The 57,628-nt window shown below is 43.5% G+C and overlaps 1 protein-coding gene and 1 non-coding gene across 2 annotated transcripts; one reads left to right on the forward strand and one right to left on the reverse strand.

The window, feature by feature from the left end:
- Window positions 1-34,428: 34,428 nt before the first annotated feature.
- LOC133780882 (small nucleolar RNA R71) lies at window positions 34,429-34,535 on the reverse strand. Its single transcript, XR_009869690.1, has one exon. It is a non-coding gene; the product is annotated as a small nucleolar RNA R71 (small nucleolar RNA).
- A 171-nt stretch (window positions 34,536-34,706) lies between these two features.
- LOC133779856 (uncharacterized) lies at window positions 34,707-36,371 on the forward strand. Its single transcript, XM_062219757.1, has one exon. It carries the CDS (start codon window positions 34,707-34,709, stop codon window positions 36,369-36,371), a length of 1,665 nt encoding a protein of 554 aa, XP_062075741.1.
- The last annotated feature ends 21,257 nt before the right edge of the window (window positions 36,372-57,628 follow it).

Raw genomic sequence — 57,628 nt, forward strand, 5'->3', positions numbered from 1 at the left:
GGTGCTATGTGGTGCAGGTAAAGGAAAAGAAAAGCTCACCCAGCCTTGAGTGGAGAGCTTAGATGGTGATGTGTACATATGCGGTCGCTTGACCACCACGGCCAAGGAGTTCTCAGAGGAACTAGGGGGTTTACCCTATTTTTGCCGCTTAGGTCAGCGGGGTTTATAATTTTGGAACAGTAATGACCTTTTTGAGTTGTAAATAACTTGTAAATGTTCTTGTGGGCCCATGAACAGTTTTATGTATCAATAAAACATATCCTTTCCTTTTTACTGGTTTTCACCTTAACCTGTTAATAACACTTAGATCACGTTTTTAACCAAAGGACTCAGGCAATGAGTGAAATTTCCGGTTCACCGTAATTGTTCTGGGGTAACCAGGGCGTTACAGAGAGGAAAAAAGGAGGGACGAAATTCTTTTATAGAGAGAGCTCTCCATCTTCAATGGAGCCAAATAGATGAAAGCTAAATACAAATATAACCCATGGCTGACAAGATGAATAATAGTGACTAAGTGAAAGTAGGCCATCTTTTTGGGGCTGAACCACTATAAGATTATTACTCTATCCATTATTTCTAGGAACTAGAAGTATCCACTATGCTTTAATTAGTTGTCACAAATCTTCTCAATATGATTCTTTAGGTGTTAAATGAATTAACGAAGAAATGAGTCAACATTTTGGTGCTTTAGTTGATGGATGAGCTATGGAAAAAGACATTGGAGTCAACATTTTATTATTATACCTTTTTTTGGAGTGTCACTACCCATCGGCCCAGCTCATGCCTAAGGCCCAGTTACTTGTTACTTTGTCTAATTATTAGGCCAAGCCCAATAACTTAAGCCCACTCAAATGTAACTGTAACGCCCTACTACCTTAGAGTCGTTACTAAGTGAGTTTAAAAACGTGCAATCACTCGCTAATCGAGGCTTTTAATGAAAAAGTGTAATTAAATCATAAACAGAGTAGAAACTTAGAAATAACTCTATTTCATTGAAAACTATAAAAGTTTAACACATGGGATCCCAAAATACTGTTTAAAAATATTTACAACATATAAGTACAACCAAGTCGACTAAACGACAAAATCTAGGAGTTATTACAATCATCTCCCAAAATCCACTGGCTGTGGCAGCCAGGCAGGCCAAACATGTACACGTCACTTCATGCTTGCTATACTCATGGTTGGTTGGCTTTTTCCTTGCCTTACCTGCACCACAGAGCACCCGTCAGTCGAAGCCCAGCAAGAAAACCCATAAACAGATAACATATGCAAAACAAATGCATAGCATATAAACAGGCCATCAATAGGCTAAACACATACGACCAAGCCGTCCCAGGAGCTTTTCCAGGCCCTGGGTTTGCGGTCCACACTGTGAGGATATTCTAGGTATCCTTTAGGGTCTCGACGCTGCTCCTGGCCCCTTTCCGTACTCGGCCTTGCACTCAACATGCCCAACGTCGTTCCCAGCCCTTTGCCGTTCCTGGCCCCTGTCGACCTCTGCCTACGCTGTTCCCGGCCTTGCCGAACATTCACATAATCGTATTCATAGCATAATAAACATATACTGAACACTAGAAAATTCAATCAAAGGGCTACGCCCTGCAATTCAAACATATTGGGGCTTAGCCCTGCATACAAGCTCTATGGGAACAGGGGTTTTCTTACCTGCGTCCCGAACTCTCCGAGCACCGATATCCCAAGCACAGTCCTCTAACTTGAGCCTCGCCGAAACCCTAGTCACAACACATTAACAATATTCATCCATCAAGTTCTAATCCATTAAATAACTTTGAGCCATAACTCTAATCTCCAGAACCTTCAATTCTATCAATCCGGGTGATAAAATCCATCCTAAGCCTTAACCTTTGAGTTCCCAAGCCTAAACACACTTAAAAACACAAAATGGCACTAAGAGTCGCGACCCTATAAGACCATGCCGCGGCTAGCCTCAAAACAGAGGCTAACACCTCCCTGAAACACGCACGTGTCGCGACGCACTTGACTAAGTGCCACGGTGTGCCTCAAGCACCATGGCCTCCCAAGGTCGCGCGTGCACACAGGCTGCGACATGCCCCTCCTAAGGTCGTGACCCTCGCCTCCAAACCCAGAAATCTCCATCTTTTCCTACATTTTCTTCAAACCTTCTCATCCAAAATCAAACTAACAATTCCAGATAATCATCACAAAGGTTCTAGCCCAGTTTCAACATCAAAACCTATCAAAACCTGCTCCACAAACTCAGCTAAACACCCTAGAACAGATCAAATCCTACTCACATGCATTTCCTAAGAAAACAGTAAAAATCAACCATATTTCTCAAAGTTAAAGCTTACCCTGCTGAGTTATGATTCAGAGTTGATCCCCTAAGTTCCAACTTCAATTCCTCAAGCTCCAAGCCCTGGTTTTCTGGTTAGAGTCTCCCAAGCTCAGCTCCAATCCTTAGTTCTTGACTATTTTCTTCCCCTTGCTTGTTTCCTTGAATTGTCTTAGAGAGCAAAGATGAGAGGGAGAAAAACTATCTTTCAGCTGAGAAGGGAAGAATAAATGTCAGTTTCTAAGTCTCCAAAAGCTTCCTAGACTTTCTTTTATTTAACTTAAGCTTTAAGGTTACCTCAAGGCTCGGGGTACCAAAACATCCCCGAGGGCAAAATGGTAAATTTCCCCAATATTCCCTCCTAGACATTCTATCCTAAAATATATCTCCAAATATTTATTTCCATAACCCAATAACCCCATAATACATCTAATACCCAAAGTACCCCTCGACTCGCCCTGAGTCGGATTCTCAACCCCGTTGTGAATTTCCGGCTAACCGCTCTCCAGGACTGTCTCGGATCGTGCTACACAGAAATATATCTCATGCATATCATATTTATCACATTTACGCCCTCAACGGGCTAAAATCACAAACATACCCCTAATATCCAAACGGGGCCCACATGCACATTTAACTCAACTAAACATGCATCTTTATCACATACTCACATAAATTCACATATTAACATATTAAATCATTTATTTCCCTCCAGGCACGCTAATCAAGGCCCTAAGCCCTGTTAGCAAATTTGGGTCATTACAACTATCCCCTCCTTACAGAAATTTCATCCTCGAAATTACCTGAACAACTCGGGATACCGCTCCCTCATCTCTGACTCAAGTTCCCACGTCGCCTCCTCAACCTTGCTGTTCCTCCACAGCACCTTCACCAAGGCGATGGTCTTGCTCCGCAAGACTTTATCTTTCGGGTCAAGAACCTGAATCGGCTTCTCCTCATAGGAAAAATCCTGATCAAGCTCCATATTTCCATAACTAAGAACGTGCGTCGAATCTGACACATACTTCTGGAGCATGGATACATGGAAAACATCATGAACCCCTGATAAAGCTAGAGGCATCGCTAGTCTGTAAGCTACCTCTCCAACCCATTCCAGAATCTCGAAGGGGCCAATAAACCTAGGGCTCAGCTTTCCCTGAACACCAAACCGTTTCACTCCCCTCAAAGGTGAAACCCTAAGAAACACATGGTCGCCAACCTGAAATTCCACGCCCCTGCGTTCAGGTCTGAATAGCTCTTCTAACGACTCTGGGAGGCGAGCATTCACGCTCTAATCTTCTCAATCGCCTCATTGGTCCTCTGAACCATCTCTGGACCCAGATATCTCCTCTCACCTCTCTCATCCCAATGAATAGGTGATCTACACTTCCTTCCATATAGAATTTCATACGGAGCCACTCCGATGGTCGCTTGATAGCTGTTGTTGTACGAGAACTCGATCAAAGGAAGATATTTACTCCATGATCCCCCAAAATCTAGCACACAGGCTCGCAACATATCCTCCAATATCTAAATCGTCCTCTCAGACTGTCCATCTGTCTGACGATGATAAGCGATACTAAACCGTAACTGCGTGCCCATAGCCTTCTGCAGACTCTCCCAAAACTTGGAAGTGAAGGTGGGGTCTCTGTCGGATACTATCGACCTCGGAGCCCCATGAAGTCGAACAATCTCCTTCACATACAACTCAGCATACTGCTCCACAGTATAAGTTGTCTTAACAGGCAAAAAGTGGGCGGACTTGGTATACCTGTCCACAATCACCCACACCGAGTCATGCTGTCCCACGGTCCTTGGCAAACCAACTGCAAAGTCCATGGTGATATCTTCCCACTTCCATTCTGGGATCCCCAGAGGCTGTAGCAACCCTGCTGGCCTCTGATGCTCACCCTTAATCTGCTGACAAGTTAAGCATTTGGCCACATAATCCACCACATCCCTCTTCATGCTCGACCACCAATACAAAACTCTCAAATCTTGATACATCTTTGTTGTACTCAGGTGCAAAGAATAGGGAGTGGTATGCGATTCGTCTAAGATCTCTTGCCGGATGTCAGAATCCATCGGAACGCAGATCCAACCCTTGTACTTCAGTAACCCCATCTCTGAAGTAGAAAAGTCCTTAGTCCCTCCGACTAAGACATTCTCTCTGTGACCTCTCAACTGGATATCTTTCCCCTGCGCCTCCTTGATCATCTCAAGGAGTGTAGACTGAAGAGTGATGTTGGCCAACTGACCAACCACCAACTCTATACCTGCTCTGGTCATCTCCTCAGCTAGTTTATCAGATATCTGCCTCGAACTAAACAACTGTCCTGGGCCTTTCCGACTCAATGCATCAGCCACCACATTAGCCTTCCCAGGATGGTATAGGATATCACAATCATAATCCTTAACCAATTCCATCCACCGCCTCTGGCGCATATTCAGGTCCTTCTGAGTAAAGAAATACTTTAGGCTATTATGGTCGGTGTATATCTCGCACTTCTCACCATAAAGATAATGTCTCCAAATCTTAAGTGCAAACATCACCGTTGCCAACTCCAAATCATGCGTGGGATACCTCTGCTCATACTCCTTTAACTGTCTCGATGCATAGGCTATCACCTTACCAGCTTGCATCAACACGCACCCCAAACCCTGTCTGGATGCATCACAATAAACCAAAAACTTTTCATTATCTGTCGGCAAGCTTAACACTGGCGCGGTGATCAATCGTCGCTTCAACTCCTTGAAACTGTTCTCACATTTGTCCGTCCAAACATACCTTGTCTTCTTCTTTGTCAGTTCTATCAATGGCGTAGCTATTCTGGAGAACCCCTCAACGAACCGCCGATAGTACCCCGCTAAGCCCAAAAAGCTTCTCACTTCAGGAACATTGCTCGGTCTAGGCCAATCTTTGACCGCCTCAATCTTACTCGGGTCAACCAAAATCCCCTCCTTACTGACAATATGGCCCAGAAATGTAACTTGTGGTAACCAGAACTCACACTTACTAAACTTAGCATATAACTTATGCTCCCTCAACCTCTGTAGAACCAACCGCAGATGCTGCTCGTGCTCTGACTCCGACTGAGAATACACCAAGATGTCGTCGATGAACACAATCACAAACTTATCCAGATAATCCCTGAAATCCCTATTCATCATGTCCATAAAGACTGCTGGGGCATTGGTTAATCCAAAGGACATAACCAGGAATTCATAGTGTCCATACCTCGTTCGAAAAGTGGTATTTGGTATGTCCTCCTCTTTAATCCTTAACTAATGGTAACCTGATCGGAGGTCTATCTTGGAAAACACTGTTCTTCCCTGTAACTGATCAAATAAATCATCGATCATAGGCGGTGAATACTTATTCTTAATGGTGAACTTGTTTAGCTCCCTGTAATCAATACACATCCTAAGGGATCCATCCTTCTTCTTAACGAATAATACTGGAGCACCCCATGGCGAGAAACTCGGTCTGATGAACCCCAAATCAAGTAACTCCTACAACTGAATCTTCAACTTCTTCAACTCCGCTGGAGCCATTCTGTAAGGTGTCCTAGATACTAGCTCCGCTCCTGGTACCAACTCTATAACAAATTCAATCTCTCGTTGCGGCGGCAACCCTGGCAAATCTGCTGGAAACAAATCCGGAAACTCACACACCAATCTAGTCTCACCCGGTCCAACCGACACCACCCTAGAGGTATCCACAACACTCGCTAGGAATCCCATGCAACCTTCCTGCATCAGGTCTCTAGCCTTCAATGCTGAAATCATTGGTACTCGCGGTCCACTAACTGTCCCCACAAACACAAAGGGTACCTCCCCTTCCGGTTCAAAAGTCACCATTCTGTGCTTCCAGTCAATCGTTGCCCCATACTTCGATAACCAATCCATCCCTAGAATCATATCAAAGTCATCCATCTCTAACTCAATCAAATCAACAGACAGTTCCCTACCATCTACCTCTACTGGCAATGCTTTAATCCATTTCCTAGAGACTACCAGTTCTCCTGTTGGCAAAAAAGTCTGAAATCCCCTAGCATACACTCCACTAGGTCTACAAAGCTGATCTATCACTCTAGCAGATACAAATGAATGGGTAGCCCCTGAATCAAACAATGCAGTATACAGAGAACCAGCACTAGAGATCTGACCTATCACAACTGAGGGGCTAGCCTCCACCTCGATCTGAGTCAAAGTAAATACCCTGGCAAGAGCAAGACTGTCACTCTGCTTCTGCTCCTCCTTCCTAACTTGAGGGCAATCCCTCTTTAGATGACTGGCACTCCCACAAACAAAGCAGGCCCTGATCCTGCACTCACCCTGGTGTTGTCGCCTACATCGCGGACACACTGGAAAGCTCCTCCAGTTGTCACTTCCACCCTGACGGCCAGTAGAAGCACCCCGTGCCCTACTATCTGAACTGGGAGGAACAAAGGAATCTGGGGCCTTCCTCTTCTGCTCACTAGAACCACCACCCCGACTGGATCCAACAAAAGGAGGCACTATCCTCCTGGCATCACGCCTAACAGCGCTTTCTTTCCAGATCTGATCTTCGGCCCTCTCAGCTGTAAGGGCCTTGTCCACTACTTGGGCATAAGTAGTAGTCTCTGGATCCAAAGTAATATTCACATCGCGGGTGATCATAACGCTCAACCCCCGCACAAACCTATCCCTTCTTGCCGCATCAGTCGGCACTAAATCTAGTGCAAACTTCGCCAATCTGTCAAACTTCAAGGCATACTCTGTCACTGTCAATCGGTTCTGAGTCAGGTTGATGAACTCGTCAACCTTCGCAGCTCGATCTTCCACACTATAATACTTCTCATTAAATAAGTTTCTGAACTCTTCCCAAGTCATAACTGTTACATTCTTTCTCTGAGCCACCACGTCCCACCAGATGCGAGCATCCTCTCTAAACATGTAGCTAGCACAAGCTACCCTCTCATTTCCCTGAACCCTCATAAAATCCAGAATTGAGGAAATCATATTCATCCACTGCTCTGCCTGCAGTGGGTTTGGTCCACCCTTGAAGGTGGGAGGATTTTGTTTCCTGAACCTTTCATACAAAGGTTCCCACTTATGCTCCACAGCAGATTGAATCGGCACTGGCGCCGCAACTTGCTGAGCTGGCAACCCAGTGACCTGAGGTGAGGCCTGCTGCCTCAACTGTCGAAGCTCTTCCTCAGTTTGCTGCAGCCTCGCTTCCATCTCGGCAAACATCTCTTGCGAATTCTGTGGGGCAGGTGGAGGGTCCTGACCTTGGTTGTCATCCTCGACCCTACTTCCACGGAGTCTAGATGATTGCCCAGGCATCTCAACAAATATGCCTGCAACCAACGACGCCGCTCATCAGGCATGATAACAACATCCAAAACCACCTCCCGAACACATCAACCATCCACAAATAGTAATTCACATAACATATAGATAACATATAGCACACAACGGGCCATGCCCTGGCATCATGCATATGTTAACTCATTCATCATACTCTATATGAAATAAGCAGGAAAACAGGGCATTCAAGCATATTAGTCAATCATACAAACTAACCTTGAGTCGAGCTTGTCACTGACAGAGAGCGTACATGTTCGGTCAATCTTCAGAACCATAAACCTGGCTCTGATACTAAGTTGTAACACCCTACTACCTTAGAGCCGTTACTAAGTGAGTTTAAAAATGTGCAATCACTTGCTAATCGAGGCTTTTAAAGCAAAAGTATAATTAAATCATAAACAGAGTATAAACTTAGAAATAACTCTATTTCATTGAAAACTATAAAAGTTTAACACATGGGATCCCAAAATACTGTTTAAAAATATTTACAACATATAAGTACAACCAAGTCGACTAAACGACAAAATCTAGGTTTTATTACAATCATCTCCCAAAATCCACTGGCCATGGCAGCCAGGCAGGCCAAACATGTACATGTTGCTTCATGCTTGCGATACTCATGGTTGGTTGGTTGGTTTTTTCCTTGCCCTTACCTGCACCACAGAGCACCCGTGAGCCGAAGCCCAGCAAGAAAACCCACAAACAGATAACATATGCAAAACAAATGCATAGCCTATAAACAGGCCATCAATAGGCTAAACACATACGACCAAGCCGTCCCAGGCACTTTACCAAGCCCTGGGTTTGCGGTCCACACCATGAGGATATCACAGGTATCCTTTAGGGTCTCGCCCTGGCAGCTCGCACTCCACGTGCTCGACGTTGCTCCCGGCCCCTTGCCGTACCCGGCCTTGCACTCAACGTGCGCAACGCCGTTCCCAGCCCTTTGTTGTTCCCGGCCCCTGCCCACCTCGGCCTGCGCCATTCCCGGCCTTGCCGAACATTCACATAATCGTATTCATAGCATAATAAACATATACTAAACACTAGAAAATTCAATCAAAGGGCTACGCCCTGCAATTCAAACATATTGGGGCTCAGCCCTGCATACAAGCTCTATGGGAACAGGGGTTTTCTTACCTGCGTCCCGAGCTCTCCGAGCACCGATATCCCAAGCACAGTCCTCTAACTTGAGCCTTGCCGAAACCCTAGTCACAACACATTAACAATATTCATCCATCAAGTTCTAATCCATTAAATAACTTTGAGCCATAACTCTAATCTCCAGAACCTTCAATTCTATCAATACGGGTGATAAAATCCATCCTGAGCCTTAACCTTTGAGTTCCCAAGCCTAAACACACTTAAAAACACAAAATGGCTCTAAGAGTCGCGACCCTATAAGACCATGCCGCGGCTAGCCTCGAAACAGAGGCTAACACCTCCCTGAAACACACACGGGCCGCGGCGCACTTGACTAAGCGCCACGGTGTGCCTCAAGCACCATGGCCTCCCAAGGTCGTGCGCGTACACTGGCTGCGACATGCCCCTCCTAGGGCCGCGACCCTCGCCTCCAAACCCAGAAATCTCCATCTTTTCCTACATTTTCTTCAAACCTTCTCATCCAAAATCAAACTAACAATTCCAGATAATCATCACAAAGGTTCTAGCCCAGTTTCAACATCAAAACCTATCAAAACCTGCTCCACAAACTCAGCTAAACACCCTAGAACAGATCAAATCCTACTCACATGCATTTCCTAAGAAAACAGTAGAAATCAACCATATTTCTCAAAGTTAAAGCTAACCCTTGCTGAGTTATGATTCAGAGTTGATCCCCTAAGTTCCAGCTTCAATTCCTCAAGCTCCAAGCCCTGGTTTTCTGGTTAGAGTCTCCCAAGCTCAGCTCCAATCCTTAGTTCTTGACTATTTTCTTCCCCTTGCTTGTTTCCTTGAATTGTCTTAGAGAGCAAAGATGAGAGGGAGAAAAACTATCTTTCAGCTGAGAAGGGAAGAATAAATGTCAGTTTCTAAGTCTCCAAAAGCTTCCTAGACTTTCTTTTATTTAACTTAAGCTTTAAGGTTACCTCAAGGCTCGGGGTACCAAAACATCCCCGAGGGCAAAATGGTAAATTTCCCCAATATTCCCTCCTAGACATTCTATCCTAAAATATATCTCCAAATATTTATTTCCATAACCCAATAACCCCATAATACATCTAATACCCAAAGTACCCCTCGACTCGCCCTGAGTCGGATTCTCAACCCCGTTGTGAATTTCCGGCTAACCGCTCTCCAGGACTGTCTCGGATCGTGCTACACAGAAATATATCTCATGCATATCATATTTATCACATTTACGCCCTCAACGGGCTAAAATCACAAACATACCCCTAATATCCAAACGGGGCCCACATGCACATTTAACTCAACTAAACATGCATCTTTATCACATACTCACATAAATTCACATATTAACATATTAAATCATTTATTTCCCTCCAGGCACGCTAATCAAGGCCCTAAGCCCTGTTAGCAAATTTGGGTCGTTACAATAATCCTAACTCCTCAATATAAATAAGAGGAGTAGGGACCAAACAGGGAGAAAGGAAAAAAGGAGGGGCGTCAACTTTTTACAGAGAGAGCTCTCCATCTTCAATGGAGTCAAATAGCTAAAAGCTAAATAGAAATGTAACCCATGGCTGACAAGATGAATAATAGTGACTAAGAGGATGTAACGCCCCACGTCACTGTGGCTGCTTCCTGGAATGACGACTGACCTTGCAAACCAACACGAGTCTTTCCAACATTCTTTGTCCTCACTCGCACGCTTCCTGGGAAAAATTACCGAGAGGTCACCCATCATGAGACTACTCCAGGTCAAGCACGATTAACTTTGGAGTTCCCAAGTGATGGGCTACCGAAAATAAGATGCATCTTGTTGGCATAGGTAGTTCCATCAATCCATTTAAGCCCTCTATAATTGTGTAGTCTCATACCTACACAATCTTAGAATCATCACACTTGACCTTCCCTAGATGTTGTGAGATTGCACAGCTATACCCGGTCTTTCCCCCTACGAATAAAAGGATACTGACTGTCACAATCACCCCCCTTAGGGGTCCGACGTCCTCGTCAGCCACACTTCCGGCTGGGTCAAGGCTCTAATACCATTTGTAACACCCCACGTCACTATGGATGCTTCTAGGAATGACGATTGGCCCTGCAAACCAACACGAGTCTTTCAAACATGCTTTGTCCTCACTCGCACGCTTCTTGGGAAAACTTCCCAGGAGGTCACCCATCATGAGACTACTCCAGGTCAAGCATACTTAACTTTGGAGTTCCCAAGTGATGGGCTACCGAAAAGAAGACGCATCTTGTTGGCATAGGTAGTACCCATCAATCCATTTAAGCCCTCTTCAATTGTGTAGTCCCATACCTACACAGTTTTAGAATCATCACACTTGACCTTCCCCAGGCGATATGGGATTGCACAACTTTATCCAGTCTTTCCCCCTACGGATCACGGGATACTGACTGTCACAATGGATGTAGGCCATCTTTTTGGGGATGAACCACTATAAGTTTCTCTTTCTATCCATTATTTCTTGGCAATAGAAGCATCCCATATGCTTTATTTAGCTCTAAAAAATCTTCTTAATATGATTCTTTGGGTGTTAGACGAGTTAACGAAAAAAAATGAGTCAACATTTTGATGCTATCGTTGAGAGCTAAACTCAAGGAAAAAGACATTGGAGTCAACATTTTGGTGCTTTCATTGAGATCTGAACACAAGGAAAGAGACATTGGAGTCACTAAAATTTCCCCCATCGACTAGCTTTCCTAAGCCATCTTTGTTGGGTGATATCTCAGACATATCGCTACAGTAGCTAGCAGATCGGCTCATTATGTAACGCCTTGGTTACCCTAAGATCGTTACTGTGAACTTTGAACCGTGCTTAACTCGCTAATTGAGTTCTTTGGTTATAAATGTGCATCTAGGTGTTATTAATAGGCTAAGGTGAAAACCAATCAAAAGGAAAGGGTATATTTTATTTAAAACATAAAACTATTCATGGGCCCATAAAAGCATTTACAAGTTATTTACAATACAAAATGGTCATTAGAGTGTAAAATTTACAACCCGCTGGCCTAAGCAGCAAAAATTGGGTTAACCCCCTAGTTCCTCCGAGAACTCCTTGGCCGTGGTGGTCAAGTGGCCGCATATGTACACATCGCCACCTAAGCTCTCCACTCAAGGCTGGGTGAGATTTTCTTTCCCTTTACCTGCACCACATAGCACCCATGAGCCAAAGCCTAGCAAGAAAACTCATTACTGCATGTATATAATATCAAATGATGATCATGATAATCATCCAGGACTTATGGCCCTAAATAGATGAGTGATAGTTGTACAAGTCACTAATGTGGGTTCCGCACCCTTTACAAACGAGTGATTGAGTCACTAGCTTAAACCAGGTGAGTGACTGATGAGCAAGTCACTAATGTAAACATCATGAGTGATCATGGAATCACTAGCGTGGGTTCCGTACCCTTAGCCATGTGACAATGGAGTCATCTGGGCCTTCTGGCCCTGGCTCTGAGTGACTAGTCATGGAACTAGACAAGCGCTTTTAGTTTTCATCGAACTTAGGGTCGATCCGGCATTAATACTCACGATGAGTCATTCAATGATGATGTCAATTAGATCTAATCTTTTCGGCTTTGCGTTCATGACGCTTATGTCGTTCCTGACTCATAGCTCAATAACATACGACCAGTGCTCAGTACTACTATAGAACTTGACTAGTAAGTCACAGCTTCACAGTCAAATCTGACACCATTGCCGATTCTGACTAATAAGTCAATGTCATTCATAAGTAAGCAAGATTTACTAAGCATTTGATATGCAATCAATGTCCACATTTAAACACTCAACATGCCACATTAATAACCATGCATGTCACATATGGGGTGGAGTTTTCTTACCTCTGGTTTGAGCGAGAAATAGTAAAAGAATGACCCTTGAGAACGATCAACCTTTTAGTTCCTTGACGGTCACCTAGTCATAACCAATTATGGGATTCCATCAATAAAATGAATCACAAAATGTTCCCAGACCAAAACCTAGCCTCCGGGACATCGAATCCTACTAAACTGGGTAGTAGGAACGATCCCGAGGCCTAAGGTTTGATTCCCCAAGCCAAAATCTCAATTTTGGCCAAAATGCCACTAAGGGTCGCGACCCTAAACCACCATGCCGTGACCCACCTCCTCAAACAGAAGCGACCACCCTTCAATCCCCAACACGGGCCGCGACCCTCCTTCACCACGCTGCGGCCCAACGACCCTTCAGCTCCACCCTTCCTCTTCAATGAGCTTGGGTTGCGGCCCCACCAGAAACTCAGCCAAAAACCCCTGTTTTTCCCCTTCGAACTCATTTCAAAACATTATTAAAACACTCCCAATATCACAAAGCAAAGCCACCAACTATTACCATAACTTACCTACCATATAACCATCAAAACCTAAGCCTTAAACCAATCAAAACTTCATCAAATTCTTATTTCAATGATCAAAACTCCAATCACAAAACTAACATAAAAACAGAGCAAGGAACCATAAACTTGAACTAAAACCTTACCATAAACTTGAATTGAACCCTCTTCAATTGTTGAACACTAGCCTAAGACCTCAAGCTTCAATCTCCAAGTTTGAATCCCCAAACTTGCTTCAAGATTCAAAGGAAAAGAAAAGGGAAAATGGTGATCGTGAGGGAGGAGAGACAAGGCTCTGTTTTTGGCTAACTTTCCACAACCTTCAAGTTATATAAAGCCTAGGTCAAATGACCAAATTACCCCCATGCTTAATTCATCTCTTAACAACCCCCAAGGGCAAAACCGTCCTTTCCCACTTATCTCGTTAATCATAATTAACGCCCTCCAATTCCCGTTACTTTCAAATACTAATAAAATCATATCCCATTACCCTTTAATTCCCGGTAATGCTCTAATCATCAAATCACCCCGAGACTCACCCCGAGCCCCGAATTCCACCCAGTTATGACTAAACCGATAACTTGTATTCAAATATCGTCTCATGTCGAATAGCTCGAACAAATCCACATTATAATGTGGCCTCAACAATAGTTCACCAACATGCATGAAAGTATACAAATATGCCCTCAACAGGCCAAATTACCAAAATTCCCCTATAATGAAATGTGGACCCACATGCATGCATTTATCATCATATAATAATATAATTCACATAAACATGCACATAATAGTTTAAAGACATAATAAATCAATTATGACCCTCCCGGCCTACTAATCCGACCATTAAACCTCATTAGGGATTTTGGGGCATTACACATTAGCTCGCTCGCAGTGGCAAATAACCTTAATTACGCACATCTGAGGCTAGTCGGATATGGGGACCATCTCCAAAGACGTGCTTAGATACTGGAACCTGCCAAATGCAAAAGATCACTCCCAGGAGCTACTGCATGTCTAAGATCGCTTGGGATTGTCTGAAGGGAGAAGTTGCCCTTCAACATTCCTTCTGCTTGGTTCCTCGAGGTCCTTTGAACCTTTGAGCATTCTTCTTACTTAGTTCCTAGAGGTTCTCGTAACCTTTGAGCATTCATATTGTTTGGTTCCTAAAGGTCCTTGGAACCTTGAGCATTCATCTTGCTTAGTTCCTAAAGGTCCTCGAAACCTGGAGCAATAGCCTTGCTTGGTTCTTGGGGAACCTCAAAACCTGGAGCATTCATTTTGCTCGATTCCTAGAGGTCCTTGAAACCTGGAGCAATAACCTTGCTTGGTTCCTGCAGAACCTCGTAACTAGGAGCATTCATCTTGCTCAATTCCTAGAGGTCCTCAGAACCTGGACCAATAGCCTTGCTTGGTTCCTGGAGAACCTCACAACCTGGAGCATTCATCTTGCTTGGTTCCTAGAGGTCCTCGAAACATGAAGCAATACCCTTGCTTTGTTTTTGGACAACTTTGGAACCACTCGGTTCCTAGAGGTGCTCGGAACCTACAGCAATAGTCTTGCTTGGTTCCCAGAGGTCCTCGGAACCTGGAGAAATCATCTTGCTCAGTTCCTAGAGGTCCTTGGAACTTGGAGCAATACTCTTGCTTGGTTCCTGGAGAACCTTGGAACTTGGAGCAATCATCTTGCTCTTTTCCTAGAGGTCCTCAGAACCTGGAGCAATAATCATGCTTGGTTCCTCGAGAACTTCAGAAGCTGGAGCAATCATCTTGCTCGGTTCTTAGAGTTCCTTGGAACCTGGAGAAATAGACTTGCTTGGTTCTTGAAGAACCTCGGAGCTTGGAGTGATCATCTTGCTCAGTTCCTAAAGGTCTTTAGAACCTGGAGATATAGACTTGCTTGGTTCCTGGAGATCCTCGATACCTAGAGCATTCATCTTGCTCAGTTCCTATAGGTCCTCAAAACCGAGAGCAATAGCCTTGTTTGGTTCCTAGAGAACCTCGAAACCTGGAGCATTCCTCTTTCTCGGTTGCTAAAGGTCCTCGAAACCTGGAGTATTCATTTTTCTTGGTTCCTAGAGTTCCTTGGAACCTTGGTGCATTCATCTTGCTTGGTTCCTAGTGGTCCTCAGAACCTTGAGCATTCCTTTTGCTTGGTTCTTTGAGGTCCTTGGAACCTTGAGCATTCATCTCGTCTATCTCTAATCTTGGAGTCACTTGCCTAGCTCGAGAGTGGAGCGTCTTGGACAAGCTCGCCTAATTATCCTATGAGCAGCTCAGATCCTTTGACATTATTAAAAGATCAGCAAAGTCAAGTAATGATACGTCCGAGGCCTAAAGATCTGGTCCTCGTGAAAGAGAGAGTTCACATGATAAGTCAGCCGTATGCAAACATGAAGACTGACTTGAGGGGTGATAGCTCTATATTTTAGAGTTATTAATTGAGCTTTTTGGACTTAAAAATCTTAGTGAAGTAGAGTGTTTGTGTTACTAATGCGTGGTTTTAGTAATTTTATCTTTTAATTTTGTTTGTGAATTTTTTTTAATCAATGATAAATCTTGTTGGAAAATAATTGGATTATGAACTAAAAAAATGTGAAATCTATTTTGAAGGCCAAAAAGAAAGGATGCTAGGAAAGCTTAGTGGAAATTATGCAAAGAAAGCATCTTGGAGCTGAAATCTTGATACTTTACTGTAGCATCACTTAAACTTTGCTGCAGCAAAGTGTACACAGTCAGCAACATAAGTCATTCATGCATACTTGGCAAGTCATTAAATGGGATGGAATGACATGATGAGAGGGATGATGAGGTGGAAAAAGAGCTGATATTTTTAGGGAAATCTGTTGTCCCCACGTGGAGAGAGAAGAAGGTTTATACCCATTTTGGAGCCCTAAAATGAATACCTATCTTCTTCAGTTGGCAGGAGTCGTCCAAGACCAGAGAAAAACCCATTTTCTGTAATTTTTTAAGCTGAAACACCAAGGAGAAGAGGAAGAACGTGGGAGAAGAGAAGAGAATCAAGAGAAGAGGAAGAAGAGAATCAAATTTCCACCATTCGGGGCTAGAATCGTGTTCTTTCTTTCTATTTAATTTTTGCATCCCTACTCTAAATCTTGAACTCATAGAGCAATGGTGTTTTCGATTTGTGGTTATTTTAGTATTTTGGTAATAAACTAACTCTTTTGAAGCTAGGGATAGTAATGAACCCTAATTTGTAGTGAACCCTCAGTGTGTTAATTTAAATTTATGCTATGTTGCTCTTGTTCAATTAAGCTATATTTATTGCTAATTCTTGCTTGAGATTGATCAACTTTAGTGAGATACAAGCTAATATTAATTCTAGAAGGGTTGAAATTAGTGGAAATGCTTAATTGATGTATGTTAATAACTATGTTGTTAATTAGTGAATATTATAGGAATATTGTATTCACCATGCAAAAATATAAGATTAATGCTTGAATTGTCCTTGAAATTGGATTAGCATAGGAATATGTGGATTTAATTGTGAGAACTTTAGCATGAGCTTTTGGAAAGATGGCATGTACAATTGTTATAGAATCTTAGTTACAAGAGTAACTTTGCTGTAACATTAGGGGTGAACTACAAATTAGGGGGAATTGATATTCCAGCTATTTCATCATTCACTTGACAAAGTGACTATTCATTTATTTAGTTTAATTGGCTCTTTTTTTTTTAAGAAGTTTACAAATTCTTAATTACTCACAGTAGTTAAAATTGTTTTCAACCCAAATTGTTAGAGTTGTTTTTTATAATTTTTAGCTTAAAGCAATCCTTGAGGAGACGAAAAAATTACTTACTACTTTATTACTTGTCAGAAGATTATGTACACTTGCATATCCTAAAAGAAAATAAAAATAGCAACAAGTTTTTGGCGACGTTGCCAATGATTGTTTAAAGTTATTGTGAAATTAATTATCTTGCAATTTGGTTTAATTTTATTTTGTGCTAACTTGGGTTATTCTCGTGTAAATTCAGGTTCACACGGTGTATGAACGAGAATCAAGGCCTTGAAATACTTCCCCTTGATCCAAAAATTGGAAGGTCTTGGAAAGTTACCAATAACTTGTGCCTGTTCCAAAGGTAAAATGTTCACATCTGTTGAGCAAATATCAGTGCTTGGGCACTGCTCATAAGAATGAGGACCCCCACAAATCTCACAACTAATAACACTCTGTACTTGCATTGCTTAGGCGGCGAGGTTTAAACCTAGAATTCACATCCAAGCAACCTACTCAATATAAACACCTCAAAATTATTCCATAAGCTCATCGAAAACCCCAAACCAATCTAGAGCTCAAACCTTATGCAAGTCTTTGGATCACAATAGAATTCAACAGAAAAAGATCAAATTAAAACCCTTACCTCACTAAGAATTCGACCTGAGCTAATCAAGCACCCCAAGCCTCCGGTTCTGCAATTCCTTAGCCAAACTTCTCAAATTCACTAAGGCTTCCAAGCTTAGAGAGGGAGAGAGAGTACTGAGAGAGAGAGAGTGATGAGCTTGGGAGGGTATTTTTTTCTTTTGATTTATGGTGGGTTCTAGTGTCTAAGCCCAAATTCATTTTTATCCACAACCTCCAAAATGTCTAAAATGCCCTTAAGTCTACACTTGGCCACTTAACGCCTCCGAGGGAAATCCTGTTATTTGCACCATTCTTGCTAATTCCTCGAGTATTCCTATAAATCCCCATCTAATCCCGACATACCCAAATAATCACTAAATCACTACCCGTTATCCGATAATCCCAAACACATACTATGTCCTCAAAATACCCCTAGGCTCACCCCAAGCTGGGTATTCGACCCCGTTGTGACTATTTTGCTACTCTGCTCCCTAGGATCGTCTCGAATCACACATCACAAATACATCACCACAATCTTGTGGTATAACGCACAACACGCATATAATTCACATTTATGCCCTCAACAGGCCAAAATTACAATTATGCCCCTATTAACAAGAATGGGCCCACATGCATATTTAATTCACCTAAACATGCATTTCTAATCACATAATCATTTAATCCACATAATAACATAATTAAATAATTTATTACCCTCCTGACACACTAATCAAGGCACTAAGCCTTATTAGCAAATTTGGGACGTTACAACTATCCCCTCCTTATAGAAATTTTGTCCTCAAAATTTACCTGAATAACTCAAGATATTAATCCCACATATCAGTCTTAAGCTCCCAAGTTGCCTCTTCCACTTTGTTGTTCCTCCACATGACTTTTACCAAGGCAATGGGGTTGTTCCGCAAGACTTTATCTTTTCCGTCTAAAATCTAAACTGGCTTCTCCTTGTAAGACAAATCTTGATCCAGATCCAGGTTTTCATAACTCAGTACATGCGTAAAATTTGATACATACTTCCAAAGCATGGATACATGAAATATGTTGTGAACCCCTGATAAGGCTGGAGGCATTTCCAATTTGTAAGCTACCTCCCCAACCCATTCTAGAATCTCATAGGGACCGACAAATCTAGGGCTTAACTTGCCTCTCAGTCCAAATTGCTTTACTCCTCTCAAAGGAGCAACTCTGAGGAACACATGATCATCGACCTGAAACTCTACATTCCTACATCTCAAGTCTGAGTAACTCTTCTATCGACTCTGGGAGGCGAGCATCCGAGCTCTAATCTTCTCAATCGCCCCATTGGTCCTCTGACAGCCTCAAGACCTAAATAATTTCTTTCACCCGTCTCACCCCAATGGTTGGGCGATCTGCACTTCCTCCCATATAACATTTCATATGGAGCCACTCTGATAGTTTCCTGATAGCTGTTATTATATGAAAACTCGATAAGAGGGAGATACTTACTCCAAGATCCCCCAAAATCAAGCACACAGGCAAGCAACATATCCTCCAGTATCTGAATCATCTTCTCAGATTGTCCATCCATCCAAGGATGATAGGTGGCACTAAACTGCAACTGCGTGCCCGTAGCCTTTTGCAGGCTCTCCCAAAACTTAAAGATGAAGGTGGGGTCCCTGTCGGATACTATCAACCTCAGAGCCTCATGAAGTCACACAATCTCCTTCTCATACAGCTCAGCATACTGCTCCACTGTATGAGTTGTTTTAACAAGAAAAAAGTGGGCTGATTTGGTGTACCTATCAACAATCACCCACACAGAGGCATGTTGTCCCACTGTCTTTGGTAATCCAACCACAAAGTCCACGGTGATATCCTCCCATTTCCACTCTGGAATCCCTAAAGACTGTAGCAACCCTGCTGGCCTTTGATGTTTATCCTTCACCTGCTGACAGGTTAAGCACTTGGCCACATAATCTACTACGTCCTTTTTCATCCCTGACCACCAATACAAAGTTCTCAAGTCTGGGTACATCTTTGTTGTACCTAGATGTAAAGAGAATGGAGTGGTATGAGACTCATCTAAAATCTCTCGCCTGATACTGGAATCCACCGGAATGCAAATCCGACCCTTGTACCTCAGTAGACCCATTTATGAAATAGAATAATCCTTAGCCACACCTGTCAAGACATCCTCCCTGTGTTTCCTCATCTGGGGATCCTCCCTCTGCACTTCCTTGATCCTCTCAAGGAGCGTAGACTGAAGAGTGACGTTGGCTAGCTGACCAACTACCAGTTCAATTCATGCTCTGGTCATCTCTTCAGCTAACCTCACTGATATCTGCCTTGAACTAAATAACTGTACTGGGCCCTTCCGACTTAATGCGTCGGCCACCACATTGGCTTTCCCTGGATGGTATAAAATGTCACAGTCATAATCTTTTACCAATTCTAGCCAACGCCTTTGGTGCATATTTAGATACTTCTGAGTAAAGAAATACTTTAAACTTTTATGGTCGGTGTATATTTCGCACTTCTCTCCATACAGATAATACCTACAAACCTTTAGTGAAAATACCACCACTGTCAGTTCTAGATCGTGAGTGGGATACCTATGCTCATATTCCTTCAACTATCTCGACGCGTAGGCCATTACTTTTTCGGCTTGCATCAATACTGTAACGTCCTAAAAATGATAATAGGGTTTAGTTCCTTGATTAGCGTGCTAGAAGGGCATAATTGGATATGTGTGTGATTAATTGATTAAATGCATAACTATGTGGCAAGCATGATTTATATGATAATATGAATATATTTAAATGCATGTTTATGAGAATTAAATATGCATGTGCTCCCGTTCTTGTTTTTAAGGGGCATATCTGTAATTTTGGCCCGTTGAGGGCATAGATGCGATTATGTGTTAAATGATTGAGACCATATTATTATGTGGATACATTTGAAGTATTCAGCTCAAGGCGATCCTAGTGAGTGAATTAGCGGAATAGTCACAGCTGGGGTATAATACCGGGCTCGGGGTGAGCTTAGAGGTATTTTGGGAACTTAGAGGATATTTGGGGATTTGACGAGTAACAGGTAAGTTCCAAAACTACTCAGCCAAATACCACCCTATTGAGCTAAATTCCTCAACAATTTAAAAGACTAAAGCGTACCTCAACAATGGGTGAATTCTCCAAAGTTCCACAGTTGAATTCTCTAGTTGACTAGCTTTAATTCCTCAAACCTCCCTTCAGGTTTGCCCAAGTCCTCCCCTTCAATTTTGCTTCCAAGAATCCCAGTTTAATGGCCAATTCACTGCCCTTTTTCCTTAACTTCAAGATACAAATGAGAGAGAGAGAGAGAGAGAAAGAAGAAATCATGAGAGAGAATGAGCAGAAGGTTCTACTTCTTTCTGTTTTGTTCCTAAGTAATTATGAGTATATCCCTTTTTATGAAAAGACTATTTTGCCCTCCCATATAATACTTAGTCCTTTAAGTATTCTAAGGGTAAAATAGACATATTGCTCCCAATTCCCGCTAACTTCTCGAGTGTTCCTAATATCTACCAATTAATCCCATCATCCAATTAATTACCAATTATTTATTCAACATCTAACGATTCCCAACATATTCTCTAAATTCCCAAAAATAACCCCAGGCTCAACCCAAGATGGGTATTAGTCCCCGCCGTGACTATTTTGCCAATCCACTCACTAGGACCGTCTCGAGCCATATATTGCAAACCTTCTCGAGCCATATATTGCAAATATATCCACATAATAATGTGGTCTCAAGAATTAATCACATTTATGCCCTCAATGGGCAAAAATTACAAATATGCCATTATAAGCAAAACAGGGCCCTCATGCATATTTAATACTCATAAACATGCATTTAATCATATCTGTATAATCATATAATCATGCATGCCACAAAATCATGCATTTAATAATTTAATCACTTATATATCAATTATGCCCTCCCGGCACGCTAATCAAGGCCCTTAAGCCTTATCAGCAATTTTGGGTCGTTACAATGTGTGTTAGACTTCGAGGGTTCTTGGAGTAAGTACCTCCAGTTGATTGAGTTTTCATACAACAACAGTTATCGATCAACGATTGGAGTGGCTCCATACGAGATGTTATATGGAAGGAAGTGTAGATCGCCAATTCATTGGGATGAGATGGGGGAGAGAAAGTATTTGGGACCGGAGATGGTCTGAACTCGAATGTTCACTTCGCAGAGTAGACAGAAAAGCTATGCTGATCCTAAGTGTAAGGGTGTGGAGTTCCAGGTGGGACCATGTGTTTTTGCTAGTTTCACCATTGCGAAGGGTGAGGAGATTTGGGAAAAAGGGCATGCTAAGCCCTAGATTCGTAGGACGTTTTGAGATCATAGAAAGGATCGAGCAGGTAGCCTATAGATTGGCTCTACCACCGTCATTATGAGGAGTTCACGATGTATTCTACATCTTAATGCTTTGAAAGTACGTCTTGGATACGACCCATGTATTGGGATATGAGGATCTGGAACTACAGACTGATTTATCGTATGAGGTGCTACCAGTTCATATCCTAGATAAGAAGGATAAGGTTCTGAGGAACAAGACAATTCCTTTAGTCAAAGTCTTATGGAAGAATTGTAAGGTCGAGGAAGTGACCTGGGAGCTAGAGTCGGCTACACGGGATTAGTATCCCAAGTTGTTCAGGTAAATTTCGTGGACAAAATTTTCAGTAGGAGGGGATAGTCGTAACGTCTGAAAAATGCTAATAGGGTTTAGTGCCTTGATTAGCGTGTCAGGAGGGCATAATTGGATATGTGCGTGATTAATTTATTAAATGTGTGACTATGTGGCATGCATGATTTATATGATAATATGAATATATTTATATGCATATTTATGAGAATTAAATATGCATGTGGGCCCGTTCTTGTTTTTAAAGGGCATATGTATAATTTTGGCCCGTTGAGGGCATAAATGCAATTATATGTGTTAAATGATTGAGACCACATTATTATGTGGACACATTTGAAGTATTCGGCTTGAGGCAATCCTAGTGAGTGGATTAGCGGAATAGTCACAGCGGGGGTTTAATACCCGGCTCGGGTTGAGCCTAGGGGTATTTTGGGAACTTAGAGGATATTTGGGGATTTGATGAGTAATGAGTAAGTATTTGGTAATTAGTGGGGTATGTTGGGATCAATTGGGAATTTTTAGGATGACTCAAGGAAGTAGCGGGAACTAAGGGTTAATGACCGTTTTACCCTTAAGGGCAATTAAGGGGCTGGGTTACCACTAGGGGTATTTTGGTCTTTTGTAGGGGATAGGCTTGAAAGACTATAGGGAGTGATCAGAACTTAGTAGAACTCCTCAAACACACACTCTCTCTCTCTCTCTCTTCCTCTTACACGTTCTCTCTCTCCCCCTTTCTTGTGCTTTGAAGCTGAAGGAATTTTGAAGGAAAAACCTGGGAATTGAGCTGGAAATCTGGGGGAAATTAAGCTAGGAACAACCAAGCAATTGCTGAGGATTAAAACTTCTAACTGAGGTAAGATTTCAGGTTCCAAGCTGTTGATTTTCTGGTTAGTTTCGATCATGTTAAGGGTTACTTGAGAGGGGTTCTGGATTTGGCATTTAAGGAGGATTAAACTAGTGGTATATGCTATATGTGTTGTTTTTGAAGTGATATTGGGAATTATGGACCTGGTTTAGGCTTGGGTTTTAATTTTGAGGTTGTAGTTGGGGGAAAAATGCTGAGAAACCCAGGGATTTCTGGGTTCATGGGGGCACGCTGCGACCCAGTTCATGGGCGTCGCGGCCCGCGTGCCTCAGAGGCCCTTGGGGGGGGGGGGGGGGGGGGCTTGCTGACTTATGGGTGCGTCGCAGCCCTAGAGGGCAAGTCACTACCTGCCTCCCCCCTGGATCAAGAGGCTGGCACCTCTAACTTGAGGCGTGTTGCGACCCTCAGGGCCGGGTCCCGGCCCACCTAGGAAGCCATAGCCAAGGTTTGTTTTTAGGTTCGGGGAGGCTCGAGGACTTAAACCTAAGCGCTCGAGATGAATTCTACTACCCGGTTTAGTAGAATTCGAGGTCCTGGAGGCTAGTATTTATTTCCAAAGCATTTAATTGGATTCAATTTTTTATAGTTATCCATTGTCGCTTGTGACTAGGGTTACCATTAAGGCTCAAGATTGAGGATCGTGCTCGGGACCGCTCTACAACCTTCGCTTGGGACTTGAGGTAAGAAAACTGCACCTAAGTTGTGAATGGGATTGAGATTCCCTGTAAATGAACATATGTGTTCTGTAACTTGTATATATATTATGCGTGATGTGAAAATACGACCTAAGGGAGCCGGGGCTGATGTTGAGCATACTAAACGCAGCTCGGCCTAAGTGAGCCAGGATTAGCTAAATAACCAAAGGGCTCGGCCTAAGGGCACTGAAACCTAAATATTTGTATTAAAGATTGAATTGTATGTTTAGAAGTATATGTTTACTATTGCCTAGTTTATTGCTTGTACTTTGTTGTTTGTTGAACTAGTTGATCTAAATTTTACTATGCACTTTCTATTGTTATCTATGCTTGTTGATTAAGATTTTCTTGCTAAGCCTTGGCTCATGGGTGCTACGTGGTGCAGGTAAAAGCAAGGGAAATTTGGACCAACCATGAGTTAGAGAGCTTTGGGGGCGTAGTGTACATCGACAGCTGCTTGACCGCCACGGCCGAGGGAATTACAGGGACTAGAGCTCAAATTTGTATTTTGCCATTTAGACTGGCTACTGTTGTATTAACTTTTGTGGGTTGTCTCCGCCATGTAAACCTTACTTTTGGGATCCCATGTATCCAACTCTTATTTTAATGAAAATCAACCATTTAACGATCAAAATCTTTTAACCTTAACATGTCACTTGACTTTAGGAACACATTTATGTTCAAATGACTTGATTAGCAAGTCTTGCACCATTCTAAACACACAGGGTAACGGTCTTGGTTATCCTGGGCGTTACAAATACACACCCCAAACCTTGCCTCAAGGCATTGCAGTAGACTACAAAATTCTCATTGTCTGATGGAAGACTCAACACCAGAGCGGTTATCAGTCGCCACTTCAACTCCTTGAAACTGTTTTCACATTTGTCTATACAAGCATACTTGGTCTTCTGACGCATCAGCTCAGTCAATGTTGTGGCTATTCTAGAGAATCCCTCAACATACCGCCGATAGTACCCTGCTAATCCCAAGAAACTCCTAACCTCTGGTACATTGCTCGGCCTGGGCCAATCTCTCACTACCTCAATCTTGCTTGGGTCCACCAGAATCCCCTCCTTACTCACAATGTGACCCAGAAATGTTGCTTGGGGTAACCAAAACTCACATTTACTAAACTTAGCATATAGCCTATGCTTTCTCAACCATTGTAGTACTAAACGAAGATGTTGCTCGTGCTCTGTCTCTGACTGAGAGTACACCAGTATATCATCAATGAATACGATCACAAACTTATCCAAATAATCCGTGAAGATCTTATTCATCAAGTCCATAAAGGTTGTTGGGGCATTGGTTAATCCAGAGGACATGACCAGGAATTCATAATGTCCATACCTCGTACGAAATGCCGTCTTTGGTATGTCTTCCTCTTTAATCCTAAACTGGTGGTAGCCGGACTGAAGGTCAATCTTGGAGAACACCGTCTTCCCCTGTAGCTGGTCAAACAATTCGTTGATCCTGGGCAGTGGATACTTATTCTTAATGGTCAACTTGTTCAGCTCTCTGTAGTCAATGCACATCCTTAAGGATCAATCCTTCTTCTTGACGAACAACACTGAAGCACCCCATGGCAAAAAACTAAATCTGATGAATCTTAAATCCAATAACTCCTGCAACTGAATCTTCAGTTCCTTCAACTCTGCTGGAGCAATTCTATAAGCTATCCTAGATATTGGCTCTGCACCTAGCGCCAATTCTATGACAAACTTGATCTCTCGGTGTGGTGGCAATCTTGGCAGGTCTACTGGGAATACATCCGGAAACTCACGCACTAGTATAGTCTCATCCGCTCCAACTGAAACAATCCTAGAGATATCTACTATGTTTGCTAGGAATCCTATGCAACCTTCTTATATTTAGTCTCTACCCTTCAGTGTAGAGATCATAGGTACTCGTGCCCCATTCACTATCCCCATAAATACAAAGGGTACCTCCCGTTCTGGTTCAAAGGTCACCATTCTTCGCTTGCAGTCGATGGTCGCCCCGTACTTTGATAACCAATCCATCCCCAGAATCATATCAAATTCATCCATCGCTAACTCAATCAAATCCACAGACAACTCCCTACTGTCTATCTTTACTAGTAATGCTCTAACCCATCACCTAGAGACTACCAGTTTCCCTGTTGGCAATAAAGTCTTGAATCCCCTAGCATACATATCACAAGGTCTACACAAATGATCTATCACTCTAGAAGATACAAACGAATGAGTAGCTCCTGAATCAATCAATGCATTAAATGAAGAACATGCACTAAAAATCTGACCTGTTACAACTAAGGGACTAGCCTCAGCCTCGGTTTGGGTCAAGGTAAACACTCTGGCTAGAGTGAGGTTGTCACTCTTCTTTGGTTCCTCTTTTCTGGCTTGTGGGCAATCTTTCCTCAGGTGACTGATATTCCCACAAGTGAAACATGCTCTAACTCTGCACTCCCCCTGATGTTGTTACCTCCACTGAGAATACTCTGGAAAGCTCCTCCAGTTCTCGCCCCCGCCCTGATGGCCATTGAAAGCACCCCGTGCCCTCCTATCTAAACCAGAAGGAACTAAAGAATCTGGGGCATTTCTCTTCTGCTCACTAGGGCAACTACCCTAACTAGAACTAGTGAAAAGAGGCACTGTCCTCTAAGCATCACGCCTTGTGGCGCCCTCTCGCTATATCTAATCCTCAGCCCCATCTGTGGTAAGGGCCTTCTCCACTACCTGTGCATAGGTGGTAGTCCTCAGATCGAATGTTATCTTGACATCACGAGCTATCATGACGTTCAATCCCCACACAAGTTGACCCCATCGTGCCATATTAGTAGGCACCAAGTCTGGCGCAAACTTTGCCAACTGGTCAAACTTCAGTGCATATTCTGTAACCATCATTTGATTCTGAGTCAGGTTAATAAACTAGTTCACCTCTATAGCTCAGACTACAACACTGTAGTATTTCTCGTTGATGATGTCTCTAAATTCTTCCCAGGTCATAACTGTTACATCCCTCCTCTGGGACACAACTTCCCACTAGATACGTGCCTCTTCTATCAACATGTAGCTAGCATATGCCACCCTCTCATTCCCTTCCACCCTCATGAAATCCAGGATGGAAGAAGTCATATTCATCAACTGCTCTGCCCGTAGTGGGTCTGGACCACCCTCAAAGGTGGGAGGGTATTGCTTCCTGAACCTCTCATACAAAGGCTCCCACCTATTCTCCATCACAAGCTGGGCTGGCACTGGTGCCACAGCCTGTGGAATTTGTAACCCAACACCCCGAGGAGGGGCTTGCTACCTCAATTCTCGGAGCTCATCTTCCATTTGCTAAAGCCTTGCTTCCATCTCGGCAAAAAACTGTTTCTAGTTCTGTGGGGCAGGTGGAGGGTAATGACCTTAGTTGTCATCTTCGGCCACATTGTCGCAGAGTCTAATTGATCATCAAGGCATAACTTCAATATGCCTGCAATCAATGACACCATACATCAGTCATGATAACAACATCCAAAAACCACCTCCTAGTCCCATCAACCCAATACAAACATCAATTCAACATGTCGCATACATTGCATAAGCATTTAACAATCAAGGGGGTCGTGCCCTGGAATCATATATATATGGAGACATATTCATCATGCTCTATCTATAATATTCAGGCAAACAAGGAAACTCAAACAAGAAGTTAAACACATAGTTCATTTAATGTCGACCAACCCTGAGTCGAGCTTGTCTCTGGCAGGGAAAGTACATGTTCAGTCGATCTCCAAGAACCATAATCCTTGGCACGCTCTGATACAAGTTGTAATGCCTTACTTCCTTAGAGCCATTACCATGTGATTTATAAATGTGCCATTAGCTCGCTAATCGAGGCTTTAGGTTGAAAAGTGTTATTAAATTGAAATAAAGACTCATTTGACAACATTAATTATAAAAGATTTGGACATTCATTAAAATTTATAAAAGTTATACATATGGGATCCCAAAATATTGTTTCAAAAATGTATTACAATTCAAAAGCATAGATACTGTCGACCTAAGCGACAAAACCAACTATTACAACATATCCCGCAAAACAACCCTGGTCGTGGCAACTAGGTAGGTCGAACATGTACACGCCGCCCCACGCTCTCCAACTCATGGTGGGTCGACCTTTCTCATCCCTTTACCTACACCATATAGTACCCGTGAGCTGAGGCCCGACAAGAAAACTCAATGTATAGTGTATCACAATCCAATCCAATAATATACAGTTTAACACAAACAGTAGATTAAACACATAGCGGCCTATGCCGACCTAGGTGCTTTATTAGGCAATGGGTTCACGGTCTTTACCGAGCAGGTGGATACAACACCCTTAGAGGGTCTCACCCTAGCGGTCGTTCCCGACCATCATTGTTCCTGGCCATCGTCGTTCCCGGTTCATTCATAATCATACAAACATTGTACAATAAGTCATAAACATTCACATAAGCATTCAACACAGATAATCAGGCCATGCCCTGCTCTACGGACACAAACAATTTTCTTACTTGTGTCCCGAGCTGATTGATTACTGCGATCCCGAGCACGATTCCCTAAACCTGAGCCTTGACGTTAAACCTAGTTACAACGCATTAATAAATAGACATCCATCAATTCCTTAGCCAATTAAGAAATTCATATTAAAATACTAGCCTTCTGGACCTCGAATTCTACTAAACCGGGTAGTAGAATCCTTCCTGAGCCTTAAGATTTGGGTTCCCAAGCTCAAAACCTATTTTGGTTGTTTCTCCTAATTTGATTTGCAGCTCGCCCCCCAGGGCCACAACCCGCTGCAAGTTAGAGAGCATTGTGTCACGTTCCTAGCCTTTAACTAGTAATCGTGTGGCACTTAGCACAATCCGTTGTACTAAGTCAGCCTTCCCAATCCCAAATGATCCTCAAAGTAGAGACTTAGAGTGATGTAGAACTATAAGAGATGATTATGGGAAACAAAGAGAGTATGAAAGAGTGCTTTATATTACACTTGAGATGTTTTCTACAAATGAACCCCAAGGGGCTCTTTATAGTTAAACATCATGTTCATGAATGGCTAGGATCTTGCCACTTGTCTAGATCCTATAGAGTTTCTAGAATGTACATGGAATATTACAAGAATATTTTATATCATCTACAAAGGTCTAGTACCTTCTAACCAAGTCTAGTCAACTTCTAGAGTCTTATAGAGTTGTCTAGTTCCCTCTTGATAGTTCTAAGATGCTCTAGAGTATTCTAGAGGCTTCTACAATCTTCTCGCACCATCTAGCATGTTCTAGAACATTCTATAATCTTCTAGCATCTTCAAGCATATTCTAGTGTACTATAGAACTTTCTAGAGTCTTCTAGACATGAGTTGAGTCCATCCAACTCTAGCTTTCTCTAGAACTTTACTATACAGTAATTTGTAGAAAACTCTAGACTCTTTTGGTAAGCACCATTTCTTTGGATTTCAAGGAGAAAAATGAGCAGAGTGTGACACCCTCCCCCACTTAAGTTCGTGATGTCCTCAATGTGTCTACAAGCTTAAATCTCTCAACTTGATCCTTAAAACTGCCACAAGGAGTCCTCCAGTTCCCAACTTGTTTCAACATCTGAAGTATTTCCCATTTTACCAAGTATTCTTGATAGTTTGGCACCCCTCTTCGTCGAATTAGTCGATCAACCAATATTGTCTCTACCTCTTTGTCAAAAGAGGTTATTACTGCAGTTGGTGCCCTCTTTGATTCTCCTCTTGATGGATCCTCTTCATCCCCATGATACGACTTTTACATGCTCACATGGAAGACTGGATGAATCTTAAGTTTTGAAGGTAGTTGGAGCTTGTAATTTACTTTTCCAATTCGTTTAATCAGTGGAAAGGGCCCTTCATACTTTCGTATTAACCCCTTATGAACCTTACGAAAAGCTTTAAACTGTTGGGGTAGCAACTTTACAAGTACCGAGTCTCTTTCTTGAAACTCTACTAACCTTCTCTATTTGTCGGCCCACTTTTACATCTTAGATGCCTTATTCAGGTATGCACGAGCCAACTCTACTTGTTCATGCCATGTTTTAGCAAATTTGAAAGCTGCTGGACTCTTTCCTTCATAACTTGTTACCAAGGCATAAGGCATCATAGGTTGTTGCCCCATGACAACCTCAAAAGGACTATTATTTGTAGATTCACTTTTTTGCAGGTTATAAGAGGTGAGCCACATCAAGCAACTTGGCCTAAGGTATAATTCCAGTAATGCGTTGATACGCTCTATTTGACCATCGCTTTGTGGATGAAAACTTTTTGGGAAGTTCAAGTCTGATCCTAACAACTTGAACAACTCTGTCCAAAACTTCCTTGTGAACCTCAATGCTTCACCACATGTTTGAGGAATAACCATGTTGTCTCATCAGCAGTACAAGCAGCAGGGGCAGCTATAAATGTGGCATATTTGCTGAACCGATCAACAATAACTATAATGCTACCATATCCCTCCTAGGGTAGAGAAATCATAAAGCTCATTGAGACACTCTCCCAAGGTCTCTCCGGAATGGTCAGAGGTTCCAACAACCCTCCTGGTGCATGTTGTTCAGTCTTATCTTGTTGGCATACAAGACAAGTCCTCACATAAGCCTCTACGTCATCTCTTAACTGAGGCCAATAGTAAACTGCCTTAATCAATGCAAGAGTGCACTTGACACCTGGGTGACCAGCCCATAAGGAATCATGGCACTCTTTGATTAGCTCTTTTCTCAAGTTACCCCATCTCGACACATAGACTTGTTTTTCCTTTGAGTAAAGCAGTCCATTGCTTACCCAAAATCATCGAGTCTTTCCTTCCTTGATAAGAGTAAGAATATTCTTTGCAAGGGGGTCATGCTCTAACCCTTCCTTGATTCTCTGTATTAAGGGGTTGCTAGGTTGACTTGAGGCTGCCAACTCACCTTTTCGACTAAGCGCATTTGCAACCACATTAGTCTTGCATGCCTTGTAATCTACCCTGTAGTCTAATTATGCCAAGAAGTCTTGCCACCGTGCTTGCTTAGGGCTCAACTTCTTTTGTGTTTGGAAATAGCTAGTAGCCATGTTATCTGTCTTGATCACAAAATGAGACCCCAACAAGTAGTGTCGCCATGTTCTTAAGCAATGGACAATTGATGTCATCTCTTTCTCTTGCACTGTATAGCGAAGCTCAGTGTCATTGACCTAGGGGTATTTTGGTCTTTTCACCCCTAGGATAGATATAAGCCATTGAAGGCTGTAGAAAGAAGAGAAAACAGAGCAACTTTAAGAGCTTCTCCCGTACCTGTTTTCTTCCCTTTTTCTTTGTGATTTTTTAGCCTAACTTGAGGATTCAAGCTTGGGAAGTAAGTCTTGAGAGCTTGGGAGTGTGTTCCAACATTGAAGAGCATCATAATCTGAGCTTAAGGTAAGTTTCTAGCCATTAAATTCCCTAGTTTGCTCTGTTTTAGCTCTGGTTTTCAGTTGGGATTTCTAGGTTGGATGATTAGTTTTGTTGGGAGTTTTTGGCTAGGGTTCTTGTGGTTATGATGCTTGGGGCATGTGAGGATGGTTTTTGGATTCATTTGGCACCAAAAATGAAGTTTGGATGCTTTGTAATCGAGTTGGAATTGAAGGAGTTGAAGGAAGAGGTTTCAGGGGAGTTTTTGGCTGGGTGTAGCGCTACAGCACCCACTAGAGGGCGCTATAGGGCTACCCAGTGTTCTGTTGGACGGTTTGGGGTTCTGAGTATAGCGCTGGGGCACTAGTGAGCAGCGCTATAGCACTACTCTGTTCCTCCAGAATCTCGTTTTAAGTGTTTTTAAGGGTTTTTGGCTCGGGGTTTCAATCCTTAAGGCCCATGATTGAATCTACTCACCATGTGGGCATGTTTCGAGGTCCCGAGAGTGGGGTTTGGGTTAAGACCCTTTCATTGTTGATTTTCATTAATGGAGGTTATAATTGGTTGTGATTAGGTAACCGCTAAGGAATCAAAAGGTCGATCGTTCTCAGGAGTCGTTCTTGTTTTATTTCTCGCTCGAACCAGAGGTAAGAGAACTGCACCCCATATGTGACATGCATGGTTGTTCATGAGGAATGTTGAATGTGTAAATGTGGACATGGATTGATTATTGAATGCTTAGCAAATCTTGCTCACTTGTGCATGGTACTGACTAATTGGTCAGAATTGGCAAAGGTGTAAGTATCAACTGTGAAGTTGTGACTCATTAGTCAAGTTCGGCAGTGGTATTGGGCACTGGTCACACAATGCTGACTCATAAGTCAGGAACGGCCTTAGCGTGTTCAACGCAAGCCAATAAAGATTAGATCTAATCGATATCTGCATTGAATGACTCAAAAGAGCATTAATGCTGGACTGTCCTCAAGTTCGATGAATATTATAAGCGCTTGTCTAGCCAAAGGCTAGTCATTTAGAGCCACAGTGACTATTTAGTCACATGGCTGTGGGTGTTGAGCCCGTGAGACTTACCCATCAGTCTCTCATCTGTTAAGCTAGTGACTTACCCATCAGTCACTCATTTGTTAAGTTAGAGACTTACCTATCAGTCTTTCATTTGTTTAAGCTAATGACTCGCTTGTCAGTCACTCATTATGGTTTACCAGAGCCTCAAGTGTTAAATTCACTCATCTGTTCAGAGCTATAAGTTATGTATGATTATTATGATCATCATTTGATATTACATTTTTGCTATATTGTGTTTTCTTGTTGGGCTTTGGCTCATGGGTGCTATGTGGTGCAGGTAAAGGGAAAGAAAATCTCACCCAGCCTTGAGTGGAGACTACTAATCAATTACCAATAATTTACTCTTGGTTTCTATTTGACGATCGAAATTCAGATTTATTAATAAGCTAATAGTAAAAACTAAAGTAAGCAAAGCAATAGTAACGAGTAATTCAAGAATAAAGACCTAGGGTATTAATTTCATCAACTAATTCACTTGTCAATTTAACTATTTCAACACAATTCAATCTTCTAATTCTATCTTAATAGCAGGTTATCAAGATAAAAATAATTCAACCTATATGCAAATCTTCTACATGTCTGTGACATATTTCAACACACAGTAGGCATTAAATATCACAACCCTAAAAGCTACACAAATCATATAGATATTATCATCCTATATGCAATCTATGTCTCAACGGCTATAGAATATTTAACTCTCCATTCTCAGATCTCAAATTAAAATAACAAATCATACAATAAATGGCCAGTAAATTGAAAGCATTGAACACACACCAGTAGAGATTAAGAATAGAAGAAGAAGAAGAAGAAGAATAAAATTGCACTTAATAAAAAATTAACAAGATCCAAAATGACTACATTAAACCCTAGAGAAAAAAAAAATTTAGTTCATGGAAAACATGGCTAACACAATAAAGATAAATGTCATCCTCCTTAACATCCAATGCTTGAAAGAAATCAAAGAAAAAGAAAAGTGTAGAAATAAGGCTTAGGAGTCAAAAGTTCTCTAAAGTTCGCAATTAAAAACCTCCTTAAAAACCTAATCACCAATGTTTTTAAACCTAAATCGTGTTTTCTTCTCTTTAGGGAAGCGCACTGCGGCCCTTGGTTATCCATGCCGTGACCCATGACTTCAAAGTGCTTAAGGAGGTCTGCACCTCTGTCTTCAAGTGTCGCGACACTAAGGTGACCATGTCGCGGCCCGTGTGCATGCCCAGATTTTCCTTTTCTCTCCACCACTCATCATGCCATGACCCTAAAGGGCATGTCGCGGCATTAATTCACACCAGACTTGGGTAGCTTTTGACCTTGCTGGAGTCGCGACCCTTAAGCCCATGTCGTGACTCTAATTCTATTTTTTCAAAACTTGACAATTTTTAGTCCTTCTTTCATCAAAACTTCACCAAAAACTTCTTCTAACTCCTCCTTAATGCCAATTTGACTCGAACAACCACCAAAGGCTCAATTTCCCCACAATTTCTTCTTCTTTTCACATTTCGCTCAGGATTCATAGCACCGACCTACAACAAAGACAAACACAAGTGTAATCTTTCACAAAACAAACAAAAAGACTCAATATTACCACAAAACACATCCTAAAACGACACTAAAATGGAGTTATCAAACACACATTCAGACGAAGGCGAAAAGTACAAAAAGCCCAAAAGGAAGTAGTAGTGGTGGATGTTGAGCAAGGAGCTCAACAGGGAGCCGCTCAAAGGGCAACAAATCAGGCAGGAACTGCTCAAGAAAGAGCAGCTCAAGGGGGAGTGGTTGTTAATAATGGACAGAACGCTGTTATTGTAGCTGATGATCGATATCGTGCCATTCGGCAATACCCTCTCCCCCTCTTCAACGAGCTCAATTCGGGCATTGTAAGACAAGAAATTTAGGCTGCACAGTTTGAATTGAAGCCAGTTATGTTCCAGATGCTTCAGACTATGGGCTAGTTCAGTGGGATGACAACAGAAGATCCTCACCTTCATCTTCCCTTATTCATTGAAGTGAGTGATTCTTTCAAGCTGCCCGGAGTTACAGAGGATGCCTTGAGACTGAAGTTGTTCCCATACATCTTGAGAGACAGAGTGAGAGCTTGGTTGAACTCTCTGCCATCTGATTCTGTGACTACATGGTAGGAGTTGGCTGAGCCCTTCTTGATGAAGTACTTTCCTCCCACTAAGAATGCCAAGATCCGTAATGAGATTACTTCATTTCAGTAAATTGATGAAGAATATTTATATGAGGCATGGGAGCGGTATAAGGAGTTGTTGAGAAAATTCCCTCATCATGGGATTCCTCATTTCATCCAGATGGAGACCTTTTATAATGGTCTCAACGCTCACACATGAATGGTGGTAGATGCTTCGACGAATGGGGCTCTTCTTTCTAAGTCATATGAAATCCTTGAGAGGATATCCACAACAACTATCAGTGGCCCACTACTAGAGCATCTACAAGAAGAAAGATGGCTGGAATTCATGATGTAGACACCCTTACTTCTTTGGTGGCTCAAGTTTCCTCTATTTCGAATATGCTCAAGACAATGAACATGGGGATGAATCAGTCAATGGGGCAGCCTATGGGGTCACAAATGGGGAAAATGGAAAACATTTCTTGTGTGTATTATGGTGAAGGCCACACTTTTGACATTTGTCCTTCCAATCCTGCAGTTGTATGCTATATGGGGAATCAAAATAAGAATGATCCTTATTCTAATTCCTACAATCCATCATGGAGGCAACATCCCAACTTTTCATGGAGTAATCAAGGGGTTGGCCCTAGCACTTCATCTATGCCTCCTAGACCCACTTTTCCATCAGACTATCCTCCACAAGCCCCACGAGAAAGGCCACAACAAGCAGTGCAATCCAATTCACTCGAGAACATGTTGAAGGAGTACATAGTGAAGAATGAAGCCATGATCCAAAGTCAAGCAACATCCTTGAGAAACCTAGAAACTCAAGTTGGGCAACTTGCTAATGAGCTAAGGAATAGACCTCAAGGTGCTTTACCAAGTGACACAAAGAATTCAAGGAATGTGGGTAATGAACATTGCAAGGCCGTGACTTTGAGAAGTGGAAAAGGGTTGGAAAATTCCAAGAAATCTGCTGGGCACAAGGGTGAGCCCTCTTCAATTCAAAATAATGAGAAAGTAAGCGAAAATGCTGAAAATTCAAGGAAATTAGCCTCTGCCCAGAATGCGGCTGCATCGGAACCATCACAAAGTTCCCCAGAAATCCAAAAGCTACCTTTTCCACAGAGATTTCAGAAGCAGAAGCAAGAGAGCCAGTTCAAAAGGTTTCTTGACATGTTGAAGCAGCTACATATCAATATTCCTCTTGTTGAAGTCCTAGAGCAAATGCCCAATTATGTGAAGTTCATGAAATACATTCTTACTAAGAAAAGACGGTTGGGAGAGTTTGAGATTGTGGCCCTTACTCAGGAATGTAGCTCCTTCTTGCAAAACAAGTTGCCTCTAAAGACGAAAAATCCTGAAAGTTTTACCATTCCATGCACTATTAGTAACTCCTATTATGGGATGGCTTTATGTGATTTGGGTGCTAGTATCAATTTAATGCCTATGTCTGTGTTTAGACACTTAGGAATTGGAAAGGTCAGGCCTACCACAGTTACTCTTCAGCTTGCAGACCAATCTCTTGATCATCTTGATGGGGAAATTGAAGACGTGTTAGTGAAGGTTGACAAGTTTATTTTTCCTGCTGACTTTATTGTGTTGGATTATGAGGCGGACAGGGAGGTACCAATTATTTTGGGGCGACCTTTTCTTGCAACAGGTAGAACTTTGATTGATGTTCAGAAGGGTGAACTTACTATGAGGGTCCAAGATGAACATGTGACTTTCAATGTTTTCAAGGTTATGCGATTTCTAGATGAAGTTGAGGAATGTTCAGTTGTTTCAGTGGTGGACTCCTTAGCATCAAAAGAGTTAGAAAATAGTTGTCTTGATGATCCTTTAGAGAGGCTTTTGTTGTTTGATTTACAAGCAAATGATGAGGATGAGTATTTGGCTAGGCTAGAAGCTAGTTCACAAGGATTATGCTCAAGAGGACATTTTGAGTCTTTAGAGCTCTCTTCTAGAGCTTTCAAAGCCCCCAAGACCTTTAGTTGAGGAACCACCAGAGTTAGAGTTGAAAGTTCTACCTTCCCACATTAGATATGCTTATTTGGCTAGAAGCTAGTTGTACACCCTAAATATCCACGGGTTATTAGCGAGCTAGAAAAGGGCATAATCCTATCAGCCACGTGGAAGCCACCTACCCAGAGCTGCTGTTACGAGTTTCTACCTCTTTAGCTCGAGGTAGCCAAAGGTTTAGTAAGAATACTTGAAGGCATCGGGTCAGCAGTGTGGGCACCACGAGCTAAGACTACATCAAGCTCGAGGTACGACCTAGAGCTGACACCTCTGACCCTTTATAAAGTCAACCACGCAATGTAAACGTGCGCATATCAGACATGACGTGTCTGCTCCATTCCTGAAATCTCATACACGCAGCATAAACGTGCGTTTTCAGGCACCCCACGACTGGTTTGGGCCCTGCGGCCCATTATCCCCCTTACCCATTGATTAGACCACACTTCATTGTCAGGTTTTAGGAATTAATCATGAATGTCACAGAAGTGACATGACGGGTAAGAAGGTCACGGGATGACCCCCTTTGCCAACACCCAGGTGTCCTCTCCCTATAAATATGGAGACCCTAGGCATTGCAAAGGGTTGGCTTCTAATTTGTAAAGGAACACCCTGTAAGGAATACGAGAGATATATCAATAATATTGACTGGTGGACTAGAGGGATTTTAACCTTCGAACCACCTAAAAAGAGTAAACGAGTTATAACCTTCCTTTGAGATTATTCACATATTACGGTTCATCATTTAGCACTAATCCATCCCATTTATTCATATAATTATCTGTTGCCAAAGAACCGCGTCAACAATTTGGTGCTTTCATTGAGAGAATTTTAGATTGGTGCTATTTCAAAAACTGAACCATGGTGGTTACTCGCTCAAGGCATGGTAACGAAGCGGATCAACGTGATGGGCAGGAGGCCCACCATGCCGCCATATCCGATGAGCAAAACCCTGAGGTTCAGCAGCGACCGGGAAAGCAGCCAATGGGCCAAGACGACACTGGAAGTTTGTCTCCCCGGCCGCCCAATCCGAACTCGGATTCCTACACGGCAGTAAAATGGAAAATGCACAGTTGAGAAGTCAGCTGGCGAAAGAAAACAAGTAGATCGAAGAGGTTTTGGCCTGATTACCCCCTCTTACAACCGATGCTAACGTCGGAAAGAGGCATGGTGGGACTCATAAGTCCCACCAAGGTAACCGGTCCAGGCCCAGTCGGTCGGTCAGACCCTCGACATCAAATTATACTCCCACGTCGCACCACCAGGAAACTGTATTTGAGGAACTTCCTAGGGCCAATCAACAATACAGCCGATCGGTCCGGACCTCAACTCCTAGCTCAGTTCCACCCTCGAGTGCACCCAGGAGGGTCCGAGGCAGCTCGCGAAGGAGATCCGGGGAGGGCTCGCGACGACAGCCCGCCCCGGCCAGCCGTCCTGCACCACGATCAGACTGCCGAGCGCAGGACGCGGGGGATGGTAGAGCGGAGCGGCCACGACCTAGCTTAATCCACTCTGACGGGACTAGGATCACGTCACCAGTCAGGCATCCTCCGTCACCAATAAGATGCCCATCTCCTCCCCGTCCAGTCCGAGACATTCCAGCTCATGGGAGCAGCAAGAGAAATCCTCCTTCTGTCGAACCTTCCCATCACAGCCGAGCGCCCAGGGAAATTCTGGATCCCCACCCTCAGCGGCAGGCTCCGAGTTTTTCACATGGAAGTTACTAGACCGGGAGTAATCGAAATTGCATGTCCGGCGAAGACCTACGCCATCACTTGAGTTTGGCTCAAAGCCCTCAGGCCACCCCGAGGGCCGACCTCCGAGACCGCCTCAACTCTCAGAGAGGAGACCCAGCTAGAAACGGTATTCGTGCTCGCCAAGGGGAGGGTCTGTCGGAAGTACGTGACAGCGAGAATGTCCCACATATCCTATCTCAAGATAGGAGGGACAATAACCCGCCTAATGCGTACAATAGAACTGGAGCTGTTGAACAGCCCCATAACAACCAAGGAAGTAAGGACCAAACCCTGGAACGGCTAGCTTAGATGGAGGAGCTGGTGAGGAAGCTCCTATCGGAAAAAGAAAAAGATGAGTACGACTCGGGGGACGAACTCGAGCTCTTCGCTCCCAGCATAGCAGCCACGGCATATCCATCTGGTTTCCGTATGCCTTACTTGTCCAAATGCAATGGAGATGGGGACCCGTCAGATCATTTGGGTATGTTCAACACCATGATGATGGCCCACAACATCGATCCCGAGCTGAGGTGTTTAATATTTCCTTCCACCTTGACTGGGCCGGCCAGGCAATGGTTCAAGAAGAATAAAAAGTAGTCCATCAGCTCGTGGAAAACCTTTTCTACCAACTTCAAAAGGGCATTCCGAGCTTCTCAGGCTGCCCGCGTCAAAGCCGACACCCTGGCAAATGTAAGACAACAGCCTGACGAACCTTTGAAAGCTTACCTGAGCAGATTCGCAAACGTCGCGGCTCAAGCCAGGGACGCAGATGATAGTTCTAAGCTTATGGCCTTGAGGACTGGGATCCTCGTTGGAGGCGGACTCTGGGAAGAGATACAAAGAAAAGGTGTCAGCACTGTGAACGAATTCCTAAATAGGGCCCAGGGATGGATAAACCTGGAGGAGGCGCGAGCATCGCCCGCGGGAGCAGCCAAGCCTCTGATCAGCCCGCTGGAGTGGGAACGGAGGTCGTGACAGTGACCCAAACCGTTACACAGAATAACCAATTTGGTGGAGGCAAGAGAAAAGGGTGCAGCGAGGGCGGCCAGCACGACCCGAAGAAGAACAAGCCCACAGAAAAGTTTAAGCCAGTCTACACGACTTACACCGAGCTCACAAACACTAGGGAGAACATTTTCCTAGCAAACTCTGCTTGCCTCCCCTGGAAGAAGCCGAAACCATTGAAGCACCAGAATGCTAAGCAGGACCCCTCCAAGTTTTGTCGATTCCATAACAACATTGGCCACAACACTGATGATTGTAGGCACCTGAAGGATGAGATCGAGACTCTCATCAGAGCCAGACCCTTGGCTCAGTATGCGCGGAATAGAGTTCCCGCCGGTCAACCAGCCCCAGAAGTTCCGATGAGTCAGCCTGGGTCTCGGATAAATCAAGACACCCCTCCTCCTGTGATAGGAGGAGAGATCTCCACGATCTCTGGAGGCCCCCATCTGTCCGACACGAGCAGAGGTGCCCAGAAGAGATATGTCAACGAACTGAAAGCTCATAACAGAGTGGAGTTCGTCCCAGAGCAACATCTACCCAAACAGCAACGATTGGAGAGGCAACCAATCATATTCACCGAGGAAGATGCCAGTCACGTCCAATTCCCTCATAACAACCCTCTGGTCATAGCCGCCCAACTCGCCAACCAGAGAGTTAGGTGGATATTGGTCGATAATGGGAGCTCGGTGAACCTGCTGTTCCGATCTACGTTGGAAAAGATGGGTTTATTTGTAACCGAGTTGAAAGCCACCTCCATGATGCTATATGGATTTTCTGGAGAAGGGTCGGCAGCAATAAGAACAATCGAGCTGGTGATTACCTTGGGAGAGGGACCCCGGACTGTCTCAAAACTCCTCGAGTTTGTGGTCATCGATTGTCCCGCCGCGTACAATGTTATTTTGGGGCGACCTACTTTGATAGCGTTCGAAGCAATAACCTCCATCCGTCACCTCGCACTGAAATTCCCCTCCTCCACGGGGATATGCACTGTCCGAGGTGATCAGCTCGCTGCCAGGGAATGCTATAGCATTTCTATGAAGGGAAAATCAAAACCCGGGCAGCAGACAATGACCATCCAGGGCGGGAATGAGGAATCTCAAGAACTTGTGCCTGGTCCTGAGATTGAAAAACCTCAGAATGCCGAAGGGGAGGATAGCATCTTAAATAATGATATTGACCCCAGAGTAGGCGAGGATAGATCTGAGCTCCAGGCCATCGAAGAGCTCGAGGAGGTAAATATTGACCCACAAGACCCCTCGAAGGTGGTGAAGCTCGGGAAAAATCTATGTAGCAAGAGGAAGGCGGAGCTGATTAGATTTCTGTGAGAAAATATAGATGTGTTCGCCTGGTCTCATGGAGATATAATAGGGATCAGCGCGGGGATCATCATGCACACCCTCCACTTGGATAAAAGCGTTCCTACAAAGTCCCAAAAACAAAGGCGCCTAGGAACAACCCGAGCTGAGGCTCTAGAGGAGGAAGTAGCCCGGCTCTTAAAGTGCGGCTTTATCCACGAAGCAAAGTTCCCGATCTGGGTCGCCAATCCTGTGCTGGTCCCGAAGTCCAATGATAAATGGCGGACCTGCATCGACTTTTCTGATCTAAACAAAGCCTGCCCCAAAGATTGCTTCCCCTTGCCAAGGATCGACCAATTGGTAGATGCCACGGCGGGGCACGAGCTCATGTCTTTTATGGATGCATACTCGGGCTATAACTAGATCACCATGAATCCAGCAGACCAGGAACACACTAGCTTCATGGCCCCGACTAACGTTTATTATTACAAGGTCATGCCCTTCGGGCTTAAAAATGTTGGAGCTACGTACCAGAGGTTGGTAAATAGGATGTTTACCAATCAGATTGGGAAAAATATGGAAGTGTATGTTGACGACATGTTGGTCAAGTCGAAAACTACCGATAACCATGTCTCCGATCTGGAGGAATGCTTTAAGATACTGAGAGAATACAGCATGAGGCTAAACCCCCAAAAGTGTACTTTCAGGGTCGCGTCGGGAAAATTCCTGGGTTTCATTGTCAATACTAGAGGAATAAAAGCGAACCCCGATAAGATCAGGTCGCTACTTGAGATGCCCTCACCCCGGTCGCGAAAAGACGTTCAAAGTCTGACAGGAAGCGTGGCGGCCCTTAATCGGTTTATTTCTAAATCTACCGATAAGTGTTTGCCATTCTACAACCTGCTCTGGGGAAATAAAAAATTCGAGTGGACCGAGGAATGCGAACGCGCCTTCCTCGACCTGAAAGCACATTTGGCCGAGTCACCCGTATTGTCCAAACTAATGGCAGAGGAGCCTCTTTTCCTTTACCTAGCTGTCACGGAAGATGCAGCTAGCGCCGTATTAGTGCGAGAAGAAGACTGATCTCAAAAGCCAGTCTATTACATTAGCAAGAGGCTTCTCGGAGCTGAATCCCGGTATCCATTGATGGAAAAGATGGCTTTCTGCCTTATTACGGCCTCCCAAAAGCTCAGGCCATATTTCTAGTCCCACTCAATACACGTCATAACCGATCAGCCTTTAAGGCAGGTTTTGCAGAAACCTGAAGCATCGGGGCGTCTGTTGAAGTGGGCTATCGAGCTCAGCCAATTTGAGATAATGTACATACCATGAACTGCAATAAAAAGCCAGGCCCTGGCTGATTTTGTAGCAGAGTGCAGAGGGTTCCGAGAAGATCCTGTAGAAGAGCCCGCTCAGGCCTCATGGAAAGTCTTCGTAGATGGCTCGTCTAACGAGAACAGCTCTGGGGCTGGAATCATATTGATATCCCTAGAGGGACATCGATTCCACTTAGCGTTACGATTTGGATTCAAAGCTTCCAACAACGAGGCCGAATACGAAGCTTTATTGGCTGGGCTAAGGGTGGCCCAGGAGCTGAGGGCCAGCTCCGTCCAGTGTTACAGCGATTCCCAGCTCGTGGTAAACCAAGTGTTAGGGGAATACCAAGCATGGGGAACCAAGATGGCTGCTTACCTAGCCAAGGTAAAGAAAGAGCTATCTGCATTTAAGCGCGGCTCAATCGAGTAGATACCTCGAGAGCAGAATGCCAACGCAGACGCCCTGGCAAAGCTCGCTACCTCTGGGGAGGCGGAGACTCTGGGGCTGGTGCCGGTAGTGTTCTTGGAAAGACCAAGCATAGAGGAATTCGGGGAGGAGGTCGAGATGATTGACGCCAGACCGATTTGGATGACTCCCATCCTCAAGTATCTCACAGCAGGAAAGTTACCCGAGGGGCGAAATGACGCAAGGCGGGTACTTTACCAGGCTCCAAGGTATACAGTGATAGATGGGATATTATACCGGCATGGACACTCTTTACCTCTCCTACGATGTATTCTGCCAAGCGAGGCGAAGACCATTTTGCAGGAGGTGCACGAGGGTTTTTGTGGAGATCACACTGGGGGGCAAAGCCTGTCCCTGAAGATACTAAGGCAAGGGTATTATTGGCCCACTCTGTCAAAGGACTCGATCTCCTACGTCAAAAAGTGTGACAAGTGCCAGCGATTCGCCACAATTGCCTAGGCTCCCCCGGTCGAGCTGAAGATGATCTTGTCCCCATGGTCGTTCGCGGTCTAGGGTATTGACCTGGTTGGTGCCCTCCCCACTGGAAAGGGAGGAGTTTTCTATGCAGTGGTGGCTATCGACTACTTCACCAAGTGGGCAGAAGCAGAGCCCCTGGCGACGATCACTTCAAAGAGAGTCCTCGACTTCGTGGTCAAGAGTATTATCTGCCGATTCGGGCTGCCAAAGAAGTTCGTGTCGGATAATGGAACGCAGTTCGATAACGACCTCTTCACCGAATTCTGCGAGAGGCACGACATTGTTAAAAACTGCTCCTCCGTGGCCTATCCCCAGGCCAATGGGCAGGTCGAGGCTGTCAATAAGATGCTAAAGGCAAGCCTTAAGAAAAGACTGGATGAAGCCAAGGGAGTCTGGCCCGAACAGCTCCCCCAGGTACCGTGGGCATACCGGACCTCACATCGAACGTCGACGGGTCATACTCCTTTCTCCCTGGCTTTCGAGAGTGAGGCAGTCCGTCCTGTCGAAGTAAAGGTAGCCTCACATAGAGTCCAGGCATTTGACTAAGACCAGAACGACGAATTTCTCTGCGCATCCCTCGATCTAATTGACAAAAAACAAGAAGCTTCACAGCTGCAGCTCGCGCATTATCAACAAAAGATCACTCGTTATTTCAACTCAAAGGTCAAGAAATGCGTCTTTAGCATTGGCGACCGGGTACTCAGAAGAGTCTTCCTGGCCGGTAAGGATCCCAAGGACGGAGTGTTGGGACCAAACTGGGAAGGGCCCTATCAAATAACCGAGGTCGTGAAAGAAGGAACCTACAAGCTAGCTCGGCTTAACGGAGAAGCAGTCCCATGGACTTGGAACGTTATACACCTAAAGAAATATTATCAGTAATATCTTTGTAAGGCTTAGTTAGAAAAGCCATCTTTCGTTTATTAAGTAATAAGAGTTAATCTTTTTGCATTATCATATATGTTTGAGGATGTAACGTCAAGTAACCATGAAAGACCCTTTCCTGATTACTTGGGGGGCATATATCCTGGATATAACCAGGTCCGAAAACTTAAAAGTTAGTTCAAATTGATTGATCGATGTTTTTCTTAAAAAGCATGAGATGTCGATAAAAGATTAACGCGAAATAAGTTTTTAGAATCAATATCCTAGATATAACCAGGTCCGAAAACTTAGAAGTTAGTTCAAATTGATTGATCGATGTTTTTCTTAAAAAGCACGAGATATCGATAAAGGATTAACGTGAACTAAGTTTTTAAAATCAATATCCTGGATATAACCAGGTCCAAAAACTTAGAAGTTAGTTTAAATTGATTGATCGATGTTGTTCTTAAAAAGCATGAGATATCGATGAAGGATTAACGCGAACTAAGTTTTTATAATTAATGTCCTGGATACAACCAGGTCCTAAAACTTAGAAGTTGGTTCAAATTGATTAATCGATGTTTTTTCCTAAAAAGCATGAGATGTCAATCATAACACCAACAGAAACTAAGTTCTCATAAAAAATATGTAAATAGATTAAAATAAATCTAAGGATACCAATTGTCTCGAGGATAAAAAACCTCGTAATAAATAAAAAAATAATAACAAAAGAAAAAGGAGCAAAAAAAAAAAATCCTTAGCCCCACCAGGCCGCTCCGATGAAGTCACCCCCTCGGCATCCTGCTCGGTTGTAGTGGAAGTCTCCCCAGTCTCAGAGGGCACCTCTTGTTGAAGGTGAGCTTTGAACTTCTCCAAGAAGGACTCCCACACGTCCGAACCTAGGAAGGAAAAGTCACCATCCTGGTTGAAAGCCCAGCAATGGTACAACATGGCCTCCATGGAGGAGCTGGAAGATGCCCTCTCCACCACAAGGGCGGCCTTGGCCTCTTCAAGTTCAACCTTCGCGGCGTCCAGGACGACCTTAGTAGCCTTGGCCTCCAGCAGCTTGGCCCGAGATGCCTCTAGGTCGGCTTGCGCAACAATCGAGGCGCCCTGCGCGACCTTCTCGCTTTCCCGGGCAGTCGCCAGGGCAGCTTTGGCATCCTGCTCCCGTTGTTGAGCGGACGCAAGGGCGGCCTAGGCACCTTGGTGCTCGCCTCTGATCTCGTCAATCCTGGCCCTGGACCGAGATATGCTCTGATGGAGAGCCAAAGCCGCCTGCAAGATAAAAAGATAATAAGGAAAGTGCCTTAGAAAAAAAAAATAGAAAGAATCGGTGGTAAGGAAAACTTACAGTGAGGGTCATCCCCAGTGAAGACTCCATAACATGCTCGGGGCTCCTCGTCTCGATCTCCCGCAAGTCCCTCGAGGTGGCGTTGTAGCAGTGGTCCACCATGTAGGTCGCAGTTTCGTAAACCGTTCCCCTAAAGACCTCGGGGATTTTCTCCAAGGCCTGAGGGTTGACCGGGATGCGCACGCCAGGAGTCGGAGCTAGCAAGGTCCTGGTTGGTACCTCCTGTTCCTGAGTTGAGACAGGAGGTCGCGGGGGAGGTGGAGCCATCTTCTCTATAGCAGGAGGGGGTGGAGGCACTTTCTCTATGGCAGAAGGACCCTGGCTTTTCCCCTTGGCAGGAGACTTAGAGGAAGTCCCAGGGGTTTTCTTGGCCAACCGGAGCCTCTTCACCAAGGGCCCGGACGACCCGGAGGAAGGATTTCCCCCCTGGAACATAGATCGTAGAACGTTGTTCCCGGGCTGCGACATCTCCTCGTCTGAAACAAAGACAGCGAATCATTAGTATGCATGTAAAAATATTTTGATTGCTAAAAATCTAAAGAATGTATTGAAAAAGGTCCTACCCTCCGAGCTAGAGGAGGAATCTATTGTCAAGACCTCCGACTGAGGAGCTTCTACGAGAGAGTCTAAGATAATGACTTCACGAATGAGAGGAGGCTCTGGATCCGGATCTGCCTCAGGACTGGACTCCTCTACATACTGCCTAAGACCCGGAGCTACTACACCCTCTAGAAGGGAGGGCCACGACCTAAGGTTGGTCCCGTACTCCTCAAAGAAGGCCGACCTAAAGGCCAGGGTATTATCTACTACTACAGTACCCCTAGGGCGGCCCATGTCATGATGCAACACTAGCTGGTCAACACACTGGAGTAGAGTGATGTTGCGATCTGAGTCATTTTGGTGGCGGTGAACGAATTGGCTGGGGTTAAACCTAGCAAGTCATAGGTCTGCGGCGGCCCTGTCTAAATCCCTAAACAAGTAAGGGTTACCTTGGCCGAAGGGGCCAGCTGCTGCCCTGGATTGGATCCGCTCTGCGTTGACCTCCTGAGCGACCTCAAGAGCCTGCTTCCAATGCACGAGGGGCACCTCGTCCTCCTCGTCCTCATCCTCGTCCTCATCCGCGACCTCCTCCTCAAGGATGGGCACCATCTCGTGAGCTGCGGGGATGGTCCGCGGCCTCCTCAAGGCCAGAGTCTGGCCCGGAGAAATTAACTTACACGCCAGCATCGTCTCATCAGACACGAGTCAGTGGTAGTCTTTTTCACTTGGGGGAGCCTCGCTAAGGTTTCGTACTGACCCCCAAGGGTCACCGACTTAGCCGTCCTCACAAAAATAGCTGCACGATAGTTTCCAAGTCAATAACGAATGGAAAGAAACTAGTAAGCGATGATCATGCGAGCTAAAGTTAGAAGGAACTTACGAGGACGGTTGAAGTAATGGTATTCGCAATTGCGGAACCCCGTTGACATGAAGAATTGATCCTTGAAGTCATTAGGGTGGCTGGGCAGCTCGATGACCGCGACCGAGTTGGGAAAACGGGTTAGGTAGTAGAACTCGTCGCCTCACCCCCGTTGGTCCGGGCTGGCTTTGAGGCAGAAAAAGTAGAGGATGTCCGCCGGTGTGGGGACCTCCCATTCCTGCTTCAGGAATAGGTACCTCAACCCCGCTAACAGACGGTAAGAGTTAGAGGGGAGCTGAAAGGGGGCCAGCTTCACGAAATTCAGGAAGTCCGCGAAGTACTGGTCCAGGGGGAGAAAGGCCCCAACCTTGAGGTGTTCGTCGCTCCAGGCCACGAACTCCTCATCGAGCGGTGTGTAGCTCCGTTCGCCCTCAAGGGGAGGGCGGGCGACCAGAGCGCCCTTCCCTATCTCGATATTGTGGGAAAGCACAATCTTATTGAATTTCCCCTGGGTTGTAACCTTCGAGGCAATCCTCTCGGCCTCAAAGAAGGCGTCAGGTCCCACCTCGACCTCCTTCTCCACGGTGGGACCAAAGTGGGGAATGGGGGAGTCTGATGCCACCTCTTTCCCCTTGTTGGCTTGCTGGGATGACGAGCTGGTGGCACTCTTCTTGGGCATACTCTTCCTGGGTCCCATCTGGTCGCCTAACGAACAAAGATGAAGAAAGTTTAGAAAATGCGACCTAAGCATAAGAAAGAATCTAGCACGAAGAATGGTTTCCTTTACACGGGCTGAGGTAATCTCAGCCCGCGGCGAGTGAGACCACGCGGTTCTATGAACACGCGCCTATGCTCCCAACGGGTCCCTGATTGCTCGGGATCCGTGTGTCAGGAGGGTCAGGATAAAGTTTTCCTTGGAGGGAAAGTTTCGAAAGGCAAAACCGCCTGTGAAGCGTGGCCCCTAAGCTACCCGATTTTGCACCCTAGAAACTTGTTTCCTTCCCCTCTCCAAACAGGCATTTAAAAAGATAACCCAGAAAAATCACCCCAGAATTTCGTCCTATGAGTCATGTTGCTAAGCATTCTCTTTCCTACGGTCGATACCTCTAGGATAAAAACCTACGCACAAAATACCAGCAAAGAAAAACAACCTACAGTATGCGGCTAAGAAGGAAGTTTACCTAAGCAAAGAAAAATGGAAACATTTAAAGCATACAGCAGGCAGAGGACTTACAGAAGTTTCTTGCTGCGTAAAAACTGAAAAGAGCGTAGGAGTTGGAATCCTGGTGGAATCTTTGGAACCGGAGTCACGGAGAGACCCTCGTGTCTGGAACTCAGGAACGTCTGGAACAATGACCGGAAGGAAAAAGGGTTTTGAAACTGAGAAGAGAAAAGGAAGAAAATGAGAAAAAATTTCAAATAAAAGGTGGCTCATGCGAAAGGTGGCCAACCTTATATATACGTAGGAGGTAAAAGAATGAGGGTCGTTCGATCGTCTTGATGTGAGATATGAGGGCCATAACTCGAAAGACGAAATGACGGCCGAAGATAGGCTAGGCCATTTAATGCGGTTCTCGGAAGACGGACCGTCACCAACCACGATGCTCCACGTATTCGATACTAACGCAATGGGCGGGACATGAAGAGTCGACAAGGAAGCCTAAAAGCCCCCACTGTGGCAACAGGTGACGTCATATGCCACAAGCAGGGTCTTGGGGGGAAAATGTACGCCCTAAATATCCACGGGTTATTAGCGAGCTAGAAAAGGGCATAATCATATCAGCCACGTGGAAGCCACCTACCCGGAGCTGCTGTTATGAGTTTCAACCTAGCTCGAGGTAGCCAAAGGTTTAGTAAGAATACTTGAAGGCATCGGGTCAGCAGTGTGGGCACCACGAGCTAGGACTACATCAAGCTCAAGGTACGACCTAGAGCTGACACCTCTAACCCTTTATAAAGTTAACCACGCAATGTAAACGTGTGCATATCAAACATCACGTGTCTGCTCCATTCCTGAAATCTCGGACACGCAACATAAACGTGCGTGTTCAGGCACCCCACGACTGGTTTGGGCCATGCGGCCCATTATCCCCCTTACCCATTGATTAGACCACACTTCATTGTCAGGTTTTAGGAATTAATCATGAATGTCATGGAAGTGACATGACGGGTAAGAAGGTCATGGGATGACCCCCTTTGCCAACACCCAGGTGTCCTCTCCCTATAAATATGGAGACCCTAGGCATTGCAAAGGGTTGGCTTCTAATTTGTAAAGGAACACCCTGTAAGGAATATGAGAGATACATCAATAATATTGACTGGTAGACTAGAGGGATTTTAACCTTCGAACCACCTAAAAAGAGTAAACGAGTTATAACCTTCCTTTGAGATTATTCACATATTATGGTTCATCATTTAGCACTAATCCATCCCATTTATTCATATAATTATATGTTGCCGAAGACCCGCGTCAACACTAGTTCACAAGGATTATGCTCAAGAGGACATTTTGAGTCTTTAGAGCTCTCTTCTAGAGCATTCAAAGCCCCCAAGACCTTCAGTTGAGGAACCACCAGAGTTAGAGTTGAAAGTTCTACCTTCCCAGTTTAGATATGCTTATTTGGGTGAGTCTTCTTCATTAAGAAAGTTCAAGAAGGTCATTGGGTGGACCATTGTAGACATTAAGGGTATTAGTCCCTCTCTATGCATGCACAAGATTTTGTTGGAAGATAGTGAGAAATGATCATTTGACGGGCAAAGAAGGATCAATCCTATTATGAAAGAGGCTATGAAAAATGAAATCATTAAGTGGCTTGACACTGGTATTATTTATCCCATTTCTGATAGTTCATGGGTTAGTCATGTTCAGTGTGTACCAAAGAAAGGTGGAATCACGGTGGTGAAGAATGAAGACAATGAAGTGATTCCTACTAGAACTGTGACAGGGTGGAAAATATGCATGGATTACAGGAAATTGAACAAGGCCACTAGGAAGGATTATTTTCCTCTTCTTTCCATTGATAAGATGTTAGATAGACTTGCAGGGAGAGATTATTATTGCTTTCTAGATGGATATTCTGGTTATAATCAGATTGCAGTGGCTTCAGAGGATCAACACAAGACTACTTTTCACTTGCCCCTATGGTACTTTTGCATCTCATAGGATGCCTTTCAATTTATGCAATGCTCCCGCCACATTTAAGAGGTTAATGATGGCTATTTTCACTGATATGGTGGAGAAATTCTTTGAGGTATTCATGGATGATTTTTCTGCCTCTATCCATTATTTCTAGGCACTAGAAGCATCCCACATGCTTTATTTAGCTCTATAAAATCTTCACAATATGATTCTTTGGGTGTTAGATGAGTTAACGAAAAAACGAGTCAACATTTTGATGCTTTCGTTGAGAGTTGAACTAAAGGAAAAAGAAATTGGAGTTAACATTTTGGTGCTTTCGTTGAGAGCTGAACACACAAAAAGAGACATTGGAGTCACTGAAATATCCCCCACTCCTAGGAGCTACTACATGTCTAGGATCGCTTAGGATTGTATGAAGGGAGAAGTTGCCCTTGGGCATTTCTTCTGCTTGGTTCCTCGAGGTCCTCGAAACCTTCGATCATTCATTTTACTTGGTTCCTAGAGGTCCTTGGAACCTTTGAGCATTCATGTTGCTTGGTTCCTAGAGGTCCTTAGAACCTTGAGCATCCATCTTGCTCGGTTCCTAAAGGTCCTCGAAACCTGGAGCAATAACCTTGCTTGGTTCCAGGGGAACCTCAAAACCTGGAGCATTCTTCTTGCTCGGTTCCTAGAGGTCCTCAAAACTTGGAGCAATAGCCTTGCTTAGTTCCTACAAAACCTCAGAACCTGGAGCATTCATCTTGCTCGATTCTTAGAGGTCCTCAGAACTTGGAGCAATAGCCTTGCTTGGTTCCTGGAGAACCTCGCAGCCTAGATCATTCATCTTGCTTGGTTCCTAGAGGTCCTCAGAACCTAGAGCAATAGCCTTGCTTGGTTTCTGGAGAACTTCGGAACCTGGAGCATTCATCTTGCTCGGTTCCTAGAGGTCCTCGGAATCTGAAGTAATAGTCTTGCTTGGTTCTAGAGGTCCTCAAAACCTAGAGCAATAGTCTTTCTTGGTTCGTGGAGAACCTCGAAACCTGGAGTAATCATCTTGCTTGGTTCCTAGAGGTCCTCAGAACCTGGAGCAATAGTCTTGCTTGGTTCATGGAGAACCTTGGAACCTAGTGCAATCATCTTGCTCGATTCCTAGAGGTCCTCGAAACCTAGAGCAATATACTTGCTTGGTTTTGGGAGAACCTTAGAACCTAGAGCAATCATCTTGCTCAGTTTCTAGAGGTCCTCAGAACCTAGAGCAATAACCTTGCTTGGTTCCTGGACAACTTCAGAACTTGGAGCATTCATCTTTCTCGGTTCCTAGAGGTCCTCAGAACCTGGAGCAATAGTCTTGCTTGGTTCCTAGAGGTCCTCGAAATAAGGAGCAATCATCTTGATTGGTTCTTAGAGGTCTTTGAAACCTGGAGCAATAGACTTGCTTGGTTCCTGAAGAACCTCGGAGCCTGGAGCAATCATCTTGCTCGGTTCCTAGAGGTCCTTGGAACCTGGAGATATAGACTTGCTTGGTTCCCGAATTTTCTAATCGGGCTTAGGGCCTTGATTAGTATGCTTGGAGGGCAATAAGTGATTTAATATGCTAATATGTGGATTTATGTGAATATGTATGATAATGACGCATGTTTAATTGAGTTAAATGTGCATGTGGGCCCCGTCTGGATATTAGGGGCATAAGTGTGAAAAATGTGATAAATGTTATATATATATGATATGTCTGTGCAGCACGATCTGAGACAGTCCTGGGGAGCGGTTAGCCAGAGAGTCACAATGGGGTTGAGATTCCGACTCGGGGCGAGTCGAGGGGTAATTTGGGTACTAGGTGTTATGGGATTATCGGGACATGAAAATAAATATTTGGAGATATATTTGAGGATAGAATGTCTAGGCAGGAATATTGGGGAAATTTACCATTTTGCCCTCGGGGACGTTTTGGGCACCCCGAGCCTTGAGGTAACCACATAGATTTAAGTGAATAAAACAAAAGGGAGAATTGTTTAGAAACTTAGAGAAACCGACTTGCACTTCTCTTCTCAGCCAAGGATAGCTTTTATTTTCCTCTCTCTCTTTCACTCTCTAAGGCAAATTCAAAGGGAAACTTTGGGAATCAACTTGAAGGTCTAAGGAGTTCAGCTGGGATTTAGGGAGCTTGGAGCATAAGGGGGTTGGTTCTAAGATTTAATATAGCAAGAGGTAAATTTTAATTACAGGGGTTATGTTTAGAATTGTAGCTGGTTGTTAGAGTATGCATGTTAGCAAGTTTGAATTGTTCTTGAGTGATCTAGTTGGGTCTTGGAGTAGATTTTGATGGGTTTTGATGTTGTTATTGAGTTGTTATTGAGCTGGAATGATGGTGTTGATTATTTAGGATTGTTAGCTTGGTTTTGGTGAGGATTGGCTTGAAGAAAACGCAGGAAAAAGGGTGAAAAATCTAAGTTTGGAGGTGAGGGTTGTGACCCTAGGAGGGGCGTGCCGCGGCCCATGCGTGCGCGGCCATGGGAGGCTGAGAAGATTCATGCGCGTCGCAGCTCTTGGTGGGCGCGTTGCGGCCCGTGTGGGTGTCAGTGGGAAGCTAGCCTTTGTTTTGAGGCTAGCTGCGGCTCTTGGGGGTGGGGCCACGACCCTTAGTGCCAATTTGTGTTTTTAAGGGTATTTAGGCTTGGGAACTCAATGGGTAAGGCTCAGGATGGATTTTATCACCCGGATTGATAGAATTCAAGGTCCCAGAGGTTAGGATTATGGCTCGAAGTTATTTATTGGATTAGAATTTGATGGATGGACATTGTTAATGTGTTGTGACTAGGATTTCGACGAGGCTCACGTTAGAGGACTGTGCTCGGGGCATCGGTGCTCAGAAAGCTCGGAACTCAGGTAAGAAAACCCTTGTTCCCATAGAGCTTGTGTGCAGGGCTGAGCCCAATGTGTTTGAGTAGAATTGGAATGCAGGGCTGAGCCCAATATGTTAGAACTGCGGGGTGTAGCCCTTTAACTGATTATGCTAGAATTATGTACTTGCTTGTTATACTATGTATGTTATTATGTGAATGATCGGCAAGAGCCGGGAACGATGTAGACCGAGAATGGCGAAGGGCCGGGAACGGCATTGGGCACGTTGAGTGCAAGGCTGAGAATGGCAAGGGGCCGGGAGCAGCGTTGAGCACGTGGAGTGCGAGTTTCCAGGGCGAGTCCCTAGAAGGATACCTGGGATATCCTCACGGCTTGGTCCGCGAACCCAGGGCTTGGTAAATGCCTGGGACGGCTAGGCCGTATGTGTTTAGCCCATTGGTGGCCTGTTTATATGCTTGTTTAATGTGTTGCATATGTTATCTGTTTGTGGGTTTTCTTGCTGGGCTTCGGCTCACAGATGCTCTGTGGTGCAGGTAAGGGTAAAGAGAAGGTCAACCAACCACGAGTACAGCAGGCGTAAGGTGGCGTGTACATGTTTGGCCAGCCTGGCTGCCACAGTTAGAGGATTTTGGGAGATGCTTGTAAACGAACTTAGATTTTGTCGTTTAGTCGACTTGGTTCTATTTTTGTATTGTAAATACTTCTAAAATGTATTTTGGGATCCCAGGTGTCAAACTTTTATGGTTTTCAATGTTATGGAGTTAATTCTAAATTTTTCCTCTGTTTATGGCTTAATTACACTGTTTGACTTAAAACCTCGATTAGCGAGTTGTAAGCACGTTTTTAAACTCACCTATAACGGCTCTAAGGAAGTAGGGCGTTACACTTGTAGTCTTACTTCTTCTCTCCAAAGCAAAAAAAAAAAACCCATGCAATACCCGACGCAAGAATACTCTTGAGCCAAGGAAAACTAAGTCTCCTGCCAATGGTCTCATCTTCTCATTACCAAATTTTGTCTCCATTAAGAAAATACACTCTGATTTGTATTTCCTTTCCTAAGCCATCAAAGCATGGGTCGTCGGGGCTCGCACAATGCCCCAAAAATTCCACAATAAGACCTTCATTGGGAACGAGGGGGCTTGATAAGAATTGCCTCCTCACCCATCTGAAAAAGTGGATCAACTGTAATCGTAACATCCATACTGTTTTTGGTAACGTTACCTCGATCAAGCTCTACATCCTGTAGCGAGAATGAAACTGAGCCAACACTGGTAATTCGCTTCTCTGCCTTGCGTCTTGTGCTTGACCCCTTCTTTGGCCTCTTGCTAGTACCTCTTGATGATGAGATAGGCTTTCATCTGCCTTATTTAAACAATGTTGCAGTCATAGGTGGCTCAAATCTAGGTAATCCCTATGCATTTTTCTTGAATTGAATGTCATCTGGGTATGTTTGTATGATGCGTGTAATGCAAAGGGTAGCCTTACGTTTCCCCGGCCCAGAAGCCAGGTGGATCCTATTGGACAAGTCCAATGGGCCATTGAAGATGGTACTTTGGGCTTCAAACTTATCTACTTCAATCAACCCCATCAACTTATCAATGAATATGGACATCTCAATATCTTTGGGCAATGGAAAAAACGTGGCCTCAGGGTAGTTATGTGGTGTTCGAGACTTACAAAGTTTGACATGTGGTATCTCCACCATTTTCTCTAAGGAAGGGCCCCATGTAGCCATAAGACTCTGAATGACACCTTCATCTTTAGGATCTTTACCAATTTGGGCAATGGGGTGGAGTTTGGTATGCTGGTCTAAGAGTTCTACCTGATAAGGGTTTTGGCTACCCGATGTAGCAACATTCGTGTGAGGCAAGTTGCCTAATTTGAACTGCTCCAACTGGCTTTTCCCTTTTTCCGAACCAATGGTTGTCCCTGTCATTCTTGAGTCCACCAATGAATTCGTTGTTGTGTTCCTGTTTCATGTTTTGAATTTTCTGGCCTTTTCCCGATTTTCGGCCACCGCGGGCTATTTCGTTTGATGGGCGTGTTTCTGATGTCACAAGAATTTTTTTTATCGGTACTTCCACTTTCATCCATGCCCCGAACATTGGTACTGCCTTTCCAATGGGTGGGTAGACAAATGCCTTTGCTCTATTGCACTTTAGAATTGAGTGAGCTAGGTACCCACAATTATAACAGATTGATAGGAGTTTGCAATATATTGATTCCACTCCTTCCTATTTTTTGAGATATTTAGGAAGAATCCAACCAGCAGTTGGTGAGATATTAAGATGTCAACTTGTATCTTGAGATAGCCTCTCCTTATTATTTCCCTCCCGCTTACTTGGTGGTGGCCTAGAGACTCTCCCAATTTGATGGCTATGGTTGGGGAATTCTCCCATGTCAAATACGGGGTTGGGATGCCATGGACCTGTACCCAGAACCGCGCTTTCACCATGTCCACATTCTGCCATATTCCATCCTCTGGCCATTCTCTAAGGTTTAAGAGTTGTCCCTTGATAATCCAAGGTCTTTTCCTTAGCACCTCTTTGCAGTCCTCCTCAAGGTCGAAGAAGATACCCCAAAGACCTTCTTGAATCGTTTTAATCCTCCATCCACCTTAGGCTCCACATTTTGGATAGGATCTGTTTTTCCAAGCTCCTCGGAACCTGCATCCTTCCATAAATTTTTGCAAGCACCCCTGTTTTGACTACTTCTGCATTGACCTCTATGTCTGCTTCTAGTTAAAGAGAGAGGTCCTTTATGAATCTCTGTCTGAGGCCCTCTATATGTAGTTCTTAATCCGTAATAACCTCTTCCATAAATGAGCTTTCCACATTCTTGATCTGTAAAATATGCACACAAGTGTATGTGGTCATGTCAAGTAATAAATTCTGGAAGAACAGATATCGTCCCACAGAAACTATTAACCAATTACCAATAATCGTTATTTACTTTCTATTTGGCAAGTAAAATTAAGATGAATAGATCTAAATATAAACACAATTTCAATAAATAAAAACAAGACAATTAATCAAAGGATAAAAATCAATAATAAAAAGACCTAGGGTATTAACTTCATTAACTTTTCATTCTATTAATTTTATTAATCAGTTCTAAATTTCTTTCTTCCTATTCTAATAACAGGTTAACATAAATTGATTCCTATTCTTTTTCAAGATATAAGATCTCAATCTATATGCAGGTTTTCTACATCTAAGTGATAAACTTAAACATATAGCAGACATTAAGCATAGAAACCTAATTACTACACAAGCCATACATGTACTTTCGCCCAATATGTAACATATGTCTATATAACGATAGCATATTCAATTCTCATCTTTTGAATTTTGAATCAAAATAATAAATCAAGCAAATATTGATCAAATATTTACCAGCATTAAGCAAACATTATATAGATTAGAATAAAGAAGAAGAATTAATAGAACATCATAATAACATTAAATAGAAATCCAAGCGACTACATTATCCCCTAGATAGAGGTGTTTAGTTCATATCAGACATGACTAAAACAACATTGAAAGACTTGAAGAAGAAATAAAAAATATGAAGTGCAGAAAAACTTGTCTAAGAATCAAATTTAATCTCCAAATTCGTAATTAAAATTTGACCTAACCTTAATTAAACCCTAAAAGTATGAATTTATACCAAAAAAATACGATTTCCTTTATTTTTCATAGGCGGGCCGCGACTTGGCCTTTCCTAGGTCCCGACACGTGTCTTTTTTTAGTCCTTCAGCATCTGGTTAACATCTGCAGGTGTCGTGGCCCTCTAAACCCAAGTCGTGACCTGCCTCTCTATGGATCTCCTGTGTTTGCCTCTGACTTCTACTAGCGCCGCGACTCTATTGACCAAGTCGTGACTCTAATTCCTTTCAGCAACCCTTTGGCCTCTGACTTTACTAGAGTCGCAACCCTTAAGCCCATGCTGCGAATCTATTTATATTTTTTTCCAGGTTTGAACCTTTTGACGTCATTCCTTCATCATAACTTATTATTATTCATCCTTAGCGCCAATTTGAGTCAAAGAACCACCAAAAGTTCCATTTTCCACCATTTCCTCTTCTTTTAGCATTTAACTCATGATTCAACACACCGACCTACAACAAAGACAAACAAAAGTGTAATCTTGCACAAAACAAATATAAAGACTCAAGATTACCACAAAAACACATCCTAAAACAACACTAAAATGGAGTTATCGATTCTCCATTAATGTCTCCAGAATTTCCACCTGTATACTCAGTAGTCCAAAAGAAAGATTTCCAATGAATCAGTAACATCTGAACGAACGAAAGATGTTTCTACACCGTATCGAAAGATTGTAGCATAGTTCATGCTATTTGTTAGATCTCCAACATCTCACAAAATGGGAGACAATGTTTTCAAACTTGTTTCAAACCCCATCGAGTTCAATCTTGTTTTCCCTAATTTATTGTCTACATTTGTTTATTTTCATTACTACCAAATCCAAGCCATTCAACTGCTGAACACATTGTCAGATAAGATCTACGAAGCTTTGTATGAAATGGGCTTTACTAAAAAATATGGGGATGGTGCAAAATGACCCTTAATGGTGTGTGGAAGTAAGTAAATGTCCATATTTTTAATTTTGTAGTAAAATAGCCTAACTACCTTTTTAATATTACATATTACCAAATATACCCTTTAGTAAATTACTATTTTTATACTAAATATTTTAATATTATGGTATATGTATATTAGTTTTTATTTTAAAGTTATATTAATTTTTTAACTTTTTTATGAGTTGTTGATATATTATTTTCTAACTAATATATATAGTTTTTGTGGTATTGTATATATATATTTTTTATAATATTTAGTTTACATCTTATTTTAAATTAATTAAGTCATGCAGTCCTAAATAAATAAATAAAAATTATAAAAAAGACAATTTAGATAATAAAGAATATAAAAAAATTATTTATCTACAATTTTAAAATGTTTCTTAATGTTAATATTTTGGGCTATTTCCTGTAATTTCTCAAAAAAAAAAAAAAAAAAAATTGGCAATGATGGATAGCTGCCCTTTTTGGAATGGAGCTATTCATCCACTCCACTCTCGTGCTCTATTGAAATTTCACACGATTTTGGAGTTTTGCATAAAAACAGTGATGGAGATGCTCTTATTAATTTATTTGATTGGTCACGCAAAAATATTATATTGAAACATTTTTTAAACGGTTTGGACGAGTCAATATAATATAGTTTATATCTTGTCTCTTGCACGTAACAAAATAATAATAAAATGAAGTGCTAAAAAGTAAAAACCATAACAAAAATAAATTATTAGAAAAAAAAAAAAAAAG

This window comes from Humulus lupulus, chromosome 5 (assembly GCF_963169125.1).
Source record: "Humulus lupulus chromosome 5, drHumLupu1.1, whole genome shotgun sequence".
Taxonomy (NCBI): domain Eukaryota; kingdom Viridiplantae; phylum Streptophyta; class Magnoliopsida; order Rosales; family Cannabaceae; genus Humulus; species Humulus lupulus.

Excerpts from the sequence above, each read along its gene's own strand:
- LOC133779856 (XM_062219757.1), top strand. The coding sequence starts at position 34,707 with ATGGCTGGAATTCATGATGTAGACACCCTTACTTCTTTGGTGGCTCAA.